At 42.9% G+C, this 72089-nt stretch overlaps 1 protein-coding gene across 1 annotated transcript; it reads right to left on the reverse strand.

Annotated features, from left to right (window-relative positions):
- Positions 1-9678: 9678 nt before the first annotated feature.
- ZBTB10 (zinc finger and BTB domain containing 10) lies at positions 9679-39615 on the reverse strand. Its single transcript, XM_075415962.1, has 5 exons — positions 38686-39615; positions 29935-30832; positions 16757-16930; positions 14449-14624; positions 9679-11883 (listed from the first exon to the last, which is right to left on the reverse strand). The coding sequence occupies exons 1-5, from the start codon at positions 39613-39615 to the stop codon at positions 11578-11580; spliced, it is 2484 nt and encodes an 827-aa protein (XP_075272077.1). The 3' UTR covers positions 9679-11577.
- Positions 39616-72089: the final 32474 nt, after the last annotated feature.

Below are 72089 nucleotides of genomic sequence, written 5' to 3' on the forward strand. Positions count from 1 at the left end.
AGGAGCTGGCTGGAGGATCCTCACTGCTTCTCCCAGCGCCACTCTCCGGCAGTTACTTTTTTCTCAGTGACAGAAGACATCTGGAGAACTCAGTCACCTTTGCTTCGCCATCCCTTTGGGTTTAGGCATTATTAACATGCAGACAGGGCTCAAGATATTCAAGAACACTAGCAAAAATGCCCAACCCTAGGAGGTTTTTTGGGTGGTGGTTTTGTTTTTAAAAAAAACTAAACAAAGTAATAAACTGCACTTCCCTGTTGCCACAAGGTGAAAAAATTAGATCCAAATGAGAAAGTCCTATAGTTTAATGAGAGTATGATTCATGCAGTATTTCAGAATAATACATCGTTCAGATTTATGATTAGGTTTATATATACAACAAGGAAGATGAAAAACCTCAGAAAAAAGCTCTTACAAAAAGAACTTTCCACTGATGAAAAATTTCCGTGCAACAAAGTGGCAAAAGATTGTGGACACCTAACAAAAGAAATTGGTCTTTTACAGTCTCAAGCACTGCAAGCCACCAGGTGACTTGACAGAGTTATTTCTTTAAGCAATTTCATTCAGCTGGGGGAGGGGGCAGGGGACACTAGAAAAAAAAAGCCAAAACAGTTTGCATTATTTTATAGTTTGCTGGAAAACAAGAAAAGTTGATCACAAGTATGTGAGAAAGTGGGCATGGATAAATTTTCAGAAAATAATTTCTATTATTCTGAAAATCAATATCCGAGTACAGTAATTTCTCAACAAGCCAGACCTGAGTAAAAGCAGACTTGTCCTTTGCATAGCATCCCTGCCGATCCCCTTATTATTTCTTTTAAATCATGATGATCTGACAAGGCTGATTTGTACTTTACTTAAGATTTAACAACAGTAGTAGCAAACTGATAAAGCTTAAGAGTAAAGTAGCTTATTAGCACTGGCAGCTTAGCTGGCAAACATCATAAAAAGGATTTAAATCAGGAACTGAATCCCTGCCCCTTGCTTTTCAGCTGATAACAGCAGAAGATACAGGATGCCAATGAGTCAATCGCATCCGTCACCGACTGCTAACACTGACAAGAAGCAGTAGTACAGACTTGACAGAAAATCTGTCGATATTGAGCGTGTCATCCCTATCACCTACGTCACGTGTGATCTCTATTAAAAGGTAACAGAGAGCTCGGTATCAAACCTGAAAAGCTGAACGTACACCACCTCTCCTGACAGAGTTTACTAAGTAAGTATCGGAAGCCTCGACAACTGTCACGCTCTTCCCCTCGCTATTTAAAAAAGGGTGCAAATTAAGCAACAGCAAGCTCAAAAGAGTAACCCTCTCCCTGGAGAGGAAGTGGGACACCTGACGCACTTGCGTTCCGTTCCTCAGAGATGATGCTCAGGAGAAAACCCCACACTACAGAGGACGAGCGTTGCCTCTTGGCAGAGAGCAAACAAGCAGGGCAGGACCAAGCTTCCAGAAAAGCTTTTCACGTCAGAAGGCTGGCTGGCAATGCCTTGTGGCTCAGCAGCTCGAGCTTCAGCCATACCGTGATTTCTTCCACTTCACCTGCCCGAAAGATCTGCTGCATTCCTGTAATATAACTGTGTTCTGGACTATGTTTTATTCATAACTACAGTTGTGCCTGAAGGCACGCGCTTTGGCATGGAACCACCAGAGATTGCTTCAAGTTGATATTATATTAAATGCATTAATAAGGTATTGTTTTGGCCATCCTGAGCATAGAGAGGTCAGGTGTTCAGGGACAACCTTTATTTTAGCACCTGAAAAACACTGGGCAGCCTTTTTTTTTTTTTTTTTTTTTTTAAAGTAAGATAGAGTGTAAAAAATACCAAGTTTCAAACCATGTGCTTACCAAATAAGCTAAATATGGTATGAGGACTTTGATTTTTGATTTGGTACAGGAAAAACAGCTGAGAGGTGGAGAGCAGCTGCATTTCAAAGTGAAATTCCGAGCAAGCCTCCCTACAGGAACAAAGGGAGGCAACCTGAGCTCAAGCTTGCTGATCTGAAGCAACAACTGCAAGATGAAAGACAAAGCCCTTGTTGCATGCAAAAAGGTATTGCATGTTTTATCCTTTCTGTATCAACTGCATTAAATACTGACTACACACAGGGTGTCAAAATAGTGATTCTCAAATGCTCTCGTGGAAGCAGCTTTAAAAAAAAATTTAACACTAACTTGGGAATTTCAGTCAGTTCAAAACCCAAATCCGACCTTCACGTGGCAACAACAGGTTGCAGACTCGGTGCGACAACGTAGGAGCACAGCTTTCACACACTGTTAAAAAGGATGCGGTCTAAGCTCAGACTTGAAATAGCTAAGCGCCCCAGCACAAAAGTTCAAATTCCAACAGGGCTGACTCAGTCCTTCCGCCTTCCAAAGTACATAAATCTAATTCCATGCAGTTTTACTGTGAACGGCATTCTTAAAAGCAGGGGTCCTCCTCCCCGCTGTGCCGAAGCCGAGGGTTCCCTCTCCCTATGATATTTTCCGTTGCTTCCTGCCATTCTTCCTTAGAGACCTGACTGGCAGGCTCGCTGTCAGGTCCAGCAATCAGGTGGTTACTTGCTGATATTAAACATATCGCTCTGACAGCCTGATACCACGTTACAGAAACATAAATGACTTGCAGTAATTTACAGTGAGTGCAATATAGTTCCAAATACTGGTTCTATAAAAAACCCGAACTACATTTTAAGGTACTTCACCTAAAACGTTTTAAAAGAGTGGCATCAAAGCCACAGTTAAAAGCTATTGTTTGTTTGCTTCCAGATAATCTATTAAGTATTCTATCATGCCAGCAGTCTTCAGGATACACCAAATTCGCAGGCAATTTACAGCCTTGTCTGGCTGATGTCCATGATGCATTCACTTTAAATATTTACTGTAACTGCTCTACCTTCAGTGGGTGTGGGGAAAGCCAATCATCTTCATTAACATCAGTAAAAGCAAGGCAGCATCACAAAAAAACCCCACCCACCTAGCCCAGTAGAAGATACTTTAGTTACATAATTTCATGCTTCTTTTTCCGTTGTCTAATTCTTAATTACTATGATCGCATTGAGAAAAGGCAAGTGTGTTCTGCAGCTATCATCTCATGTTGAGCAGACCCAGTCCTCCCTAACTCTATTGGGGTTCTCCCCACAGAACTCCTTTCCAGAGGTTTTATGTCTCCAGCAAGGAAAGAAGTCTGTGGATCTAGAGGGAAAAATCACAGCCAGATAACAGAAGCACAGAAAAGCGAATTTATGAGCTCAATCGAAGCATTCCAGCCTGTGAAGACAAAAAAAAGAAAAAAAAAAAAAAAAGAGTATCTGGTGCAAGATAAACAGGTAGAAGTGTTTCTTAGAGAACAGTTGTTTGAGATTTCAGCCTGTGATGATAAAGAAATGAGTCATCATCCATCACAATGAATACACTCTGAAGTTAAATCATTTGATGTGGTAACTTAAAACCACATTCAGTTTTAGATTCTTTTCTAAACCTACATCAAAGAGGAAGAACTTCCAATAATTCTCATTAAACACCACAGATTCACACAGGTACTCCAGTACTTGGGCTCCTGAATAGCATTTTTCTCGGTACTTCAGGAGAGCTTTAAGCAGTGTCTCGGCAAAAACGAAAAAGAGACAATGATATAACTGGGGAAAGACATATATGGAGCAGAAAACCCTCCTTGAGATTACCCAGCAGGGCACAGCACAAATGGACAAAAAAAAGGGCTTCTAAAAGCCCTGTCAAACTCTGTAATCAGACCACACCACTTCGATAACTGTTACTACAGCAGTGGAAACAGTAACAACTGCAGTTCAGACCTGTGCAGCACTACAATGAGATCATATTTTTATTAACTTGAATGGTGTATAAGCACCAAAATTACTATACCAGTTCAGACTGACTAGCGATCTCTTTATACTACTATTCAGCCTTCAAAACTAAAATGCTTCAGAGGAAATTGCAAGAAATTTCAAGGGAAAAGTCTGCTTCCAGTATCGGTACATATATGCCTTTTCTGCAGACTAACAGGTTTTATTCCCCTGTGAGTGTACAGTGGGCACCATGCCCCTTTCCACACCTTCCACGCAGTAAAAAACATCACTTGAGGAGGAACTCAGGGCAGAATAATACCTTTCAACAGAAAGTGTTATTGACAGCTTCTTTGTGAATATTCTATATGAATATCTTGCTGTTTTTCTACAAAGTCAGGAGATCCTCTAAAGTTGTAAATAATGTTAGAGGTATGACAATAAACTACTCCAATGGTTTTGAAAAAATATAAACATAGCAATGGTAATTTTTGCAAACTTAGCCAGAGTAATGTTGTGTATCTCATGCAGTTCATAAACACCTTAGCATGTCAAGTCTCAGCAAGGTTTAAAAGCAAGCATCCTCCTAAATTCCAATTACTCAGAGGTTACGGATAAACTTTCCCACTCCCCCCCTTTTCCAATTACCTTGATTTCTGAGAAATATGACAAAAATGCATAGACATATTAATATTATAACCTATGACCTCAGTAGTTGTGATTTTTCAAGTGGATGCAGAGCATAACTTGCAGAAAGATGGTATGACAACATTCCAAGAGCCCATGCAGGTCACTCACCAAATCAGCGTTCCTTAAGAAAAAGTTAAAAGGATCTCTCAGTTGAAGCAGCGCTTCAGAAACGTACTTCCTACACTTCAGCAATGAGAAACACCACAACAAAAACATTCCCAGGTAGGGTTTATTTTGTGACACTTCACATTTTGCAATCTATACCCAGGAGGAGGAACTTCAGGCGTGTTTGAACAAGATGTAACCTAGGGAGACGGTATCTCAGGAGAATGCAGGACACAGCGACGGACAGAAGCAACCCTTCCAAGCCAGAAGCATGTTAAGAGTTAACAGGAGTGGGATGCAGTTACCACTTCCTAACAAGCTGACCATTTTGACATTTGGCATCAATACATCTCTGAATGAACTGAACTAGTACTGTGCCTCTACTGTATGAATTTGGAAAGTAAACACACTGAGGTGCTATAATTGCTTAGATGCTCAAAAAAAACCCTCTTTCACTAATTTGGGCTGTTTCTCAGGGTAAATTTCGTTTCTCTTTACAGTTAATCCTGTAGGCATTTCCGAGTTAAAGGGCTGGAAAGGGGCTGACTGCTAAAAAGTCTGATGTTAGGTCTATTCTTTAAAGGTCAGCATTTCAAGAGTTAAGGGTTTTACAGCAACATCAACTCAACCATGCTGCAAAGATAAGCATCTTTTCCTGTCCTTGATGAATGCAGCTAGACTTAAGTCCATTAGAAAGCTGCTAGAGACCATTTCATTCAGCGCTGGCTTTTTTCATGACCCTCCTACAAACTTTGCAGTTCATCTTCTACAATTGCTTGCTGTCCCGATGTTAATTCTTATCGAATTAGATTGAATCCGCTGAATTTTAACAAACATATTTCTTTTCCTGCTGCTCCTTTCTAGCTACAAAGTTAACACTGTTCTGTGGAATCTGAAGCTCTTTTCCTAACACACTTAAACAAAACATAATACTTTACATAAATTTATCAAGAAAACATCACATTACTATATAGCGCTTAATTAACAAGCTGAAAATACATTCAAGTCTTGGAACAATTCTCTGTGAAATATCATTCAGATAATTTGAAAAGTAACGCAGAAGTTTGTTCAACGGCCTACAGGTTATTTTTCCAGGCTCTCCAAAAACCGCAGCTGTTGTCCCCCACAGGACAATTCTCTTACGTGCTTTACCTACGTAACAGATAGAAAGCTGTGCAGAGCCAGCTAATAGAAAAAGCTGATCGGAGGCCTCAGTCTTCAGAAACCCCTAGTATCCAAGTCAAGCCGTACAAGCAGACTTGCCTATCCAGGACACGGAGCCTAAAATTTTCTCTACGGGGCAAACAGAAAATTTTGAAGTTTTCAAATCCTTGAACAAACTGACAAAAGGGCTGATCATTTTTTAAGTGAAGGAATCCACTTGTGCATAAGCTATCAAAAGTAACACTTACTGAGGAAGGTAACAGAAGCCAAAGGATCAGTTCAAACACACATACAGCATTATTCAGTCAAGCAGCTTTTGAGAAAGCCAGGTGAAAGCCCTTTCTCCAAACATCTCACACTGGTGGGGCTGGAGAGAGAGAACAAAACACCAAGGCAAAGGTTTTGGGCCGCAGTACAACTGCATTTCTGAGGAGATCCAATCCTTCTGGTATACACTAGACTGCGTCTAAAGTATCCCTTAAGCCATCTGCTCAGTGTTGCACTGAAGTTTGTCTAAAATCCAGTTTTAGGTATACACATCTTAGATGCTGGTTTTTGGAAACTGTTATCTTTGAGTGATCTGTCTTACTACGAGTGAAGTTTAAATTACAACCTTAAAATAAATTCTGTTTTCTATAAATTCTATTCTATTCTGTGACAGAAGCAGAAATTAAGTAATTTGCAACAAATGACTGTATTGTAACACTTATACATCCAACAAAATATCTCTGCACCTACTTGTGGAGGGTCAGAAGGCAGGGCACAGATAAAAATAGATAAAATGAAATCATTTTTTTTTAAATTTATTTGCAGTATGGTAACTTAAAGACTGGTGCACATAGTATTAGAAGTCTTTAAATTATGTTTACATACCAATATGTTAGTGAGAAATTACTTCTGTCTGTATTCTGAAGTGGCTAATCCAAATCAATTCAGACAAGCAAAACATTATGTATAGCTTATTTTAAACATTCGTTTCAAACTGCAATAATGTTTAATACAAAGTACTTGTTAAGCCAATTTTATTTTCCAGTTTAGGTCACAAGACATGTCTAGTATATTTTTACCTTTTTTCACATCAAAGTATTTTAAAAACCCATAGGGAGTTATATGTGGGATCTTCAACATCTCAAAGGGCTCAGCAATGCCCCTGCCCCTGGATTTCAAACCTGTATTTTCTTTATTATAAAAGATTTATTTTATTACAGGTTTGTTAAAGGATACTATATGAAAACCAACTTTTTTCTTTTAACCTTTACCATACTGTTTACTGGAATATGCTAATGTGCTATTAAAATATATAAAAGCCAAATCTCAGTTCTAAGGAGCAAACATTTATCAAATAAAAAATGGATAATATTACATAGTGAAGAGAGATGCTAACAGAAGGGTATATGGTAAAATATCTACAGAAAACTATGCAGTGGTACTACCTCTGCAGAGCCTGAACCACGTTCTGGAGACACCAAATAAACTCAAAATTGGGCTTCTTGCATAGCTTCTTCATCAGAAGGTTGTCACCAAATCACGCTAGAGAGAAACAGTGAATTGTCTGAAACATTCAAGCACCAAACCAGAAGAACTGTAACAAATCAAATCCAAAAGCCTTTTTCATTGCATTCAACATTATTCTCCTTTTCCACTTTCTTTTGGCACAACAAGATTTTCGGGCTGGCGATGGTGTCAATTATCTTGCTTTCATTTCTCTTATTAGTTTCCAAAGCCATTTAAGCACAAGTACAAAGGGACATCCAACAGGATACAGTTCTTGCAAAGCAAATTCTGCATCTGTGTGGAATCCACAGAAATATTCTGGAACAGGTGGGAGACTCGTGTTACCGAGTGGCAAGAACAGGAAAAGTCAAACGAAACAAAACTTAAGGCAAGCAAACCACAGAGATTGGCCTCGTTAAAGAAAATCCTATTAAAAGCCTTACCAACTTAAAGCTAGACAAAGAAAGCATCTTCTGCTAACAAGCATTACTGCTGTGACCCACAACTAAAAGCCTACCCACGCCAGTGCCCTGGCCCCAAACTTTTCTTCACCCGATCATGCTTAGTCTTTTCAGAAGGAAGAGAGGCATGTAGCAATACCTGAAAACTGTGCATTTGCAGAAGTATACGTGTCACAAACAGTAGCAGTGGGTACTATAGGAATTAGTAATTTCAACTCTTACTTACTTGGGTGTACCAATGTGTTGACAACCAAGTATCATTTCTGTGTTTAAAAATTGGTTTCAATTCAGAAAATGATTTTACTAGAAGATCTGTTTGCAAACTGAACTATGCAGATTTTCTACACAATTGAAAAAAATGCCATTTTTCCTGCAAGATGCATCTGACTTTACAATTGAAAAATGCTTGCTATTGCATTGTAGTAACATTGGCGCAAGACAAACGCATTTTACGTTGTCCGTCTTCCTTACATCACGTCTACTTTGACAGGGACTTCTAATCAAGGTGAATTTACTTCTTAATTTGATTTTGTCCTGCTCCCTACCAGAAAGTGCTCTGTACATTTATTTCCAAAAGATAACCGCCACTGCTTGAAGAGACCAGAAAGCGAACAAAAACCCACAGAGAGGGGGGAATCCCAACATCAGAACTCTGGGTTTGTCTGGTTTTGTAACATAGAGGAATCTTTTCATAAAAGTACTCTTGTGTGGCATTACCCCAGATAAGCAAATCTCAGACATTTGGTTTGAGAAGTATTTCATCAGAAGACAAAATGAAAGACTGAGTATCTCTTAATTTGGTAAGGAAGACAGTTTAAGCGCATTAGTCTTTCTTCTTTTAAAATGGAAAAAAAAAAAAACCCAAAACACCACAAAATAAGCCCAAACCAGACGAACTAAAATTCACTGCCATGTTACTACAGCATAGCTCCAGCACTTCTTAAAGTGAAGACAATTTCTAGTTTAAACAGAAATATTTGCCTGCTTTTTTGTAATCGTAAAGAAAATTGAGCTGTCCCTTTTAAAGGTAACTCTTAGGAAATTTATTAATTTAGAGCTCCCCAATCAAACTAATATAATTAAAATAACTTCTCAATAAACAGCTCAGAAAATCCAGACTGCAGATAGTATCTAAACAAATTCTTTTGATTCTCCAACACATGAACAGTGGATCTCCATTAAACTATTTCACACCACTTGCTGAAGAGCTAGTATCCCATTTCAACAGCCATCCCTCTCCCTCCGATCCTACCACGCACAATCACATGCAACTTCTAAAAGTAAGCAGCTAAGTATTACCAAGGAAACGGTGATTGTCACAATGCAATGGAATATTAAGGCCAGTGAATAGTAACTCAATATTTATAAATAACACTAATTTCTACCAAAGCCTATTTTTCTACATATAACCAGAACAAAAGCACAACAATTCTGTAGTGTACCAAGTGTATATTTCAATTTACTGTATGCAGTCTAACAACAAATTTGGTCATAATTTACCAGATATACATAAATGATTTAAGTAGTAAAAGAAGATTCAGTTCCAAGAGAGTAAGTTCATACCTTGAGGAAAAATAAACAAAAAAAAAAAAAAAAAAAAAAAAAAAGGAAAATACATTAAGAAAGTAGAGCCAGGTCCAGTTTCTAAGCATTAAGTGAGCAGTATTCTAATAAAGCAGATTTAGGTGAATTTCAGATATATATATATTTATATATATAGACAGATCTACCAATTGTAAACTATGGTTTTAAAGGGGATAAATGAGATGGAAAAATCTTTATGCTATACTTACATATTCACAAAGCAGAACATTACTTTAACGTTTAAAATACTTTTTCATTCATATCATCTTTGCCCAACTAATTTCTACTTTGGACCCCACCAGAATTACACGTTACTCATTTCAGTCTAGAACAATGAGAATAAGATGTATTCTTCAGTGTAAAAAAAAAAGGCACCCCACCCTCCCCACCCTCCCCCAAAAAACTAATCATCTGTCAGGTTTACAATGATGTGGAAACTACCAATGAAACAAGTGGATGATAAAAAAGCATTTTAATTCCCATATAACTGTAGTTCAAACTTATCTCAGCTTCAATCGGCAAAAACAATGTCTTAACATTATGTTACTGTTCTACTGATGTAAAGGACAACAGTAAAGCTTGTCTCTTTAAATACATACCAACTTTGATCAGATGGAGCACCATTAAGATTCTGTCCGTCAAAGCATAGTTCAAATTTATCCACATAACTAGCATAATTTAGTTACCTGATATAAAATAGGAAAAAATATACTCATTTTAAAATTAAACAAAGCTGAAAAATATGGTGACCCTCAATTAGTTTTTATACAGTACTGTCACACTGGCCTAGCTATGTGTCATGATAAATGCTCTGCATATTTACTTGTTGTGACATAATAGTACATCAGATGTATTGTTCCAATGATTGCCTGAATACATTTGCCTTAGGCTAGACAACACAGAGGAGTTTAAGATGAAGCTGTAATGCCCTCCCCTCCCTATGAAAGAGGCTTGAAATCACTGGTACAATATTACAAGCTTAGGGAAAAAACCCACATGGCTACAAAAATTCAAGTTTCAATGCCTCCTAGAAAATTTGAAATAAAGTGTGTAGGGAGCATATCATCCTGAAAAGCAGACAACTCAAAGAGCATTATTTTGCTTTGGACTTTTTGTTTATCTTTAAAAAAAAATTTCAGCAAATTAAGTCATAAACCAGTTACATTTAACTTGTTTATATTAAACGCTAGCAACAACCCATTAAGTACAAAAGAATAAAAAATAGTTTGCGTTCATTTTAATGACGAACGATGGGCACAACAGCCTAGTGTCCAACTCGCACCACAAACTAGCCAAAAACCGGACAAGTAAGAAATTATCAACCAAAAAGTTGTTTAATATGACACTTTCTCCATTCCTTGTATTTTTATTCTGTGGGACTGAGGTATACACCAGGGAAGTGAAAAAGCTTGAGAGGAGGGGGGGCCTTAGAGGAGGGAGGAAACATTATTACATCAGATACCTTTCAGCATGACTATCTTTTGACTAAGTGGCAGAAGAGTTACCCATATTCTGATCAGTCTATTATTTTCATTATTGGTCACTTCTTCTGCAAGATCATTTTGGAACTGATGAATCAATAGCAACCTTCTCGAAAATTCAAAATGGTGAAGAAACAGATGCTAAATTAATGCCATAATTAACTTCTCCAGTGCTTATCATCTATACCACCTGCCAGCATAAAGCCAAAAGTTTTAAAACCAAATTTCAATATGGTGTTGGCATTATCTGTGATGCATATTTAAATGATTGGCTTTCACCTATCAGAGTACGGGAGAGGTAAGGTTTGTATGGCAAAGACATGCTTGCGGAAACAAGAGCCACTAGCCCAAATTAGCTTCACTGGTTCACTGACAAAGTACGAGTGGATTTGGGAAAGCTGTCTTCATATTTCCATACCATGTTGCAATTTTCTTCATTCATGTAACAGCTACATGAATGTGTAACATAAGTACGGTTACTACTATGTTTGAATAGGACCCAAGTAGCTATATCCTATAAATAATAAAAAATACACTTTTCTTTTGATAACTGACTGTAGATGTGAGGACTCTGTATAATTCAACCAAATGGTTGTATGCTGTACAGTCCTGTGCAAATATCATAAAAAAATTAATAATCCTTTTTTGCTATAAGGCTTTGACCCTACGTTTTTCACAGCAACATAACTACCATCCAGCCTGTACCATACTTCGCAAGCCTTCAGTCCAAAAATTCAAATAGTCAATCCATACAGTGTCCATCTGCGGCACCCTGAAGCCATATGCTCTGTCAGTCATCTAAAGGCATACAAACTTCCCCAGATTCGTCCCATCGAGACTGGTCATTCTGTTCTTCCACATCATCACCAAGCTCCTCGTCACCTTCTCCCACTTCATTTTCCTCGTATTCTTCATCCCTAGGGAAATCTGTGTCCTGCACCTGGTCTGCTCCCTCTTGCCCTCCAGGCTGCGATTTATCTGCACAGTCTACACAAACTCCGTAACGTCGTGATCCATGTCTTATTCCAACGCTGGCTGCTAGCATGAAAATCTTCTTACACACCATACATTTATACTTCTTATCCTTTTTATGCACCTACGGAAGAGAAATATTAACAGCTGAAAACATGCATATCAGGTTGCTTTTGCATACAGTACCAGAAAGCTATTAATAATAATTACTAATACACAAAGTCATTTTTTGAAGTCTTCCAAAAGATAACCCACCACTGTTCAGAGAAAGAGAAGTACCACTAGAGATCCATTGCTGACCACATGAGCCATTGCCCACAGCCAAACTGAACAGCTGCCTGTTCCGTAAGCAGGCAAGTGTTCATTTTACGACTACTCACTGTACAGAACAAGATTCTGCAAGGCAATGAGAACAGTACAAGCACTTATGTTGCACACAGGATCGTATCTCATTTTGAAAACTGCCTTTACAATTTTAAGTCCTAGTAACAGTAAGAACAAGCAGGAGTTATTAAACTCTGTTTGAATTCAAAGAGCAAGATTCTTCTTCCACACCACCTCCCTCCCAACACACCCAAATCCAGCATCATCTTTCCAGGTCCCTTTAGTGAATTTTTTGTCCTGTATGTGGAGTGTGCTTGTGTGTAAAATTAGAAGGCCACTGTTGACTCACTTGACTAAACATAAATATTAGTTTTCAGTTTAGGAGTATGTTACTTCTGCAAGTAACTGAATTCAGCAACCGTGTGTAATAGTTATCATCTTAGAAAAAATTAAGTTGAATTCTTTCTTCTATCTGGTGTTCCCATGACAGATTACAACTATGTGCTTAAATATCTCATTTGTGGTCACATTGAAAAAGTTGCCATTTTCGATAAAACAGAAATTACCACCCAGATGAGGCAAAAAAACAAGGTCAAGATACAAATAGTTACTTTAGTCCTGCTGTATAATCTGTGCAGTGTGTTTTTTCCTCAGCCTCTAGGCTTGTTATGACAATGTTTCACACAAAGCAGAATATTTGAGGTGTTTGTTGAAGGCGGGGGGCAAGGTGTTCTGACTCTGACAGCTCAACTGTTGCCATCTTCCCTGGTGAGCCATGAAGGAAGGAGTAGCTGCCGGGACATGTCACACGGTATCACTGCCAATAAAGTGATAATAACCTAACCTCCTCTGCCCAGCCACAGAGCTGCTCTGTACCATCACCACCTCCATCACTGCAGTCACCTATATACACTACAGAACAAAATGTCCTTCAGACTTGGTAACAACACAGGTACTCCTGTCCCTTAAGACACCTAAGCCTTCACCAGGGGGTATGGGAGGAGGAAGAAAGGCAGCAGTAGCAGTTTGCAAAGATGCGTATCTAAGATGAGAGAAGTCCAGTGGAACATAAGAAGGATGCTGGTTCTAAAATTTACAAAGGAGGTATTAACATATGCCTTTCCTACCTACAGAGCAGTTTAAGGAATACTTAAAATTACTATAGTGGTCTCACAAATATCTTCCAGAATTATATCCTTATATGACTCCGGTTATTATTTACTTTTAGTAGTGTTACTGGCTAACGCAAAGTCCATTTCATGACAGCACAAGCTATAAAGGAATGTTAGGAAGACTTACACCAAAGGTTCTTTTCAGCATCCGCATTAAAACCTGGAAGCTCACAACCACTCTTTCTACTCACTGAGGAACAAAAAAAGCCAACTGCTAGGAGGCTACGGAGACTTACGGAACACCCTCAGGAGAGAGCAAGGTGGTCCACAGATTTTCAAAGGACTGAGGAAAACTACCAAAATGAAGTGCAATTTACCCCATTTGGTGTATTAACCTATTTTGAGTATCTACAAAACACGTTGCAAAATGAGTTTAAAATCACAGCTTGGAGAAGTGTTATTACCTTCTCGCCACCGATATGATCTTGCTTTTATTACTCCCCTAGAGCACACCTTGGATTTTATACAGTAAATATTCTAATGAATTCTTAATCTCCTGACAGACTAGATACAAAGTACCTGCAAAATACTCAAGACAGATAATACTTTCTCTGGATCCTCAGATAAACAGTACTAAAGTTAAATCCTGGGTTATGCAACATGCACAGGACAGGGTAAGCTCAACTGCTGATTGTGTACAATACAAGTCAGAAGGACATTTACTTTCTGCATCTCCAGGTATTTTTCATTCTTTCCTAAATCTTAAAGCAGATACTATACTATAGCTTTGTCTAGTTGTGAAGTATTTCAGAACCACCCCAAGATACTGCGCAAGTGCTGATGGACAGGGTGTCCTCAAAGAAAATGGTGACGCAGCATTATAGAACAAGATGTGCTATTCTATCGCAGTAACACTATGCCAAAATTTCCTTTCATTATCTACAGAATACTTACATATACTGCATCTCATTATCACGTCACTTTCAAAATCATCTTGAAATTATCTCTATCAGAATTCCAGCGACTCTCTTAAGTGATACTGCATATTCCATTAAGAATATAAGAGGTACAGTTGTCACAGAGAGATGTTTATCTTCAACCGTTTCAGATTAAGATAAAACAGTTTACATTACAGCAAACCAGAGAACAGTGTTCCTCCAAACTACCAAAACATCAGAAAAAAACACATAAAACCCCACTCGTACATGTGCATATGTGTACACACACACACACACACACTTGAGGTTACCTACCAAGGAATGTCTCTTCACATGCTCTCTTCGAGTAAACAGCTTCCCACAGATGTCACAACTGAAAGATCTCACGCCTGTGTGAATGAGCAAGTGTCTCTTTAGTGTTCTTCTGTATTTGGCTACATAATTACAGTGTGGACACTTCAACTTGTTCATGATTAAAGCAGAGGAATCGCCTACAAGAAAATAAGCCATCAGGAGAAAAGATGATGAAACACAAAAGAACCCTTTTTGAGTATGTTCTGCCTGGTGCACAAAAATAAACAGGTGCCAAAACAGTAAAGCACCCACATGACTTTTCATCAGTCAAACGAGGACGATGACTGACTGCAGAAACCACAAATACTGGTAGGTTCTGCCTGTGTGATCTTGCTAGAAAAATTCCTGCTTGTAACCATGGAATTATTACTACAGAAGCACAGATCAATTCTTTGAAAAGAAGTCCCCTTTCATAAATTAGAGTAAATTAGCTACAAGTTAATTAGCTCCCATCTTCTAGAGGTCACCTACACTAGAAAACAGTTTATTCTGGACTAGGAACCCGCTAGCTCTGCAACATTTAGACAGTTACAATCTTCTCTCCCAATATACTATTTCGGATTATGTGCAGGAACTGCCTGCTAAGGTCTGACTCTACAGATAAATAAAAAAAGAAAGCATAACTAAGCAAGAACAAATATTGACAAAACTAGTAGGACAGTAAGAGGTAGCATAATTCTGAAACGGCTAGAAAGGGAAGTTGTTGGTTCAGACCTTATTTATTCTCTACCCAAAGTCTATTTTGGTCTAACAGCAGAAAAAAAAATAAAAGAGAGTAGAAAAAACTTCAGGAAGTAGCAATATCCCACTTCTTCCTTATGATGGAAGAGAGTTATTTACATATCCTTGGACCAAGGGTAACGCAGCTCACTCAAAGATACGTGCAAAACAGGCTTATTACAGCTGCCTATTACTGTGTGAAATAGAAAAGCACAGGATGCTGTGACTACTATGAAGGTGGCCACACAGGATTACAAGCATTATTTTGAGAACAGGGTACTGACTCAACTTACTACAGGTGAGATAATTTACAAACATGATCTTAATCATCTAGAAGCATCCAAAAACCACTGGATAAGGCTATATGATTATATACATAGGAGTTTCTAATGTTCATGCTGACAAGAAGAAAGCAAAAGTAATCATGTGTTATCGGCTTGCATGCCTATACCCAAGATGCCTCCTCACACTTCAAATTCCATCGTAACATGGAAATTAAATTTTTAAAATATTCAAAAGTTTCCCTTCGTATTTCGGCATAGTCATGCAAGCTGCATGTCAATATAATGCCATGTAATGGCTTACATGAAGAAAAATAAGTTCAAAACAGGTTTTAAATTGCAGTCTTGCACATATGAACAGGGGCATGACAGACAGGCAGACAGCAGGGCTGCAAGATACACAGGAATGTAACGGTTTAAGAGGCGGCAGACCCCCTAACACACAAGTTCTAATCCCTTGTCTGATAGTGAATTTCACCTTCTGATGACCCAATTTCTTCCACTAAAACCCAAAACATTTACAGTAAACCATAAAACACACACCAGTAATAGCTCAAAGTTACAGAGAAGAGGTAGGCATCACTATCACCCAATCCTTAAGATCTTCTTTTTACTGAAGACTTTTATGTATTTTAAGGATCTAGCAATAATTGTTTTAGATGTGGTGGTTTTTTTGGTATGTTTTCATACAGAAAAATAATTGCATGTAAGTGCTTACTTGAACTATTAAGGCAGGCACATAAGCTGTGAAAGGGAAGGTTATATAACACAGGTTTGACTGAAGAGGGCTTTAGTTACAGCTCCGTTGAATTAAAAACCTTTATTGCAATGACATTTTGCATTTTAATAGTGAGAAGTATGCTCTGAGATCTACTTTTAAAATTACATTTAACTTTGTATCTTCATCATCCAAGTGTTCAATTTCAAAGCCCACTTATTTGTACCTAGCTTACTGGGGGGACGGGAGGAGGGGAGCTATCAGATCATTAAAGATCTCTGGTAACTGCATATTCAGGCACAATACAAGAGCTGATATAAATCATGTTCTGTTTTTGCTTTTCCATACATTTGAATTCCTTTTTCTCCGCCCAAGGAAGTACTCCCATTTACATTATCCAGAAAGGCAAATGATATGGAAGAAGATTATGTAAACACTTCATCTTATAAATCTCTAAATAAATTAATCAAATATTACCAGCAGTGACACAGATTATAAACAACCCCTATCAGAGGCAACAAACAACCTCCTCTCCCTCAGATATACTTGCCATTTTCCCAAGCTTCTTTTGGCCAAGATTCTGGCAGCAGTCCGTACTTGAAGTCACTTGAAGTCCCCGGCAGCAGTCCGTACTTGAAGTCACTTGAAGTCCCCGGCAGCAGTCCGTACTTGAAGTCACTTGAAGTCCCCGGCAGCAGTCCGTACTTGAAGTCACTTGAAGTACCTATTACAGACACAGTCTTACTTTAGCTTCCTGAGTTCCCATCAGTCATGTTGTTTAGCAAAATATATACCCTTTTTAAACTGTGGCAAAAGAATCTCAAACCTTAAAACAGTAATTATAATCTTTTTTTTTCACATAATCGTCAATACTGAAACGAAGAAATAACTGCATTCCTAATTTCAATGAAATTAGACCTCTGAACTACTCTCCACGGCACCCTTTCTTCTCCCCATCCTGAGAGACATTCAAAGTCTTTTTCATACTACAGGAACTTTTACGGTAAGGATATTTATTCCTTCACTATCATCATGACACAGCTAAAAAGTCTTCCACTGGATTCTCTTTACAACTGCTTTGTGTAGTAACTTCATCTGGTTTACCACAGACAGTCTAGTTGGTACAAAAGTAAACATTTTCTACTGGAGGTGTCATTTTCTTTATTACCTTAAAATATCTCAGTGGTCTATAAAGTGCTTTAAATACCTTTATTTATAGAAAGTATCCTACAGCTATGTCTAAATCCTTCTCTGAATAATCATCTCCATTACTCTACAACCACATCAATTTAAGAGACCATAATTACTTGGAACATACCAGCTTAAAAGACTAGTTTGCACATTTACATTTGGTCTTTAGACAAGCTCTTCATGCAGTTTGCATGGTCTTTGTAGTTTTTTTTCCCCTCTTTAAAAGAACAAAATCATTCAGAAGTGAACAGTGCCTTAAAAAGATCCTTGCTTAATTATATACTTTCGTAATAAGTAAGAATTGCATGAGAGAATATAGAATCACTATTACACAGCACAGAGAACTATAAATAGTATGCAAGAAAGCTGCACGAAGCATCTGACAAAATCGTATCTGTGGGGCAAAGACTGTTCTGGCATGAGTGCAAATCAATCTTCCCCCAATCCCCAAGACAGAAGTTTGTTGGAAAACACGAACTCATAAATCCATTACTTTCCTCACAGACACAGTTGTTAAATAAACAAACTGCAGTGGAAACTGGCAGATTTCCTTTTATTTGTCTGGATGGTGCTCAGGTCCTCACACTGGATTCCCAGTGTCACTGTTGTGAAAAGTCTTGAGCAGGGCTTCATAGCAAATAAAGTTTTACTTTCCAGCCTGAGACACTACATTTTAGCAATCCAAATACTTTTTCCTTTATCCCTGTACTGCTCATTCTAAGGATTTTTCTGGGAAAGGAAATTCTTTTAGTGTAAACTAGAACGTCATGCAGCCTGTGGTAGGTTGCATATGGGAACACTCGCAGTTTACAGTTTTACTGGAAAAAAAGTACAGATTACAAATCCTCACAGGACTAGACATACACAGTAGCTTCATTTACTGCTCAGACAGTGTTACAGCTGGCAGCAGTGGTTTCATCTGCAACATAAGATTTCAAAAAGAAATCAATTAACAAATAGGAAGCTTATAATTCTATCCTACCCATTAGAAAATGGCAAAGCTGGATCACGACTGCCAAACTAAGTATTCCACTGGAGCTTTTAACAGCAGAGTTTGAGAGGACAAAGGAAGAGAAATCCCAGCATTAGCCCATCCACCTAGCTATTTTAGTATATCAAGAAAGAAGGGTGAAGGGAAGGGAATAAATCTCCCTCTCTAAGAAACAAAGTAGTAAGGAAAATATTTTACTTTTTTAATTGCTAATAGCCTTGGTTACATCCAAAAGAAGCAAGAACTCCTTACGCTAATTTGGAGCTATGGTCTCCAGCAATGGCATCTCACAACAGCTCAAGGAATAGAACACAGATACCCTACAGACATGCCAACTACACGTTCCTTTGAGGTGAGCAGTAAAATTTCCTTCTGTAATACATAAGAAAGGATTAGTGAGGAAGCAGTGTTGTACAGTTCTGGGCAAGAGCAAAGATGACTTGACCTCAAGACTAAAAACCTCCAAATTAAAGCAGGCTTCAGGATGTAACAGAGAAAAAATTAAAACAACTTTTACAAATTGTTTAAACTATTAGACCTTTCCTTTTTACGTTTTTCCCCTCTGATAGAACTGTCCTGTGTCTAATTGACCAGTGGAAGATCAGTGATCAAAATATTTTAAGTGCTTTTTTTTCCCCCTTATGGGAGGAATACCTGTAAGATCAACAGGCCAAGCGTTTACTGCTCACAGATATAACGTACATGCTGTGTATAGGTAGTACCGCACAGCTTCTTTCAAAATAAGCAAACATCAAAAACTGACTAAGTAGGAGTTGTACCAAGCCAAGCACATTTCTAACACTGTCACTTTGACAGTTCTGGATCTAACAGAACACAAACTGGATTTCTTTAGGAACATTTATGCTCACAGCTGGTATTGAAATTTGAGGGAAGTTAGAAGTTCAAATCCCTGCATAGGTCTAGATCTTAGCATATGACTTGGCATAGAGCCAAACAGACTTAAGAGCTGTAGTCTAGTGTACTAAATTGCTACTAAATCTCTCTATCTCCAATTTGGAGAGAAGACCTGCTATAACATGAAAGAACACTGGCACAGATACCACAAGAGATAAGAGGTTGCTACAGACACTTCAGTCTCTGCACAGTACAGGACTAAGCAGATCATAATTAAACCTAATGCTTATTCTTAGAGTAATTCGTTGACCTAGAAAACCTGCTCTCTAGATTAAGCACACATATCATGTGTTCAAAACAAAAGAAAGGCATTTTTAATGTCTAATGGCTCATCCATACAGGAAAGGCATAAATTACATATAGACTAGGAACTGGAAGCACAATACCTAGCCTCTACTAGTTTCCCCAGGTGGACACAGAGCCTACAGTCAGATAAGCTTCCGACTGCAGCTGCGCCAAGTATAACATGGTACAGACCCCTGTGGCTTGTAACATCTCCTCCTGTTCCTCCTCCCACCGAGGCTACTGCCCCCAGGAACCTGCTTGCACAACTGCAGATACTGTCAGCATCTAACCTATTCCTGTCAACTTAAACCCAGATGATTTTGACAGGAGACTGAAAGCAAGTACATATGCAGTTGTACTGGTAGGCTGAATGTAGGGTGCAAAGGTAGAAGCATGGACAGCAGTGAGAAATTTTTTTTTTTTTTTAAAAAGAAAGTAATTAGAAGCAATAATGTTCTGTATCTCCAGATCAGATCACCTGACCACAACCTTCCTCTGATCTAAGGACACCTTTTCACAGTTTAACTCATTCCTACAAGAGGTGTAACTTAATACTTCAAATGACAATCAGCCTCCAACATCTACCCATTCTTCTACCCTGCATGGAGAAGAGGTTTCTATCTGTAACCTGATCTTAAAAATAAAAAAATCCCACCTGAAATAATAAAAATAAAACAGAATACAAATAAGCTGATCAACTATCAGCATTAAAATTCTCAAGTTGTCAATCTGAGAAGAGATAAAGACAGCCTGAAATACAATTAAGTGGTTGTGTACCTTTTACACAACTAACAAAAACTTTATGGAAGGATTTTACATTCTACTGTGTTTGTTCTCAGGAAAACGAGTAACTAGAAGTCAGACACAGTTATTTTCAGTTTTGAAAGCAAGAGGTAGGGGAGCATCACCAGAACAAGAGTACACATCTGAGCCGAAGCATCCTTCATTTGACAAGTTCTGCTCTTTTCCTGTAACTTGAAACATGCTGCTTTTTTTGGAAGAAAAGGAGACATCACCGAGCAGGGGATGATCAAGGAGATTAATGAAAATATCAACGATAGAAGCCATTGAATAGGTCATTATAGAAAGGGATACGGATGTAGGGTGCGCTGAGGGAGAAGATGCAAAACTTCACATTATATACAATTGTCTGAAATGAACTGTTGTTTTCTTTATCCATATTACCACTAAAAACAGTGCCAAAAGGAGAGAAAAAGGAATACTACTATTTTCCCACCAGGTTTTCTGACATCAACTGCTCAGTCAGATCAATTAAAACAGACAGACAGTAGACAGGATAAGTGATCAGGCCATAGCTTTCAAGGATTGTGAAGACAGCAGTGGTAATCTACTGATACAATCTGGATTGCTATTACAGAGCTGGACTTGCTGGTTATGTTAACATGACAGAAAACACATCACTGCCAAGACTGACACACTGGGAAGGTGAGGGAAAGACAATACATTGTAGTCCATTTGTTCCTAGAGCATTACTCACATCTTCAACCTTGCTTCTGAAAAGGGGTCAAAGCATATTACTTCTCAACTGCCTCTTGCAACAGAATCACAGAACATTTGGGGTTAGAAGGGACCTCTGTGGGTCATCTAGTCCAACCCTCTGCCGAAGCAGGGTCACCTACAGCAGGATGCACAGGACCTTGTCCAGGCGGGTCTTGAATATCTCCAGAGAAGGAGACTCCACAGCCTCCCTGGGCAGCCTGTTCCAGTGCTCTGTCACCCTCAGAGGGAAGAAGTTCTTCCTCATGTTCAGCTGGAACTTCCTCTGCTTCAGTTTGTGCCCATTGCCCCTTGTCCTGTCGCTGGGCACCACTGCAGAGAGTTTGGCCCCATCCTCCTGACACTCACCCTTGAGATATTTGTAAGCATTTATTAGGTCCCCTCTCAGCCTTCTCTTCTTCAGGCTGAACAAGCCCAGCTCCCTCAGCCTCTCCTGAAGGCTCAAACAAACTGAAGAGATTTTGCCAATGCAATATTACTCATATTCTGTGTACCACTCCCAATTGCTCTTAATTTTCACTGATTCTCATTCATGAAAAGAATGGTTTATTACTTTGACTATGGAGGCAGATCTATTGCCAGCTAATCCTGCCAGATGACCATCAACTGATTCCAAATATATCATCCACTTGCTTTTTCAACTTGCTTATCATACATTCCCTGAAAAACTCCTCCCTGAGAAAGGGGTGCCATTCACATTGGAAAGCTATTTTGCTGATCTCTCCCCATGAAGGCTGTGTCACTGGAACACAAGATAGTAAGAGCTTTCCTCATCCAGATCATTTCTTTGTGAGGGAGTTACTGTTCTCAGGGACTATCACACACTCATATAGAAACTTAGGGCTGAAGGGACCTCTAAAGGTCACCTAGTTCAACCTCTTGCTCACAGCAGGGCTAACTTCCAAGCTGGACTGTATGTTTTAAATATCTACAAAGATGAGAGATTCCATAAACCCTCTTCTAAGCAATCCATTCTAACACAACTGCTCTCATGGTCAACAGTTTTCTTCCTATACAGCTGGAATTTCCTTAACCGCAACTTGTAACAACTGACTCTTGCCCTTTCACTGGGCACCTCTGAAAATCTTCTGGGTTCATTTTCTCTACAATCCCCTTAAGGTGGTAGAATACAACAGGTAGATCCCTCAGCCTTCTCCAGAAGAAACAAATTCAGTTCCTCAGCCTCTCCTCGAACAAGATGTTCTCCTTCTCCCTAACCACCTTAGTGCCCCTCCACTGGACTCCCTCCAGCTTGCCAGCATCTTTTCCGTAGTGGGCACAGAATTTCAAATGTGGTCTTGCCAGTCCTGAGTACAGGGGTATTATCATCTCCCTCAGCCTGCTGGCTATGTTCTTGCTAATACCACCACTATGAGGCTAGATTTCGTTGCTCCTAGGATGCAATGCTGACTTACGTTTAGCTTGCTGTCCATGAGGACTCCCTGGTGCTTTTCTGCAGAGTCACTACGCAGCCACTCAGCACTCAGCTGATGCACAGGGCTGTACCATTCTAGATACTGTGGTAAACAAATTAGATGCCTTGGCAATTTATGTTCTGCTCAAATTTTCTTGCTAACTCTGAAAGGCAACCGTAGAACAAATCCAAGAAAGTAAGTTTGACTTGACCTTAAAGTTTCCAGTTTCTCCCTAATGAAGAGGTAAAAAAACATGCAATAAAAAAAGGAAAATTAAGTTTATTAAGTTTATTCCCATCTTAGCCCTAATACAAGGGTTCTCTACAGGGTAAAGCCATTACTTTCTTTCTGCATCAGCATTATAGAACTGCTATTGCTACCATTTTATCAGCTACACGTAGTTTGTAAACATATTTTCTTAAAGGAAGAATTAAATGTCAGCTTAAGGAACAGGAAATATTAGTATCACTATGCATTATGGTCAAAGACCACTGATGTCACTGTAGTAGAGACAAACAGACCAAGAACTGATATGGGTCTTCATTTGTGTTTATTCTCATATAAAGACAAGCACAGATACCATTGCTGTGTAAAAACTGTTTTGGTCTGAATAACTTTTTACGCTAAAACAGTTGGAAGGAAATGCTAAGGAAATCTACACTTCATGTCAGCTTCTCTAATCGCCAGCAGTCTTAGTACTAGCAGCATAATTGACCAAAACCCTTGTGTTGAACCGCCATCTCAGCAGCATTCTTTCCAGACTTCTTTTGCCAAAGCCTAACTTTGTCCAGGAATACGAAGGGATTTTGTCTTTACACTGGACTTTGAAGAAAAGTAAAGTACAAGACAGAGGCACAAATCTGTAAACATACCAAAACAGAACAAAACCAACCCTTCCGACAACAAAAAGCAAACAAAACACCAGATAGTTCCTTGGGAACTCTGCATTGTAAGGAATACAGGACAAACTAAGCTGGCCACACTGCTGTCCTGCTCTCCTTACAAAGTAACATGCAATAGTACACCCTAAAGAAAGAATTCAACCACGAAAGACAACTGGTGCCTAAAAAACCAGTGGTTCTGCCCCCCACCTTTAAAGACTATGTTTTTAAAAATGTTCCCTCAACCTCCCCCTGAGCCCTGGGAATATGAGAGGTGACTAAAGTTCTGCAGTTGTGGCTATGTTTTTACAGTAAAAATGGCAACTCTGATCTTGCTAACTCCCCTCTCCACTGTTCTCCGTATGACAGGATGAAGCTTAGAACCACAAAGCTGCACCAATGAAGGCTAGTGGTTGAAGTGAAAGTAGTACAATGAGCTCTAGGGTAAACACATACTATAAGGTTGCTATGCTATAGTATTCCACATTTAGTATACACTTTCTACACTATGAACACATTTCTGGTTGGATATATTTACTGATACCTGCCAGAAACTGGCCCAAGTAAGAAATGCTGCCTGCCTCTCTCCTCCACCCCAAAAAAGGACTCCAAGTTCTGTAAACGAAAATTCCAGAATGTACAGAGAGAACAAATGCACAGCAAGCAAAATGGCTCAGCAAGGACACAGAACCTGAAGGAACCATGCTTTAGTCAAACTACATGCCACTTAAAACCTATTCTACTCAGCTACTAACACTGAGGATGACCTATTCCTTCCCTCAAATTTAAACAAACAAACAAAAAAGAAACCCAAACCACACATCACCCTAAGACTTGTAAGTTCAGAATAACTGAACAGCAATCGATCAATTCATACTTCCATAAACTCTTGCATGACAAAGTCACTCTAGCATAAGATAGTTCTCACAGGGAGTTGTGGTGGTGTAACCAAATTCAATCGGCTACCAATACAGAAAACCTATAGGTTAAGTAAGAAACCTAATGTCAGTTAAGGCATAAAGGATATTTTAAAAAATTCCTTTAGCAGTCTTTTAGCTTCATAAATATCATATGGGAACATATAGGCATGCGAACACAAGCATGTAGGAGATAAGGGGGCTGTGGATAAAAACAAGACTTCACTTTCCAGGGAAATGACTATCTGGAAAAAAAGCTTTTTAAAGGAAGTTGTATTCTAATCTTTGTGGCAGTTTAAAAAAAGCTCCACACTGCTCTGAAAATCAGCTACAATCCAAAAGGACTGAAACATCTGGAGTAAAAACACTGTCACTGCTCAGCATGTGATAAAATTAATTAGATTTGACTTACTGAGCTGCATCTGAGATGCAAGAGGAAAGCCAGCTGAAGAAACAGCACAGCTAACTTCTGTGGCTACAGTTATGCCTGCCCAATGAATCTAAAAGATACACAACCTCTGGTTTTCTTTATTTAAGGAGTTGCTGCCATCATCATCATTTCATAAATGAAGCAGCACAAAAATCAGATCAGCACTTCAGACAGATAAATTATTAGAAGTGAATATATTGCCTGTGCCTCAATTGTGTCGAGACCAAAAAGCAGCTTTTCAGGCAGTAAAGGTCTGTAGACACCACATAACCTGTTTCCCCAACTCATCCACCTTGCTTGCCTTTTTTTTTTTTTTCGTATAAAATCCCCAACCCAACAGTAATATGCAGAACATTGCTTAAAATTGCAAGGGCAGTGGTTAACCATACCGTGAGAACACGAGAATCTACTTTGTCTTTGGGATCATTCCCAGGAGAGGTAAATTTAATGAACATGAAAGAGGTTGATCCCCCCCTCTCTTCAGATGACTTCCAAAAACCTACGGGGCCTTCAATACCAGGTTACATATGGAATGGGGGCAAATAAAGAGGTTAAAGGTCCATTAAGCAATTTAAATCTTTCAATCACAGTATCAGCTGGAGATCTGACTTAGACTCATCGTACCATGGAAGAGTAGGGGCAAAAAAGCTTCATTTTCTCATACTTTTTTCCCCCCCTGTGTAACTCTGCCAGCCAAGCGGGGCTTATCCTTATAGGAAATATATACATGTTCAGGTAAGTCCATCAGTCTTGATTTCTTCAAAGTTACCTGTCTTTATTGTAAATTCCTGACCAAGTTGTCTTATGCTGCTCCCTCATGTCATGAGGAAAACTGTGACCAGCACTACATTTTTGCAAGCAGGTTTAGCTGCTGCTTGTATCCTTCCAAAAAGTAGTTGCTTCTACCATAAGCTGAATTAAACTCCCTAAGAACCCCCACAAAATCATTAATCATTCAGGAACCCTCTTGTTCCACACAAGGGCTGTTTTCATCCTGGCCTTGTTATCCTTTCCCTCACCCCCAACACAATAGTTGACATAGGTTATCTAGCCTGAGAATCACAGTAACAATTAACCCAGTGGTAGCTTCATAAAGGTACTGGGATATTACACACAGGTCTTTTTAAGAATCAACAGGCAGCTCTAGAAAGCATAAGCAATATTTCACAGTTGTGTTCTGAAGCCTGAAGACAGGACACTTGTACTCCAAAAAACCAGGCCCAAACGAAAAACAAATTAGTGATAAAAGTTTATTAAAAATCCTATGAACAGACATTAAGAGTATGACGAATTAGAATCGCTGAGCTTTTATGAACTGGAAGCTGACTAAGAGATGCTGACCGATTGCACTGTTATTTTCACCATGGTAAATGGTTAATTGTAGGACCCACCACGGCTGTAAACAGTGAAGACATTTTTTAGCAGATTATCAACTAGAATGGAAAATAGTAAGATAGGCAGTAATGTTCAGTGTGAAGAACACAGCTATTTTAATCAATATAGCTAAAACTGGAGAAGTCCTGAAAGCTTCAGTAGGAGTAGGTAAGACGGTACACGCAATTTAAAAATCCAGCTCAACTTCATGCAGTTTTTTGAAGCTCAAAGTGCTGTTTTTACAGGCAAGGTGTTAAATACGAACTCACTGGCAATGCAGGGTGAAGGGAAGGAGAAGCTGACATATCCTTATGAATACCTGTAGGAAAACTCACTTCGGCAAGGAGCAGTTTAACGCGTTTGCTTTACTGGGACAAGACAGATAGTTCAGAAAGATTTTATTGATTGTCTGCTATCTAACACTTACCTAACAGCACCCAGCTGGAAAGCCCATTTACTATAGAAGTCAGGGCAGTGGCTTTTGGGGTAAATTTTTGTAGTGAGAGGGGTGTTCTTAAATAGGCTTCCCTTCCACTCTATCTATGGTTATTTCTTCCCCCTCACAAAACCAGCAGATAACCCAAAACCATAATCAAGGACACAGCAGCTCGCTTTTCATGTAACTGGACACCTCATAACCACAGCTGGTGTTGGTTATCCCCATCAGCACATGACAAAGCATAGCAGCAGAACCTCATTCTTTCCCTTTCTGCACTCAAAGGGACAGTGCACTCCTTAGCTTTCTTCATAAGCATTTACTATTCTTTTTCTTCTCACAGCATTGTCTTATATATATTCCAGAAGACATTTCCTTATGCATTTTTAACTCTCAGTGCTTATGATTTTTGGTAGTTTTTCATCTCCACAAGAAATTTAATCCACAACTAAAAAAGTTACTATATAACCTGCAGGTTACTCTACAACTCATTCTTGCTGTTCTTCCAACTTTCTGCTCCTCCCTCTTGCACCTTTTCTTGGGCATAGACAGAACAATTGAAATAAGAGTGTTTAAGAGTGCAATCTACCTGCAGAATACAAAGCTAGCCAGCAGTAAAGGAGAAAGAACATCAAATGCTGAAGCACAGACTATGGGTGAAAGCAAGCTACACCGAGCCCTACTGCCAGTATCTCTTCTTGCTTCAAACAATGTGAATGCACATAAGAACTTCAAAAAAGTAGAGGTCTTACTGTAATACTAATAATAGATACCGCTTGCAAAATAGTTCTAACACTGACAGAAAATGTAAATATTTACTTGGGACCACTTATATCTTGCTCTGAAAGTACCAAGGAGATCATTAGGTGACACCATTTTATAATTCAACAAAATAAACTCCTCCCTACAATCACAGAACTTTCAACAGTTTTGGACAGACACCGCAGCACAGATTCAGTGTGCCACCAGCCTCTAATACAGCTCTTTTCATCAGAATGTTGCATGGATATAATTTTGTAATGTAATTCTTTAGCACAACGAGTTACTAGAAAGCTTGGTGCTTCTGTCCAAAAAAACCGAATAAGGACTAAACTCGTTTAATCATCAGTGCACTGCCCATATCCTCCATTATTTCTTCAAGAAAGTTCCTTCCACAGCATATATTCAAATTCTGCAGAATGCAAACAAGTATTTATTTCTGTTGCTGGGGTCATCACCTAGTAGACATATTCTCTGTGGTATTTCCAACAGTAAAAGAGGTTGAATATCTACCCCATACAAATCAGAAATAGAAATCATGTGCTAAATTGTCTCAGAAATTTCATGTTTGTGCAGTTAATATACAGGTCCTCAGCTCCTGCTCCAGACCCTCTGCTGCCCTTTTTCATGCCACTGCAACTATGTATTAGCAAGCAGTGTAGCCCAACACAGGCAGATGTGTTGTGTGACTCCCAAAGACTCAACATCCACACTATAAACACCTAACAGTGCTTTAATTAAGGCTAGACATAACCTGGTGCTGCAGACCAAGGCCTGTTAATAGTTGACGTGCAATAGCCATGTTTCTGAAACACAGCTTCTATTTTCTTTCCAGCCAGAAGAAACACCGTGCAGTCCAAGCAAGCTTAGACAGTAAGAGATCAGGAAATTCACTTTACAAGCGCACCCTCCCAAGCTGAACTGCAAAGCCACAGCAGACCTACCCACTGAGTTCAGAGATGAAGACTAGAGACAAGCAAACCCCCTGAAGCATTTACAGAATGAATGTTGGCTCCTCAGCACAGCTGCTTCTCCAGAGCTGCTCCTGTTGTGCCACACCACTTGCTAATTATATGGACGTAACTTGTACTGGCTGCCCCTGCTCACGTGCCACATGTACACGTCTGTAGCTGCAGTCTGCATAGCTCTGTATTGTCACGTCCCTGTGGTGCTCCCCATGCACATACACCGGCACGGTACAGCACAGTCACCACATGCTCTCTGACAGACTCCCGTTCACCTCCTGCCTCCTCGCACCACACAGATGGGCACCCACAGCACGGCGGGGAAAGAGCAGACCCATGCCAGGGCACCAGGAGAAATGGCCTGTCCCTGCCACTACTGAAAGCACTCCTTTCGGCCTTGTTTTTAAACAAGCCAGCGGGTATAAGAAGAAACCAAGGCCATCCTTCCTTCCACCAAAATAAATACAGGTTCCTAGACCCTCCTAAGAACTCGGGTTGCTTTCAAATCTCTGTTTTGTCACTGGAATACAAAAACATCCAAAAATATTCTATACCCACAGGTGTGAGTGCTGATCTCTTTTTATTATTTATTTCCCTCTTAAACCTGGGAAACACAGGATATCCACAGCCCCTTGATGTTTGCAGGGGGCATATGTTTTTAAATGCTTTAGGAACAGACACATCTAAAGAACTTGGTTCCAGTCGTGTCTCAAATCCACCTTTAACTTACCACAATCAAGAAGTCAAATTTTCAAAGCTACTAATTCATCTGAGACAGAGGTAAATGGCAGTACTTCAAATATACATTTCAACTAATGATACCATATAGTAATTTACAAAATAAAAATCTAAACTTAACTACATTGCCCCATATCTCAATTACACTGTGAACAGTCTGCTTGTAATTCTTTGTGTGACCGTAATTGTTTAGCAAACAGATATTAAGTCTTACTCTAGCATTTACATTAATCATAGATACTTAAGGAAAAAAATCCTATGAATTGAGGCACTCTCAGGATTTGTTTAACGAACAGTTCAACAAAAAGATATTCCCTCTGTTGTGTGTCATTGTGGCATCTCTTGCCAATCTGTTTCACAAATCTGCTTTAAGAGTTTGTGTCATACTAGCTAGGATTACTCCATTTTGTTACTTCCCAGATACCCCTACAATAAACAGCAGCAGAAAGTTGTCTTCTGTTTCTGAGTGACACTCAGGTGAGGGAGATTACCATAAAAATGTTTCGCTAGCATCAGGAAGGAAATTATAAAGGCCCTTGCTCTCTCTGCAACCAGCTAACATCATCAGCCACCAGCTACCACTCCTTGATTCTGTGCCTAATAGTGGCTACAGATTAAAATTCTTACATTTACATTTAGTTTCTACCAGCTGGTAAGGATCCCCAACGCAAGCGCCAAATGCAAACAGCATGTTATACACTGCATGGCGTCGCACTGTCATTCCTTTCTCCAGCCAAAGACACACCACTGTGCCCCAAGGTGGAGAATAAGATTACTGGTTTAGTAATCCAACTGGTGTGCTGACTTTACTAAAAGAACCTATCCAACACACCTTTATAAAAGTTACACTATCACGTACTTTATTCAGTAATTTAGTTTTCAAACGACATGACTGACATTAAGCAGTATTTACCTGCCTCTTCTTTAATAAATGACAAATCTTCTTCTGGATATGGGACTGATGGTTGCAACACTGAGCAATCTTCCGAGTTCTCTTCAGTATTAGGTGGTATATTATAAATAAATCTCTTTGCAGTTTGGTTTTTCCTTCTCGCTTTTCCAGGTTCTTGAACTGATTGACCCTGTGCACCCATGTCATTCCATACGAAAACTTTTCCCTCACCTTGAGATTCATTTTCAGCCATTTCAGGTGAGCTGTCCTGGACCCAACTGCAGTCATTCATTTGGTAGCTTTCCATTTGGCCCTCATCAATAGGGTAACCATCATTCTCAGTTTTTATGCTACTTGCTAAGTTGGTAAGGTTTCGCGTTGCCCAGAAGCTGGCAACTTTCTGATCCCTTGGAGACAAACCATCCCTACTAACTGATCTCCTGTTGTAATCCACCACAACCGTCTCTGGAGCTTCTGATTTTATGCTTATGTTTAAGGCATCTTTAATGAAGTTGCGGCAGGACTGGACAACCTCCGTCATCTGAAGGTAGCTGGCCACTGACATCACTTCAATGGCGTTTTGGCTCGTCAGCACGAGGTTACCAGAATACAAGAAGTCCAAGATGACAGAAAAACCTTGAACAGCAACAACGTCTAAATACGTAACAGTGGTTTGGTTACGGCTTTCTTTGTTTGTAAAGCAATACAGAGTCTTAAAGAAGCGGCTGCCTGCAACCAGGATGTTCTTGTGAGCTCTGAAGACCCTCCCGCTCACCACAATATTAACATCACAAAGAATGCCTTTCTTCCTCTGCTCGTTGAGCTCTTGCAGGAGCTGATAGCAGTAAGAGTTCTCATTTGGCCTGCTGTTAAAATCACAGTATCCTTCATTATTCAGGTCTGAGGGCAACTCTGATTCCTGCAATTAAAAAAAGCACAGACATAGTTAGCTCTTAATGAATGCTCTCCTTAGTCCTCCAACACTAACATAAGAATACAAAAATAAACTTCAGAAGAAAATGTTCTTCAATCGATTTTTTAAAATTCATGTTATTGGTCATAAAGGCAGGCTGGAATATATAATTAAAAAATATTTCTCAAAACTAAGAATCACTATCTCATCCTGCACCCTCTGCCCCCAAGTCTGGAACAAAAACAGAACTGGCAGAATTGCCTTGAGGGCAAAGGAAGTAAAATTTTGGCCAAAAGTAAGGAAAGATTTAGCTGAGTGTGAAGTCCTTGGGTTTTTTAACCCACATACATTAAAGATTCAGGAGCCTCTTTCCAAAGATTTAACTAAATCGTTCTCACACATCCAACACCACGCCACCCACCCCCACCCTGTTCCTCCCTAGAAATCTCCACTTAAACAGGTAAGTAGAACCCTGATAAACGATTCAACATTTTCTCATGCTAAGAGACGAATGTAAAGATTAGGTCTGTATCTCCCAATCTGTTTCACATGTCTTAAAGAAAACACATTACCGAAGTAGTTAACAGATATGTTTCTTATACAGTTCTACAAATTAGGCGCTTATTCTTTATTTTCTAATTGTGGCAGGTTTAGGATTAATTAGCTGTATTACATGACAAATGAACAGAATATTGCAGACGATCAAACAAAACTTAGATTTCCATTACATTATTTAACTAAGACTTTCTTGAATCAAGCTTCACTGAAACTTTCCAGCAGCAACACCTTCAACTGGTAAATCCTTATTACACAGACAAATGTACTTATGTGCCTCTCTACAACCTTTTTAAGACGTGATCTCAAACGTGGCTTGAGAATTTTGCTGGAAGTAGTATCAGACAATCCAACACCAAGAAATTAGCTATTATTAAAGACTAGTTCAGATGCAAGAGGCTGATAAGAAACAAGAGAGCTGAACTGGATTTTAGAGCATTTAGAAAATTTGTAACTGATGTTTAGACAATGATGATACAGAACTGCTACAAAGCAGCAGCTAAACAAAGCACAAAACAACATATGCTAGCATATTTGAGACCACATTGGGAGGAACAACCCCATGCACCAGTACAGGTTTGGGGCGGACCTGCTGGAGAGCAGCTCTGTGGAGCGGGACCTGGGAGTGCTGGTGGATGACAAGTTGACCATGAGCCAGCAGTGTGCCCTAGTTGCCAAGAAGGCCAATGGGATCCTGAGGTGCATTAGGAGGAGTGTGGCCAGCAGGTCGAGGGAGGTTCTCCTTCCCCTCTACTCTGCCCTAGTGAGGCCGCATCTGCAGCACTGCGTCCAGTTCTGGGCTCCCCAGTTCAAGAGAGATGAGGAGCTACTGGAGAGAGTCCAGCGGAGGGCTACGAGGATGATGAGGGAACTGGAGCATCTCTCCTGCGAGGAGAGGCTGAGGGAGCTGGGCTTGTTCAGCCTGAAGAAGAGAAGGCTGAGAGGGGACCTTATAAATGCTTATAAATATCTCAAGGGTGGGTGTCAGGAGGATGGGGCCAGACTCTCTTCAGTGGTGCCCAATGACAGGACAAGGGGCAATGGGAACAAAATGAAGCATAGGAAGTTCCATCTGAACATGAGGACAAACTTCTTCACTCCAAGGGTGACCGAGCACTGGAACAGGCTGCCCAGGGAGCTTGTGGAGTCTCCTTCTCTGGACATATTCAAGACCCACCTGGACGCTGTCCTGTGCAGCCTACTGTAGGTGACCCTGCTTCGGCAGGTGGGGTAGGACTAGATGACCCACAGAGGTCCCTTCCAACCCCAAACATTCTGTGATTCTGTTGCAAGAGTCTGTTTTATACTGGATCTCTAAGACTCTCTTCTTCCCTAGCAAGTAAGGACAGTTCAAAGCAGGCTGGCTCCAATGTGGTTTAGAATGAGAGAAGATCAGATTGTGCAAATTATGTCATTACTTTCTCCCCTCATTTTCTAAACAACTCACAGATTTGGGGCCTAGAGATATCGCTGAAGCTTGACTGCCTCAACATTACAGGTCAAAATCAGCATTAACAAGGTAATATTAACGCTGTCACAAGCCCATAGTCTATACTGGGCTAAAATATATGTTGCTGAAAAGTACTACCCTTCATTTGGGACGATGGCAGAAACCAGCTATATTAAAAAAAGTAACTTTCCACCACACAGGAACCAGTGCATTAAATCAGCACTCACCTCAAGTTATAATACCAGTGTGGATCACTGGGATGACAACTGAGGCTGTAACTACATCCTCTGAAACGGTATTTACATCCACAAGCAGCAAATAACGCCCAGCATAACCAAAATAGAAACTGTACCGTTTCGGCATCTCCTGCAGAGAAATTTCAGTTTGCTCTCACATTCGAGTTGTGTCTAAATTTCCACCCTTCTCAGAAAAACACTTCAGTGAAAAGAAGAAGTAGAAATAAAAGCATAAAAGCTTTTACGTGAAAGCAAGCAACAGATCTTTGTCCAATCTCGGCTTCATTTTTTATGTGTGCCCTCTGGCATACCCAAGTACTCCCTCAGATCAGAACTCTGAAACAGAAATTACGTTCCAAATGTGTGACAACTAAATCTATCATTCTTTAAGTTCTCAGTGGATTTTGGATCTGGACTAGCTTCCTGTCACTCCAGCAACAGAGCACTGTGTAGTTTCAAAACACCAATTACACTGACTTTAGATCAGATTAAGACGAAAATTATTGTACCCTACAGTGTTGTCACTCTAGTCAAAGTCAATCGTCAGTGACTTGCATCTCACACTGTAAATGTTAGGTAGATGCTATGATAGCTGACAATTTCATTCTCCAAGAACACGTTAAATAGCACATAAAATTTAAAAATAATCTGCTGCCATTCTTTTCTTTTTACAAATGTCTGATGAAAGAATGGAGACAGAGTACATTCTAACTGAGCATCTGTATGTATCCTGTCAAGCTGATAAAAAAAGAAATCAAGATTTACAATATTTCCCCCCCCCCCCCCAAGCAAACAAGCCAGCATGGTAAAAAGGAGCTGCAAATCACAGGTGTGCTACAGAAACGCAAGACTGAAGTCTTCACTGTGAAAAGGTAAGAGACATTATGCAACTAATGTCCAAGCTATGGGGGTGTGCGTTGGCGGAAAGAGACCAGTATTACAGCTTTACAGAAATGGGTGCATAAAGATTTTTACAATTAACTGTAATATTGGAAACCACTGTTTAACTGCTGCCATGGAAGCCCTAGTGCCACACCTCAAAAGAAATGAATGCCCCAACATCTGAAGAGTTTTCAAGCCTAAATAAGCCGAATGTGACAAGTAGAATTAACATTTACTACGAGAAAAATGAGAAAAAAAAACCAAAAACAAACCTCCCTTGAAGAGTTTTAAACATCTCCCCTTTGTACAGAAAAAGTACAACACAGTTCAACAGGAGGCAAGGTGCAGAAAATAACTACAGAAAATTAAAAAAAAAAGTGTATTTTTAAGCTTCTGTTACTTATGTTGTGCTCATGGCACATCACCATAAGGGTACTGTTTTCCTGATGAGAACGACAAACTAATAATATTTGCTTACATGTCAACTCTATTTTCAGAATACAGACCAAATGTCTTCATCACCTAAGTTACCTCAACATCAAACCACCTTTTCCTTTAATAAAAACTGGTAAGAAATCTAGAATAAAAACAGGACTATTTCAGTTTTATATGTGGAATCTACAGCATGGTAACTTTGAAAAGCTCTCTGAAGGTGAGATTAAGATGTGATCTAACAGAACAACAGAACACAGACTACTCAAGGAAACTAATATTGTTCTCAGTTTCAATTAGACTCATCTGAATACACCCAAAGATAAATGACTTTCATATGTATAATTCACTAATTAAACTTGCCTAAAATCTAATACGAGAACAAACAGATGATCAAAAACTGCTACTAGAAACTCGCTTTTCTTTCTTCTCCTGTGCCATCAGCATACTCTGTCTCCTGGGAGCTGGGGCAGTGGGGTGGGGAGGAAGAAAAAAAAAAAAAAGAAAACCAAGCAAAACCAAAACCGATCTAACCATAGATTCCACCTCAGCCGTATATATATGAAAACTAGTTATGCCACAGTTTTGTAATCCCTTCATCCCTTTCCCATTACCGCACCTGACTCTACAGCAGCTTCCCTATGCCCCCAAATCAACTCTTCTCCTGAAAAATGGATCTAACAAAAGCGAGCTATCAGGAACTTCTTAAGCATGTGCAGCTACAGAGGAAAATTCTCCCAAAAGACAGGCCTATCAGCGGCACACACGATGCTCTGCTGCCGTTTTGCATGTTACAGCACTGCTCACAGAAAACTCAGCAATTTAAAACTGTTCCATTAAGTGACTTACAACCGAGTAGTTCAAGGTCTGGTGAAAACATCATACAAAAATACAGTAAATGACAGCCGTTACTCTGAAGGCCTGACTTTCTCCTCAGCTTTTTTGCTCTACCAAGAGTAATTCAAGAAGTTAACTTAGAACACTATAACGTAACTCTTACATCTGAAGCACGACTTCTATTCATCACTGCTCATACAAAGCAAACAACTACAGTTCACATGGAAAAAATAACACATCAAAGGCCTTCCTCCTTTTGGAGAGCTTCTGCTTTAAACCAACACGCCTGCTAGGCTGGAGAAAGCTTCTCTGGCAGTATTTCCAAAGCTCAGCTTCAAATTATGTCCAGAGAGAAAATGTTTTAAGAAGCAGCTGGGGGAGGAACCCCCAGCAGCCAATAAATCTGCATCTCACGGATCTAAATTCATCACAGAACTAAATTTTTTTTGCAGTGATTTCCCAGTGTCTATTTCTTCAGATTTTTCCAACACAATAGTCTGTCCATTAAAAAAAAAACAAAAAACACAAGGTAGTTTCAAGCTGATTATGTCTTTCCTTAAGCTTCAATATGGAGACGGATTATTTTGAAAACTAGAATAGAAAAAAAAGGAGTCAAGATTTTTGTCTTAGAAAGAAGCACCAACTGACAGCTCAATACCCTTGAATTACAGCAGCTGCAACCACTTGTGATGTATTTTGGCATTCCAAATTAAATGTATCCCAAAAATAAACTGAAATCATCACTCATTTCTTTGCGAGTGTAATATCCAACAGACCCATAGAAATTTCCACTGCTTTACTGCCTTAACACCTACAATTTCCTTTTCGCACTTGAACAGTGGCACTAAGCCATATGTTTATTAGCAGCTGCTAAACATGCCCTGCAGTTGAAGCTTGTCAAGTCAGGAATACATGTGTGTTGTCTCTGAGACAAAGGCTGAAAGATCTCTCCCAAGTTTCATTAAATCTAAATGGCTTTGCTGCCTCATTATGTATGTTGGAAATATGGTCAGGGTACAAATTACCTACTTTTGTTCCAAGTATCTGGTATCATGGCATTAAGCAAAAAATGAGGCAATTGTTTTGGTATTAAACATACGTATCAAGAGAAATTCAAGTGCCATTAAAAGCATGTAAGGATACGGAAATTAAACATAAAGGCGGGAAGAAAACAGAGATTCTTAATCAGATTTGCGATAAAGCAACTGTAACCTGAAAGTGCACCACAAAGAAAATGACATTGACTCTTGAAAAACTGTGATTTCTTCCCTTCTCAGAAGTTTTTAACTGAAACATAATTGCACATGGATGTATTCAGCATTGTTTTCCACTTCAAAACACCCACCTCTGTACAGCTACCTTACAGTAGCTTACTTTGTCCAAACCTTATCCTTAATATAGTACAAAAGAACCACTGACATGTCTCCTCTAACCAACTGTTTCACTGACCATTACAGTTAACTACAAATATTTTTCCTTAAACTATCAGTAGCATAAAAACAGAGGCTCGATTTTACAAAGATTCCCAGGACAATGAAAGGTTAATCTTCAAATAAATACCTACATTCACTTTTAGGCTACTGTGACACGCAAATCAATATTCTGTCCCCTCCTTCCGCCCTCCCAGTAGTTAACAGCCTTATGACAGACCGAGGACAGGAAGACAGAAAGAAAAAACTACTAAGTTTAGTAGGAAAACCTGCTTGGAATATGTTTTATTTACGCATAGCTTAATGGGAGTGAGAGAAACTCCCAAGTGTGGCATGAATTAGCAACACTGAGTGACACAGGAGGCTACACAGTGACAAGGCATGCCTTTACAGGGTAATCATTCACAACTTCAGGTTAGAAACTAGGCAACAAGATAGTAAGGAATATACTGCAATAACATTAAACAAAAACGATGTTTTCATAGATATAAAGAGGTAGAGGAAACCGCGAATTAAAGTTTCAAAATTAGAAACAAGCTCTTTAAGGCAAGTTGGGCTAAAATACCGCTGAGTGAATGGCAAGCCCCGGATTGGAGGAAACTGATAAGATGACCTACTGCCATGAACCGTCTGTAGCAGTAGCTGCCTTAGTTATAACTACACTTACTGAAAAGGTGAGTAATACTCATCTTGAGGGTGAACGCTGCATTTATAACACCAAAAATAATATTTTGGGTAACTGATATTTATGCAATTTCCTTGCAATCCTGCAGTAGTTCCACGCAAAATTTTCATTCCTTTTCCAACCATCTCTAAGAAACATACCTTCACCTAACATTTAATCCATCATCCTGATATCCCGCCCGAACGTGAGAATAGTAGCTCTTGTCCAAGGTACCCCGAGCTCCTTAAGGCGCCCAAGCAGTAAGCTCAATTTAACTACTGCACTACAATTCACACTCCAAATACATCTACACAACCAAGGTGGGTGCTTTAATTAAAACCGAGCTCTAAACAGTGAAAACGGGAGTGGTGGGGGATCAATTCCGCCTAACAGCTCGAGCTCAGCCTAACAGTTCAAGCACTAGCCTAACCTGAAGCACATTAGCATGTGCCCGCTGGCAAGTTTCATGCCAGCCAGGCGAGCCGAGCGAACTTTCGCAGCGCAGGCATCCTCAGGAGGAACGCCTGCAGCAGGCTGGCGATTCGACACGAGTATTCTTCAGGAGCTTCCCATCCACACACGTTCTAGAGTCAGCCCTGCCTCATTCGTCAGAGCAGCCAAGAAACAGAAGAATTTTAAGTTCAGCCGGGAACGCTAAGAGTTTCACTAGTCCCAAAGCATCGGAGGAGAGCTGGCACATCAACGCGGCTTTCAGGAAACCACATGTTTATCTCAAACACACAGCGAGCAATTGCAGGCTTCTTGCTCAGTAACTCAATCTAAAGCAACACAATCGGGAAAACGATTTAAACGAGGAGATGCCGACCGCGCAGAGCTACCCGACTGACGCCCAGGGACCACCACGCCGTTAAGGACGGCAGGGCAATTCCCATTTCACACCGCCAAGCACCCGCCTGACGCAGCCGCCAGCCGGACACTGCCCTCCCTTCCCCGGTACCGCAGGAGGAAGTTGTGACGAGTGTTTTTTAAATCAGTGCTGCAACACTGGTATCCGCACGCAACTTCTTCCCCGCACCGCCGCTTTATCTTCCCGAGATAAACGGACAGACTCATGAAAACGGCACTCAGTGCCTCCGAGCGGGCAGCGTTCAGCTGGTTCGGCCCCAGGCAACCGCTCGGGCAAAGGCAGGGCAGCGCGGTGCCTGCCCAGAGCCAGCGGGACAGTCCCCCCCCCTATCTGCGTGTCCCTCACCCCCCTCAGACGAGAAAGCCGCCTCGCCCCCCGCTCCGCGCCCAGCCCGCCGGGCAGCAACACTCCCGGGAAACCATTTAAATCAGTTCACACACACGGGCCAAAAAACTAACCAAAGACCCACCACCACCCCCCCAGCCCCGCCGCCCATCCCCCTGACCTGCTCGGCGCTGACGGGCTCGTTGAGGCGATGCTCGGCGGAGAGGTGGTGCCGCAGCAGCAGGGCCCGCTTGTAGTTGCGGGTGCCCTTGCAGAGCTCGTCGTGCCCCCCGGGCAGGGCCCCGCCGGCCATGATCAGCTCGGGAGGGGCGGCGGCGGCCGCAGCGGCCGTGCACCAGGCGCAGGACATGAGGCCGGTCTCCTGGCAGTAGTAGAGCCAGGGGAACTCCTTCAGCCATGAGCCCTGGAAGGAGATGTGCAGCTTCTGCAGCAGGGACTTGGGCCTGGCCAGCGGGAAGTGCTTGATGCTCTCCCCCTCCCCCGCGCCCACGCTGCTGCCCTCCGCCTCGTCCCCTCCGTCGCCCCCGGACCGCCGGCTGCTGCTGCAGCTGCCGCCCTCGGCGCCGCTGCCGTCGCCTAGGCTGCCCCCTTCGCCGTCCTCCTCGTCGTCGCTGCTGTCGCTGAGGGAGCCCCCGTCCTGGACCAGCTCCTTCCCCTCCAGCAGGCCCTCGGGCTCCAGGCTCTCCGCGCCCTCCAGCTCCATCTCCTCGTCAGCCCCCCGCCCGTTGAAGTGCTTCCGCGGCCAGGCCGAGGCCTCGCAGCCATTGTTAGCGGCGGAGGGGGCGGCCAGGAGCCCCCCGCCGCCCCGAAAGGCCAGCGTCCGGCGGTTCCTCTCGGCGAACATGGGGCCGGCGGCGGGGGGCGACACGGCGCCCTGCGGCAGCAGCAGCTCCTTCTCCTCGGCGGCGGCCTCCAGCTCCTCGGCCTCCAGCCCCTCCAGCTCCGCTTCCTCGTCCACCCCGCGCCCGTTCAGCGGCTCGGGGTCCTGCCGCTCCCAGGCCTCGGCCGCGCCGCTCGCCGCCGCCGCGGCAGGGGTGACCAGGCCGCCGCCCCGGAACGCCAGCGTCCGACGGTTCATCTCCGCGAACATGGCGGGCGCGCCCGCGCGCGCCCCCCGCCTCGCGCCCCTGGCCCGCCGCTCCCCGCCCGGCCGAGGGCTCTCTGCCCGCGGGAACGGGGAAGGAGCAGGCGGCGCCGGCGGCCGCGCGGGGGTGGCGGCCGAGAGAAACGAAGCCCGGCCGCGCCCCCCTCCCCCCCGCCCCCCAGCTCCGGCCTAGATCGCCGCCGCGGGCTCCCCACAATGGATCCGGCTCGGCGGCGCTTCCGTCCCGACAGGCCCCGGATCGGGTCGAATGGCAAATGAACAACGGGCTGCTCCCACAATGCACCGGGAGAGCCGCCGCAGGGGAGGGGGAGCGCGAGCGGGGGGCGGGCGGACGGGGGGGCCAGCGGGGCGGGCGTCACCGTTGGGTCGCGTCACGCGCCCCTGCGCCGCCCGCCCGCCTGCCCCGCCGCGCGCGCCCCGCCCCGCCCGGGGAGGGGACGGGGGGCGGGACCCCCTCCCGGCCCCGAGGGGCCGCAGCCCCCCCCGCCCCCCTCCGCGCAGGCGCAGGTGAGGGGGGCCCCGCGGGCCGAGCGGGGGCAGCGGGGCGCCCGAGCCGCGGCGCCGCGCGGGCAGTACCGTTAGGCGCGGCGCGGCGCAGGCGCGGGCGGCGCGCGCGGGCCGGCCGCACGTGCCGGCGGGGCGGGCCCCTCCCGCGGGGCGAAGGCTCGAGGCGCGGCGCGGAGGCGGGGGGTGGAGCGAGCCCCCGCTGCTCCGCTCCGCTCCGCTCTGCTCTGTTTCGTTCGGCTCCGGTCCGGTGCTTTCCGCGGCGGAGCGCGGTGGTAGCGGGCAGGGGGCGGCGGTTGGCCTGGCTCGGGTCCGCCGCCCGGCCTCCGCGGCACCCCTGGGGGGGGGGGAACCAGGCCTCGGTGCCGGGCGCACGCTGCTGGGCGATGGCGGGTCCCAGCCGCAGCCCCCGCCCGCCGTGAGGAGAATGAGTTTCGTCCCCGCCGGGGCCGGTCCCGAGCGGTGCCGGGGCGGCGGGGAGTGGGCCGCGGAGCCGTGCAGGTGAAGGAGGGCGGTGGTGCCGCTGCCGTGTGATGGCGTGCGTTCGGTAACAAAAACCAGGCGTTCCCCGGAGTCGCGGCCTGGAAATGCGCGGCGGTCTGGGAGCAGAGTGGGCCTTGGCTTGGACAGCCGAGGAGAGTTTGCAAGAACCCTGCGAGTGCTGTGAACGCTGCCGTGAGCAGGAGTGCTCTCCTCCTTCCGAAGAGTTACTCGGAAACGGGAGGGCTTTGGTGGAAAATTAACTGCCGCTTCTGGAAAGGTGAAGAAAACCTGTCTACAGTTCTTGGGGGGGGAGAGGAAAGTTTTTCACGGCGAAACAGAGAGACTGCAAAAGGCAGTATCGGGTTTCCAGGAGGGGAGCAGAAGGTGATCTGAGTTTAGGCGAGCGGGCAGAGGAGTGATGGGAGGGAAACAGTTTGGAAATTTGCTGTGCCTCGCCAGGGCACGGGGTGGAGATAGCGACCCAGACCTGGGTCCATCAAGGCAAAGGGTTCCCATGGTACAGCCTCCATAAAACGCAAAACTGACCTCATCAAGTTTCAGGCTTTGTGGTGTTTCTGGATTCCTGTGGCGCTTCGTCCTTGCCTGTCAGCATTCGTCAGCTGACTGCGCCTCAGCACTTACCTGCCTTAGAGTTTCTTACCTGTTTGAAAATTACATTGTTTTGAAAGAAGTGTTTGGTGTTGCAGATTGTGTTTTACTAAACGTTTAAACGAGTGCAAGTTGCAGCGAGTGTGTGCAAAAAGTTTACATTAAGAATCCCTGCTGGGAATTGTGCTTATGGAGCAGACCTCTTGTGATCTCGGGGAACACAGCTGGCACCCAAGACTATTATGTTTAAAACCTACCCAGTGGACATCCCAGAATGAGCTGGGGTAAGATGCATAGGAGGGATAGGATAGGATAGGATAATGAGCTGTAGAGTCCCTATTTTGGAGGGCAAAGAAGTGTTGTTTGATTGCAGCGGGTAATCCAGAGTACTAACGAATCGATACAGAATCATAAAATAATTTAGATTGGAGGAAGCCTCCGGAGTTCAGTCAGTTCAAAGCAGGGCCAACCTCAGAGTTACAGTCGGTTGCTCGGGGACAGCGTCTTGGACTCTCCTGGAGTGTTTGCTGAGAAGACCTTTGGTAATATCTCCTCCCAAATCGTCTCATCCTGCTTTTGCTTTGTCAGCTTGCTACAAGGGATTCCACCGCTGTGCAGTGCACTCAACAACGGGAACTTAGCCGAATCATTGTGGCTAATGTATTGCACTGTAGTGGCTTTGTCACACCAGAACTGAGGTTGTATCAGTGTGTTTGACAATGCCGTTTTACCAAGTGTCTTCATGGACACAGGTGTCCCTGGGTAATCTTAACTTTTGCATAACACTTTTTTGTCACTGAGTAATTTGCAAAAATTTCCAAACCACTTAATCTTCATTGCAGAAATTCTTGTTTTCAGACTGCTCTGTTGTAAATGAGGTTTTATATTATATGCATGATGGGACTAAATATTTCAAAAAGCATCCTGGGATGCTGTAGCAAAAAGCTGTTAATTTTGTAGAAACATTAATTTGCTGTTTCTTCATCAGCTGGTTTTCAGTTCCCCTGACAAACCCAGATGCTGCTAAGGTTCATAGTTGAAAAAAATGATTACCTTATGGTAATTCTTTAACATACCGTTTTCACCCGTAGTTTCTTGAGAGTCAGTAGTGTTTACTGTCAAAGTTCATGTGTTTGGAGAATCAGCTAGATCTCTTTTCCATTTTTTTTTATGGAACAGTATAGGAAAGAAATCTTCAGTGGGTGGCTGTCCTAGCCCTGCAGACAGCAAATGCTGGTTTTTTCAGTCTGAAATATAATTCTACTGATACAACATGCAGCTTTCTTGTTTCTCTGGTAGTCCTTTGGTTCTTTCTGCTGCTTTCTCCTGTGTTACAGAAAGATGTAAAAATTGGAAAGAATCGTAAACTGATTTGGCTTCCTGCAAAAGAAAAGCTAGTGCCTCACACAAGAGAGCGGAGTTAGTAATTGGTGCATCGTGATATGCACACTGCTGCAGTGTGGCATTTTGCTTCAAATCGAGAATACCCCAAATCTAAACTACGCAGTTGCCGGTCACTGGTAGTACTTTGTGCAGGGACACACCCTAGGAAGGCATCAATTGTCACTTACTTTGGTTTTCCAGGATCTAAAAGTCTGATATTTAAAAGTAATTAAATAGGCTGTGAGAGGGAGTGAACACTGCATAAAATCCTGTTTATCACTCCAGCTGTGTATGCGTCTGGGGAGAGTGGTTTATAAAGCTCCTTTGTGGGTGAATATCATCACTAATCAATTCCATGTTTAATAATACTTAAAGCTCATTCCACCAAAATATTTAAACGTGTTTCTATGTTCTGCTGAATTAGGATTTCAGTGAAAAAATCACAAGTTCCTACAAAGAATAGGATCTTTTGCTTTTAGATGATAAAACCCATTGTGCAAGACTCTGAGGATTAAACTCTCATACTTGTGTGATGCCTGATGGAGAGTATCCTGTTGGTTAGGGACAGTGTGTTATCCGTAGGGGCAGTGAGCTTGTTGCACGCATCCAGTTTCTCCTTTTGTTGGAAAGCTGAGGACAGTATTTAAAGTCTGATCAAACTCTTACAGAAATGAGTGAGAAATAGATCATGCCATGAGAGATACCGTGCAATTCCAGTGTATACCAGTCATGGCATTTTCAGCAAAATACTGCTGATATTAGCAGCACATTATCTCTGGAAAGAATTGTGTCCAAAATTCCTGCTGTGACCTAAGAAACACTTTCCTGATGAGGCTGACTCTTCCAGGATAGCTTCTGAAACCAATGGGCTGTTGTCCGATCCCTAGAGCACGTCTCTGCAATGGATGTTCATACAACGAAGAGGACTCAAGACTCTTTTTCAAAGAGAGTTCAAGTTCCACGAACGTGCGTTCTGCATTATCGGAAATCTGTATTCCTAGGCATACAAAAGTTGCAGTTCAGACGCTCCTGCACATTGATGCATTTTGGAAACTAGACATTCACTGATTGGAGAGGGGGGCTCTTTTGTCTCAAGCAAAAGCGTTACTCTGCAGAATAGGCTGATCTGCTGTGGGGGATTACACAGCAAAGTCAGTGTGTGGGAGTTGGAGCCTTATTACTGGGGCAGGAGCAAGTGCACGTTTGTCCTGATACACCAAAAGTGGAAAATTAGATCATAGTAGAAGATAACTAGTGTAAGCCGTCACTTTGTAGTATGAACTGCACTGCTCCACAGAACAAGTACTAGGAAGAGGAAATGTGGATCAAAGCCGAGGAAGGACTCGGAAACCTCGATGCCATCCCTAGCCTGAGGTTATGCTTGCGCTGCGTGCTCGGGTGCCGCTGGGGTAGACAATCTGGAGCAGATCTCGGTGGCACGGGTTCAGCTGCCTGGGGAACACTGAGTGTCTTGGGAAGGCTTCTGTGCTGAGGTTTCTTTGCTGTCCAGCCTGGCACGGGCACATCTGTTCATGTCACAATCCTTACCTTTGAAAGTGTAATTCCCAATAATAGAAACTCCCACATTTCCAAAGTGTCAGCAGAATTTTTGGACTACAGTCAGTAGCTGTTTTCTGTAGTAAACTGAATTCAAATTGAGTTTGTGCAGTTACTTCCCTTGGAATACTTTGTAAGTGATACTTGGAAAAGTAAATCACAACCTTTTTCAGGTCAGTTACTTAATTTTGCACAATCGCACCTTGTGACCTTAGACAGGTTAGGAGGGTATCATGAATTAAAACTTACTGGCCATCATCTGATAACTGTTGCCTTGCATGCTCTTAGCACGCAGCGAGTAAGAGATACAGTGCCTTAAGCTAGCCTGCAGTAGAAGTATTTTCAGCGTAACTGCATTAATTTCGCATTTGCTGCAGGATAAGATAATCGCGTGGGCAGGTGTTGTGCGTGTAAGATGCTGTAGCTTGTGTGTACTTGTAAAACTATGGACAGACACGGTGTTCCAGATCTAACTGTGCCATTTGAAGATTTTGCCAGTTTGCACCTACATACTACCCCTTTGATGCTGTGGTTACTACTGCCGTAGCTCTGCTGGTGAAAGGGTTTGTTTCAGAGCGCTTTCGTTTGCCTCAGGCAAAGCGAGCAGGTTGGTTTAAACCCTCTTCATTGACTAATCCATCTGACTTGTTGGAAGCACACGAGAGAGAGCTCACTTAATTCCTCCTGCCAACAGAGCTGCGGGGGTGGAAGCGCTCCACAGAGGAAGGGTAAGAAACAACTGGAAGAACAGTCATGTCACCGACTGGCACACCTGTCTGCGAGCCGAGTGCCAGCGCATGACTTGGTCCTGCGTGCGCCGTGGGTGTTACAGCTCTTCCAAGCATGTCAGTGCCTTTTCTGTTACACATTCCTGGCTTCATTCTCTTTTATAGTAAGTACTTCTGTGTCGCTCTGGCAACATGAAACAATTTGAAAGCACCCAGAGGTGTTAAACCCTTCTTACTCAGCAAAATGATGTGTAAAGGTCTGACTAGTCCTGCAGAATTAAATCCATAGTTTTCTTAACCAGAACCTCAGCTATTCCTTTAACAGGTGCCAGTTGCACGGGAAGCCCTGGGTGTGGGGTGGCCCTGCTGCCCCTCAGCCAAGGGATGGTCCATGTCGAGCCTGTGTCACACTGATATTACACTACTGGGGGAAGTTCACATCATGGAGTCGGGTCCAGCCTTCATTCCCACTTTGCACATTTTCTCATGGTCACTGTGTGTGACTCCTGTTAGTCTTAAACCTATACGGGTCCAGTTGCACACAGGCCTCTGAGAAGAGTTTTGTCTGCCTGGCTGTGAACAGATGTCCCTGTCACCCTCTTTCCAGGGGTGTCCTCAGTGTCATAGAGCCTCCTCCTCCTGGCTTCACCATCACCTTGCCAGGAACAGCCAGGGGACGTGTAGTGGCTTCCCTCCTTTCACTGATCCTCCCACTGTCTTTGGTGACCTGTTGCTGTGTGGCACATTCATTGTAGAGATTGTCTTCTGCTCTCTGTTTTCTTACCTTTTTTTAGTATTTTCTTATCTCTTTAGCTTGCCTTTTCTTGTGTTTTCAGGTTGGGGCTTCCAGACGTCCTTACCAACAGACTGTGCTTTATCCGCTGCTGTTGTTGCTATTACAACTACTAACTACATTGTTTCTTTTGGAAGAAGTTCTGCTTATTCCAGTCTTAGTAGCTTCGCACAGTTGTTCTTTGTTGTTTCTTTTTTCCCCCTTTTCTTTATTCTACATGTGGACACCACTGCTGTTTTAGTCAGTCACCTGCAGCCTAAATGCAGAATGCTTTTTTCCCCATCAAAGCACTTGACCATGTGTTTACCTCTAGATAAGTGTGTTTTCATGTGCTTCTGTGAAGAAAGGACATAGAGTTTTCCTAAAGAGGTATTGTTTTTTCTGAAGTAGGACTGGAAGAGCTGATCTGAAGCATGCTGCAGAAGGTGGAAATCGGCTCACTTCTTGAGGCCAAGTGCTCAGGCGATGCAGGGGTTTTTTTTCTGTATTCCTATGCCTACAGCTATGGCCTGTTTAGCCTTAGCAAATGCAAGGCACTTCTTCTTAGTTCCAGCCCTCTTTTAAAGTGACGTAGCCTGTTGCTACGTCAGATTTGTTAGTCTTTCTTATTCGCATCTTTCTGATCCTTTTGTCTGTCTTTGGGTTCGGCATCTACTCTGAACGGAGGTCAGCTCCATCGCTGGAGTTCATGGATTTCAACCTTTACCTGACTGAAAAAAATAGTACATTCTTGGTATTTCATGTCTTTTGTTTCTTTGATGGTCCATAGCAGTCCTGTATTTTTGATGTGCTTTACCAGGGAGCAAACGAGCTGTGAAAGATACACTCTAGTCAGGAAGGGAATGAAGCTCCTCTTCTGGATGTTAAACAATGGCACTTTCTCTGTGACTTTGATCAGTGCCTGTTCTGTAAGGGTTACAGCCTTCTCTTAATGCTCTGATGGTGACTTCAGGTAATCCAATTTAGCCCTCTCTCTTTGCTATCATATCCACTCTTGTTTTTCTAGATGACCTTATACATTTTTGCTTCTTTCTGAGTCTGCCAGTAGGTCAATGTACTCTTTTGTCTTAAGTTACCAAAGTTCATAGAAAGCATCTATCTCCGTTAAACCTTCCTCATATTAGTTACCAAGCAGTTATTACAGTTATCATGGGCTGCAGAGTCTCAAGTGAACAGAGTTAGTCCATGCAGTAGTGAACAGGAATGAAACTTAAAGATTTTGCTTATTAAAATGTCCTCCTTGTAGGACAATGTTTGTGAATCCCTGTCTTGGGCAGAGATAAGGAAATAATGCAAACTGATTTATTATGACACACTTTGCTAGTCCTGCAGTTATATACTGCAGCCATAATTATATTTGCTGGAGGGAATTCAAGTGACTCCTAAAAATATTTTTACGGGAGATGTTTATAATCACGCAGAAAATCAAATTTAAACCAAAATTCGGTAAACTGAGTGAGATCTGTCAGCGAAGGTGCTAGTGCCAGGTCAGTAAGGAACAGGGTTAGTGCGCTCAAACGTTATTGCTGATGTAGTCATTATCGGATGTTGCGGTTTCTGCTGTTGCCAGCGCTAGACTTGGTCATGCAAATCTTTTCCTCTGTCAGTCTTTGGCAGGCAGTGCGCATGCATGGCTGCAGTGCAGCTGCAGTGCAACTCGGGCAGGGACCAAAGGGAAGAGTCTCAGCTTCAGAGCAGGTCCCAAGGGCAGGGGGGGCAGCCCTGGCCGAGGCCTGCCTGCATTGCTTTTGGAAGAGCTTTCCCCAGGGTCACCAGCTGCAGCATCTCTGAGATGGCAGTCAGCCCAGGCAGCCAAACCCCCTGGGAGGGTATTAGTGGGCTCAGGGCCCTGACGCTCCATTTTGTCCTTACTGGGCTCCGCTGCCCACTTCACTAGCCATTTCCTGACCTAACGCTCCCTTTTCCTTTTTCTTTTCCCAAAGCAGGCTAGTGCAAGCAAGGAGGGGAGTCCACGGCAATGCTGGTTGCCTTTGCACTGTGCTCATGCCATCCCGCTCCCTAATGTCCATTTCCCCAAACCATCAAGGCCCTCGGCCGTGCCAGCATGCTCCTCTCCATGCAGAGTGCTGCATGGGCTCCGACACCCAGTGTGGATGACCTTATGGCTATTGCATTCCCGTATCCAAGTTACAATACTAGTAATAATACCCATGGCCATCTTGGATAGCCTGTTCAGTGCCTGAGAAGGTGTTGCCTAAACACTGGTGGCTGGTCCCTTCACCATGGTGTGGACCTGGAGTGTGTCCCACAGGGTCAGCACCTCTGGTGCCTGCCTGAACTATTCTTGCTCAACATAATTGATTTTCCTCCTCTTCCTCCCCTTTGTGGTATGGACAGGCTGTTCTAATCTGCTGAATCTGAATAACCTTATGTTGCTGTGGGGAACATTACTGTGACCAGAGGGAGGTTTCAGAAAGTCTTGTCTATTTTCACTAGGAAAATACCCTTGTTTTTATAATATTGCAAAAATGTGAACTCTAATGCTTTGTAAAATCCTGGTTTCGTCAGGAGAACTTCAGTGCAACTACTCCGGCTTTTCTGGAAGTTGTCCGTAAACTGGAAAACTTTTAATTGTGTATGAGAGAATTGAGGAAGGTATGGTACTATTGACATTAAATCAAAGTGGCTACTTGACTTTCTGTCAGTGTATTCTGTAAGTGTTCCTAGAAATTAGGTTTATATCATAATTGAGTTAATTAAGTTAGAGTAAACAAAAAAAGCCCCGCAGACACATCTATGCACATGGATTTTAAAAATTGCGGTTGGCACCATTGTAGTATTTTGATTTAATCTAGGGAGGCTACATTTTCAAAACCAGGTGCTAATGCTGTAGCACTTCACCCAACTACATCAACACGCTCATTTCAGCAGTTTGATTGAGTTTTCGAGGACACGACATAATGGTATCAGCTTTTGGGTCAGAAATCTCGGCAAGACAGAAGAGGTGCTCACAGAAGCTTTTCTGAAGAATTTACGTGCCCACTGTAGTTTCCTTTTGTGCAAATGCACAAAGCCACAGTCCCTTCAGGAATGCACAGTTCTGGGTTTCTTGCTGATACCCAAATAAGAGCTCACAAAGGTGGCAAGGTTTAATTATCTCTGTCTGGCTGTGAGACTCCTGTCGTGCCCTATTCTCATATTACTTCCACCTCTTGGTTAGACAGCAGCTACACATTATTTCTGCAGGAGATTCTCGGCACCAGGGAAGTACATGTGGTATGGGAAGGTTGCAGCAACTCTCCACAACCACATCGGTTCTTTTAGGTATACTTGACAGGTATTTTGGGCTTTTTTTTGCATTGACTTACGAATACTGATCGAAACTCAGGATCTCAGTCTGTGTGGTTAGGGTGCACTATCATCAGGGAACTGCTGTCTAGAACAGTGGTCTCCAAACTTTTTTGATAGTGTACCCCTGTCATTAAAAAAATTTTGAGCACACACCCCAAACATATGTGTATGTTTTAATTTATAAATTATATGCATGTACTACTCTCCTAATAAATTATGTACATTATAACACATACACAAAAGTATAAATTAAAAAAGAATAAGCTAAAGATAAAGAGCTTTTTAGTTTTATTTATTTATTAATGGCGCAAAATGTATTTTCTTGCCACACCGGAATGGATTGTCTTGCACACCCTTGGGTGCACACACCTCACTTTCAAAACCAGTGACCTAGAAGATGGGCTAAAGCTCAAGGTGAAAAAAACAAGACGAAAATAAAGAAAAAAATATTTACTGTTTGGCCGTAATGTATTCTGTGCAGGAGGTTAAAGACTTTCAAAGTCTGGTCCAAGACTGTGGAATGAATTCCCCCGGGAGCTAAGATTATCACAAACATCATCATCCAAATGTAAACAAGATTTCTTTAACCTGCCTTTATGACATAAATATGTTGCAACATATACATTAAAGAAAAGCGCCCAAATTACCAAAGCAAATTGTTCTACAAACCTCTCCCCTGGGGCAGAGGAAGGGAGAACAAACGATGTGTTGCTTAATGCGCTACGGGAAAGCAATTGGGTATTGCTGCAATGGGGTGAGAGTGTGAATAGACCGGTACGTGATAGAAAACTGTATTTGTTACTGTTTCTGCTTGATTAAAAAGCTACACCAATGTGAATTAAATGTTCATTTCAGGTCAACGGGCATTATATATTCCTTTTTTAATTGGATACTGCTTGTTTAGGATTATTCTATTGTTTCCTTCCTTCTGCAATGAGGTGGCTGTGGAACCATGAGTAAATTACTATAAATCATTGACTCTAGCTGCATCTGGCTATAAAATAAGCGAATTTCTTGAGCTCACTTCAGTAGGCTTTCTTGGGTCGTATTTCAGTAAAGCTGGATTGCTTTGTTGGCACAAATCTAAATATAGATCAACCTGTAAATTACTTGCTTCCAAAATTGGTTCAAAGAAGTATTGAGTCAGAAATACAGTTAATACACAGGACAGTGAATCCCAGCCTTCCTGGAGGTACGCTGCTGGTTTGCCTGAGGGGTGAAGTTTATTCCATCCTTGGTGCCTGGCTAACTCTCCAAGTCGCTGCATGAGTTGGGATGAACCTGGAGTCAAGGCTTTCTCTGCCCCTGTGTCCCCCCTTTGCACAAGGGAAAGTAAGAGAAAAGACGGGCTGCCTGCTCCCATCGCATATATAGCAAGTCGTTCACCCAGGATCCAGTTTCTAGATGCCTGTGGGAGTGGGAAGAGACAAACTTCATACTTGGTTCACCGCTTTCCTTATTATGACAAGAAAGCAGTCTAAATTTTAGAATTTATTAGGGCTGGCAAGAACTTGTGTTTTACATTGAAAAATGTAGTTTCTGAAAAACATTGACATTTTTACAGGCATTTTTTGATTTTGTCATGGTATCTCCATTTGGCTGGTGTTCCTGGGAAATTACATCTCTCACTGTAGCACAGTGCTTTCCCTCTGATCGCCCTCGCTGGTATGTCATGGAAGATGTAGTTTGACCAGCTTGCCATGCCTGTGGGAAAGAATGGAGCATCTTTACTTGAAACAACAAGCTCTTTCAAGGTATGGAGCTTCACCACAATGAGAAATGAAAGTTTAACATAGAGATGACTGGAAGCAAAGATTTTTAGCCCTGTTTCAACGTGATTTTCTACCATGAGGAATCCTAAGCAAAAGCTTTGGAATTTGTATTCTGTGCTTCCCCGGGGTGTACCTTGAAATAGTACCTTTAAACAGTCAGTTGCAGCTATTGATCTCTTTGAGTGTAGGACAGTAACCACTGGTGAAGAATGCAAACAACTTCATTGACTAGTGTAACAATAAATGAAGCTGCAACAGAATTTCCATCTATTTATAGATTCATAGAATCACAGAATGGTTTGAGTTGGAAGAGACCTTCAAAGATTATCTAGTCCAACACCTTGGCCATGGGCAGGGACATCTGCCACCAGACCAGGTTGCTCAAAGCCCCGTCTAGCCTGACCTTGAACACTTCCAAGGATGGGGCACCCACAGCTTCTCCGGGCAACCTGTGCCAGTGCCTCACCACCCTCATCATAAAAAATTGCTGCCTTCTATTAAATCTAAACCTACCCTCTTTCAGTTTAAAAACACTGCCCCTTGTCCTGTCACTTACAGGCCCTGGTAAAAAAGTTTCTCTCCACCTTTCCTATAGGCCCCCTGTAATTACTGAAAGGCCACAGTAAGGTCTCCCCAGAGCCCTTGCTCCTCCAGGCTGAACAACCCAAACTCTCTCGGCCATTCCTCAGAGGAGAGGTGCTCCAGTCCTTGGACCATTTTCGTGGCCCTCCTTTGGACCAGCTTTAACAAGTTCATGTCTTGCCTGTTGTTGAAGCCTGATTCTTGGCAATCACTAAGTGCTGGTTTCACGTTGGAAATGTTGAACTGTCAGCTTTCTTTGGGATGATATAACAGGATGAAAATGGATATTGACACTTACTGATTTGCCAAGGGAAGGGGGTTCTGAATTTAGCTTGGTGTAGAACAAGATCTTCATTGACGAGTTTTGCATAAGCCTATCACTTATGTCAGGTGTTAAATGCTTCTTATGAAGCTGATCTGAGTATGAAGTAGGGCATTTTAGTAACATTTCCATTACATTTTGTGTAATAGCTCAGAAGTATACTGGCAACATGCTTCTTGTCCAGTCTTTCACAAATAATGCATGTTTTGTATCAAAGCCAATATTTTAAATCTACAACAGACATAGAAGTCACAAACAAATGTTCATGTGGGAAAACAAAAATGCAGGATTGATTCTGTTAGTATGAACTATTTGAATCTTGAATATATTAAACCTTATTTCTGAACAACTGTTAACTTTGAACATAAAAGATTAAAGTAAAAAGTAAGCTGAGGTGTGATGGCAAGTAGACTGAAAGATTTGTGACTAGGAGAAGTAGGACTTTCTATTATTTCTGGAAGTGTGTCTGAAGAAATTAGGGAATATTGCGGAGTTACCATATTGCTCAAATGGTTGTTATAGAAATATGTCTTTTTTTCTGAAATTCTTGGCCAAAACATCACCACTAGCCTTCTTTGATTATATTTCTCAATTAACAAATGCACTCGATGAATTTTTCTACTCTGTTGAGTGAATTAACTCATGCTTGTGCAAGGTTTTGAAGACAGAACTACCTAATGCGAAGACTGCTCCTGAAAGTCTAATCAAAATTGTATTTGGCATAGCTAATCTGGAAATGACCCTCAATAGTAGTACAGTTCTACATAGTGCAAATTTTGCTTCAGACATCTGGAAAAGAACCATTGCTGAATGTTCCTGCAAATCTAGTATAATTTTTTTTACCCTCATCTTAAAAAAAATCATATTGTCAAGTTATACAGGAAATTAAAATCATGTAGTTTCCCTTCTCTCACTCCCTCACCTACCAGCAAATGTGGTTTCCCATTTACTACCAGAAGGCTGCTGGCCAATGTGTGCAACCCAGTAAACACAGATGCAGACTCAGTCCTTTGAACTGAGGCTAAACGCAGCTGCTGTCGGAGCTGCAAGCACAGGCACGGGAATGTTCTGGTATTACATGGCCTGGAGTGCATGTTAAACCACATAGCGCTAGTGGGGAGAAGAGAACTGCAGACCCTTTAGCTGCTCCCTGCTTCCCTTCCCCTCCAAACACATATATCCCCGGGCGTTTATGATGATAATGATGACAAATAATGTTCTTTTTGCTATTATGGACCTACCATCATCTTCAGGAGAAATAAAATTGCAAATCTGAGTGTTCTGTTTCAATTATACATTCAATGACATGAAGTATAGGTAGATGTTCACGTTACTGCAAACAAGCTAAGATATAAACTGGCAATGCCTCAGCTGCACTTTGTTCACTGTGTGCATGTTCTTACTCTGCAGTGAATGTGAAGCACCTTCATCATTTAGCATGTGGACTCACAAAGTTACTCTGATGTTCTGGTCTGTATCATAGGATAAAGCACACATGCTGTTGTTTACACAGTTTACATTCTTGTTTTCAGGTCTTTATTTTACAAAGTATTTTACCATGATGTTCCACCCTAGTACGCACAGCTGACCTGCCAACACTGGGCTGGTTAGCCACCGCGCTGCAGCTGTTTGGGTTAGCAAGCTTCCAAGCAGCAGCAGCAACCTGCTTCTGAGTTGAGAGGATGCTCCTGATGACGTGTTCTGGTGTTGGATGGTTGAGTTGCATGCTTCACCATTCAGTTCTGGAGACACTGTTAACTCTCGCAAGGTCTCAGGACGGTGGAGTTGCACTTCTCTGAGGTTATGACACTGCCCCAAAGTTGGAAATTAGCACTGACAAAAATCTCACAACCTACGTCACGTGTCTTCAGTCTGTCACATCACCAACAAACCCACATCACTGCATCATCTAAACTTGCCTTCAGAGATCGTGTGTCGTTGCTGCCATGTCCTCTTCATGCCCTGTATGTCTGATTTAAATCCTTGTGAGTTAACTAAATGCAGGAACAGATCAGCTTCCTATCCTGGATCCACGTGGGGTGGCAGGGAGAAGAGAGAGGTGTGATGAGCATGCCGAGCATGTCAGCAAACTTGGTGGATGAAGAGCGTTTTGCCCTGGTTTCAGCAAGGGTAGATGAGCTCTCTCACAACACCTAATGTGCACTGGCTTAGTGCTAGTGAGCGTGGATGTTTTCTCCAGAAGTCCCAGTAGATACTGTGACTTACGGCAGACACGAGCTGCTGTGCGGTTCAGTTAAGGCTGATGCTTGTTAGCCTGTCCTGGTAAATTCTGCGAAGAGGAGGTTCCCTCAGTTACATCTTTTTCAGAGAAGTGCGGAAGGGAGTAATTCAGTGTAGGAAGAAGGCAGGAGCTCAACTGGAAAGAAAATCTCTTCCCCACTGCTTTCTTTTTTTCGTTGTGGGCTCTTGCAGAAGGTCTTCAGCAAAGTTGGCAGATTATTTTTTATCTGTGGCATTCGGCTTATGGTGTGCACTGGGGGCATGTGGCCTGCAGGGTCACAAACAAAATGCCACATCTCTTGAAGAAGAGTTTTGGCGATTGAATCTGACCACATTTGGTTCATCTTCTTTTAGGTGACACCATGAACTGGAAAAACTTCCATAACTTCCAAAATACACCATCAACCCCATTGTCGTAGCATTTCCTGCAAACAACCTGGTGATCTGGGGTAGGGAGTGTTTCCCCTGAGCTGGCTGTGGACTTTGTGTGCCTTACCACTGTAATTCTTTGTCTTCACTCTTCTTGTTTCACATTCTGGCATCTGTGGCACTCATTATCATTGACTGGTTTCTGCTTTACATCTTGCTCACACCTTCAGCTGCTGAATGGAGCTGGAGAAAATCCAGACTTCTGTCGAGTGCCTAATTCTTCAAATCAAATCTGTCTTTGCAGGTTTGGTTTTGGCTTTTGTTTTTGCCTAATGAAGATAGTGATACCAGCCTTGCTAACGGTGATACTTGTCATCTTTGCAAAATTTCTTCTGCCTTTCTTCCACTCTCTTCCAAGGTCCTTCTTCTGTTTCCAGTGTCCTGTTGTGCAGGTGCATTTTGCTGCATTTTTTAATTACCTGATCTGTTGTCCTGTTTATGGCCTATGCCACAGGATTTGTCCTTTGTATTTTACTGGATTCTTCTGGTCCCATATCCAAAATTACTGAGTGAATAAAGTAGTCATAAAACTGCTACAGTTGCCTAAGAAATTCTTCTAATAAAGTCTTCAGCAGACAGAGCCAGCATAGCCATCTAGGTAACTGTCTGGCCCTTGCAAGGGATCCTGGCACAAAGACGTTGGTCAGGAAGGCATTCCTGCGTCCCAGCTGCTCAAACAGTTGAGAGACTCCCCAGACACCTTCTCAGTTCTGTGGCCAGCTTAGTTCAAATCTGAAGATGAGCCTGGATATGTGTCCTGTGGCAGTTTTTCTTCTCCATGGACAGCAAATGCTTTTATGCTTGTCCTTTCTTTCAAGGTCTTGCCCTTTAGAAAATTAAAACTTTTATTTTGTGTGTACATCTGAATCTTTTGTGCTCTGTGTTTATCTTCCTCACACAGTGGGGCGAGCTCTTCCATTCTCCAGGAATCTGTCATAGACCGAACAATCATTGCCTAATCTTCCTTCCTTCCTTCCTTTTCAGGTTAGAGGCTTCACAGTTTTCAATATTTCTTCCGTGCCATTTCCTCTTGGAGATCGCCTTGAGCAAGACTTTATTTCAAAACTTTTTGCTGAAGCTGTGATTGCATCTCCTTTACAGTTCTTCCTTAAAGAAATTTCCTTTCTTATTGTTTCATATCCTTCTCAATCTTTCAGCTGCTACCATCTGTCACGGGCTGCTTATGTCCACCTTTTCCTTAGCTGGATAGTCTTTTTTTTTGTTTGTAGATCCCATCTTACGTTTCTGACTAGCCCTTCTGAATGGCCTGCACTGGCAAAGTTTTTCTGTGTGGTTATGTTCCCTCTCCTTTCCTCCCTTCACACACATTCCTCTGGTATAACTCACTCCAGATTTTCCTTAGGCCATTTTATAGGCTGCTGAGTATTCCTTTCTTTTCTGTCATTCACATGAGCTCTTCTATATATTTTCAGTTATTTTTCACAAAACATCTGGCTTCCCTGAAATCTGCTTGCTGTAATGTCCTTAGATGATTAGCTGTTGTAGCACCACTATCCACAGTACATTTATGCCATGAATATCCTGCACTTGAAGTGCAATATGTTTGAATGATTTGCAAAGGCTTTGATTTTCAAACTTGTAAGAATCAAGCTGTGGTCCATTGTCTACCACTGCCATTATCAGTATGCTACTTCTGGCAAATACCTTGACTGTGACATTGATTATATGCTCATCAGCTGCGTCATATATATCTGGATAGAAGAAATCAGAATTCAGAGGCAGCACGTAACTCTTTTCTACATGCAATCACAAAGCGGAGAGCCTCTCTGCAGATTGAGTGGTCCAAACCCCTCCTCAAAGCGGGGTCAGCTAGAGCAGGTTGCCCAGGACCCCCAGGGTACACCCCAGTGACCGACCTCCAGATGGGGTTTGTGCCTCCCGTCACAGCCCTCTGAGCCCAAGTTGTGGCCAAGGGACAAATCTGCATCCACCAGTGCAAATACTTTTTTTAGTACATTAGTACAATGTTGGATTCTGGTCTTTGTGCTAACTTTTTCAAATCACACTTAGTAGTAGCAATATTTTATCCATTTGCTATTCATCTACTTCTTATAAATTTGGGGGGCGGTTTCCCCATAATTTCTGTGCTTTTATTTAGTGTTGTTTTCTGTTGCCCTCAGGGGCCTGTCTGACTACCACGAGCGCTCTGCTGATGATGCCTAAGGACCAGGGTCATTTTGCTGAACGCAGGTAGCTCGTACCCCAGAGTATCTTGACTGACATGTGAGACATCCACGTACACCGACGGATAAAGCACGGGGCCTACGAGAGACCCATGCCCTGCCTGAGCAGTAGGTGGGCTCAGACAGGACTCTCTAGGGCACCTTGAAGGCAGTAAATGACTGATACAGGCAACTGAATTGAGTCCCAGTTACTGAGCCCATGTTTTTCAACCCTTCCCACTAGCTGACATGGCTACAAACATTTTTTTTCCCAAAATAAGTGTTTTTTCCCCCACTCTAAAAGGTATTACTAGTCTATATTCAGCACGCCTAGATTTTCTTTGCAAAGTCTGGACCAGAACTGCACATACCACATCAACCTGTCTGAAGTTTTTGCAGAAAATAGTTTTACTCTTGGAAATATAGCAGCTGTGTGGAGCTGGGTGCTCCTGATCCGAGCTTGTTTCCAGGCTGCAGACAGGTCTTTCTCCTGCTTCTGGCAAAACAGTCTCCTTGCCTTCTGAAGCCTCTCCCTAAGCTTTCACTTTTGCTCTAGCTGTGTATGCTGTGTATCAATCTGTGGTTTGCTAATTTAAACCGCCATTTGTTTATCTCCTTTGTCCTCCAGAATTTACTCTTGGTCTTTTGCCAGGCTGCAGAACACACATGCCTATTTTGTGGAGGGGAAAAAAAAAATCCAAGTTTAAACGTCAGGAGTGTTTTTTTTTGTCTTGATTTGCTCCTTCCTATTGCTACAGATGACATAGATCTTCTGAGGCCACTGAAGCAAGAAGCAGCTAATCTGTTGTAAATTACCTGAAAGTGTTGCCTTTCTCTATGTTTATATATGTTATAAAAATATTATGTATGTATGTTTTTGTCCCAGGTGCTGTCTTTGTAGGACTGCAGTATATTTGAGGATGTACCATGTCATGATCTCCTCTCCCTACCTCTGCGTGTGTGGTCTGTCCTTTCTCCTCCCTGTCTGCCACCAGAGAGGAGCTGGACCCTTCTGCCCTGCCCTGCCCTGCCCACCTCTCTCTAACGCTGAGGAATGGGAGGGAGATGATGGCCAACTCCCAGCCTCACCGAGGAAAGGCACTAGAAGCCTCTGCTAGCCTGGTAAAGCGAAAGCAAACCAGCAAAGGGTGGTAAGCTGTGATGGTCTCTGGTCCCCGACTTCGTTGAGTTGCAGCTATCAAGCCCAGGGCAGAGCCCTGCCTGGGAGGGGCAGAAGAGATCATACGGGATGTTACAGCAGCGTTTCGTGGTGAAACGTCTTTGCTGAGGAGATACAGTGTTGATGGGCTAATGAGAAGGGCTTCAATAGGAATCAGTTAACGTAAGCCTGAAGCTAAACCTGGGACTTCAGCATATATCAACTAATCTAGAAGCTTTTAGCATACTTGTATCAGAAGGGCTCATGTAGCCAAAAAGGGAAAAAAAGAGAAATGCTTGCGTGACCAGCTTCCCCTTCTGTAAATAGAAGAGGTCACTAGTCATATAATTAGAACTGAATGCAGGATATATGTTGGCATACGCAAAGCAATATGTCTAAAGGGAATAATACATATTTAGTCTACATCTCTGCTCATGAGAGAGAGGTTTAGGTCACAGACTTCACAAGGTTTTCTTGTTTGGAGTGAAGGGTAACAGATCGACAGGACAGAAGGATTTCTTTACCAGCGGTAGCCAAATATTCTTGTGTCCAGGACAGGTGTTGCCCAGTGTTTCTGTAAATAAAGGAGGAGTTTCCTGCTCTTTCTCACTGGAAAAGGCACTATGTTATGTCCTCGAGCCTGAGTTTCCCTTCAAGCTCCTGTAACTCCAGAAGGAGGGATGAGAGGGACCAAGAACCAGTTACTCGCACCCCGTTCCGCAGCCTCGGCTGTAACGCTCTGTTGAACAGAAGTTATGCCTGATTCATTTCTCTCAGTGGCCTTTTTGCTGCTCTGAGCTTTTTTTATCAAATTATAGTTTGAGGGCCAGCGTATCCAACCTCCGGCTGTGCTGCCCTTCTCTTGCCGTGAGATCCCTGATCAGGGGCTGAGGACAAAACGCTGGTCTGCTGCGCTCTTGCAGATTTTTAAGTGGAAAGATGCGAGCTGTCCTGGCTGAGATTTTGAGGTAATCTTCTGCTACAACTCCCTCCAGCCAACTGCAGAGCTTTATTACCAGGTAGCTGACAAAGGGTGGGTGGTTGTTACTAGGGCTGTACGAATGGTCCGTGTGTTGTAAAGGCAACACGGTCCGTTGCTAGCACCAGGAATTTGGTGACCTTTTCTTCTGAAGACCCTGGACCAGCAATCATTTTAGGAAAAATGGCAGTGACAATTGTGATGGCTGCACAAAGCCATCGTAGGAGCTCCCCCCCCCGGGCTGGTACTGCCCCATGCAGGGAGAGGAGCCCAACCGAAGCAGCTGATCTGGTGAAAAGGAGACGCGGGGCTGTACATTATTACTTTGCTCAGAAAATGACAGTGGAGCCTGGAACATCTCAATTTCTCTTTCTGTATACAGGGCATGGGCGTGAGCCACAGGAAAAATGGTCTTTATAAGGCAACGGTTGTCGGGCAGCCGAGGCAGCGCTGGCGGGGATGATCTGTGCTCTGCCGCTGCGCAGCCGCAGCCGGTGGAGAGACCTCACCCCCCTGCACTCCTTTCCCCTGCTTTAGGTAAAATAGGGCAGGGGGCTGGGTGGGGTGACTGCAGTGGGAGCCCGCGTGTGGACGCTGGAGTGAGGTCGGGCCATTCGGAGCGATGGGCAGCTCGGGTCCCTGCAGAGCAGTGTCCTGGCAGCCACTGTGCAGAAGGCGCCGAGGCTGGATCATAGCTCAGGGAGAAAGAGGGAAAAGTAGTTTGCAACCTAAATTCTTGGCAGCAGCAGAGGCTGAATGAAACGGTATTAGCGTTGCTACATTGGTGGTCTCTGAGCTGCAGAGAAAGCAGGATCCCCACTGCATGTGGAGTTAAATTCTTCCCACACAGCTGGCTTGCTGTCTTCTGCCCTTAGGCTGTGCTGTGGCTGTGTATACAGGAGGGCAGTACAAGGCACTGTTGGAGACGTTTTTGTCACTGGCAGGTTTGGAGTGGTCCCAGCAACCAGAGGCTACAGCCGTTTCTCAAATATATTAGGTGCCAGCCACCCTAAAAGTTTGCTGTCCCTGATGCGGAGGCATGGTTGCTCTGCATGCAGCCACGCTCTGGAGCAGCCCCCCCTCCTCTTGCGTGTCCTGAGGGCTCCTTTAGGAGGTACAGAGAGTCCAGAGCTACAGACTACCTGGTTTCTTCCCAGAAAATAATGCATGCTTTGAGAAGAAACCCACCTTACACCAAAGCAGAGACATTTGTACTGAACTTCAGGCTGAACTGGAAGTGTACAAAAGACATTAAAATGTTACAGAGACAATTTTCTTCATTTTGGGAGGTGGTATATGGTACACATTAAAAAAACCCACAAACTATTCAAGATCTATAAGAAGTGGAATCACGTATATGAGATTTACTTGTTATGTTTTGGTTCTGTGAGGCAATGTAATACAGCTGCAGCTAAATCTGCAGTTTTATGTCTTACTTGTGTTGAGAGGCTCAATGCATCATAATAGATTTCTGCCAGGCATGTTTTTGGATACTAAAGGCGGCATCTGAAACCTAGAAGGAACCTGGAAGGTATGGTGTGCAACAGGACTGCTTGACTTCAGACAGCATGGTTATGTGGGCAGGGAAGACGTTGGAGCTGGTGCTCGCTGCCCTTTGCACAGTCCCGGCCTCTCCATTCGAAATAGTCGCCATCATTCAGTAACAGCTGAGTAAAATGGACACTGTAGAGATTAAGTGGCTGGATTTATTCACTGTGTGGCCTTCATCACTGGTAAAGGCTGTGAAGGCTTCTTGTTGCGAAGTGCCTGTGCATGGGAGTAAAACACCAAGATCGGTGACCTGACTGCTCCACTGGTGAGAAAAATAAACTCTTGACTTGGGAAACAGGACAGATTTAGAAACGTTAGATCTGAATGGGCTCCTGGAGCAGTGAAAGCGTGAAACAGGTGTCTTTTGTCACAGGGGATTGTAAAGATGCTGAAAATGGCTAGAGAAAGTTCAGTGCCTGTGGGCGTGGGTCTGGGGTGTTTCATTACTGGGAGGGTTTGATTCTGCATTTGCTCAGCCTGGCTTTATTATTAACTTCAGGAGAATTAATCCTGATCTGCTCCTACACATGTGACAGCAGAAGCAAAAATGTTTGCAACTCCTGAGAGTAACAAGGTGCTCCTGAACAGATTAATAGATGTTAATTAATACTGAGGAGCTAAGACTTGTCTGTAGGATAGCAATGCTTCCCATTTGTTATCCTTATCTCATTACATGGGAAAGTAATTATCATTCCCATTTTGCAGGTAAGAAGAGGGAGACAAAGAGATTCAGCAACCTGCCAAAGGTGAAGCCAACAATTGTTGAGAGAGCTTGAAATAAGAGCTTTATTCTCATGATTTCTGAGTCCTTTGTACATACAGACACTTTACTGTGTGTCAGGACATGGCTCTGCTCGCATTAAACTGTGGATAACCACCCACTAACCACCCTAATGCAGGTCTGGTGTGAACTCAATATTGTATTTCTGTTGAATGACCCAGAACAGTAACGTTAATGCCATCTGGACAAGGACAGATTACACCTGATCAGAAAAAAAGAAAAAAAAAAAGTCTTTAGGGAAAAAAACAGTTCTTCAAACTTCTGTTGAACACACTTGAACTGGCAGAAAGGTTTTGCACCATTTCAACAGCTTCTGTCAGATGGCTGCGATGCATTTGAGCGGGCAGCAGGAGCCCTCCCAGTGGAATCAGCACCCCGTGGAGTCACTGCTCGGTGTGACACCCCTGGAAGCAAAGGAGAAATACAACGCTAAGCCTCTCTGATGGTGCTTTCCTTCTGCTTCTCCACCAGCACTCAGCATGCAGCTCGCCACTGTTTCTAGGGAAGCAAAATAGTGTGATCACCTCTGTGTCCCTCCCATTAACATCTTTCAGTCTACTGGCAGCTTTGATCACGTTTAATACAAGGGTGTATGTCTCAGTGTAAAATTATGTTCCTGCATGTCCAGTATAAATGAGTTACCAGGGAGAGGAGAGAACTGAGTTTGACCACAAGATCCATCCTAGCGACTTCTGATCCTGACGGCCAGGTCGCAGATCCGAGCTTGGCAGAGAGCACGTGGCTGGCAACCATGTCTACCAGGAACTATGCTAAGATTTTATCTACACTACTCTATTCTTTTTTAAGAAACAAAGCAGTAATTACACTACAAATGCAACCTGTTGGGGAAGAAGTGAGATGATGAATGTAATGAACAGTGGGTGTTTGGTCCACTTTTTTTTATAATATTTGTTTTTTACAATATTATAATCAGTTTTTTACAAACTGTCTGGCTTTCCACAGCTCTTAGGTTTTAACCTGTGACATCCCCCACAGTTTTTGAGATAGGAAGGTGCTTAAAGTGTCCAAGTGTATGGACTTAATTGTAAGCCAAACTAGCTAACCTGTTTACTCAGGAAAATAAGTGCTCAGGAACCTCTTTACTGATGAAAATCATGTGTTGTCAGCTGAACACGTGTTTCTTCTCCAAGCATAAAGCGTTGAATTTTTTTGTGTAGAACAAAGACACTCAGACTGTATTTTGAAGGGAAAAAACCTGAAGGCTGAGAGAGATATTTTGGGTTGGCTCTTTCACACAGCGTAAGTGCTCCTATTTTAGTTTTTTTTCCAGGAATAACACAATACTGGAGACACCAATCCTTCTCTCACTCTTCAGCTCCCAAGCAGAAAGAAGTGGACAGGGTAACATCAAGTGGACATGGCCCTGATACCTAATTATTGCGTATGTGAGCAGCAACACATATAGAAAAAGTTCCCTGAATTTTGCACAAAGGAGAAAGAGTGTCAGGTCAGACTTTACACTGACGCTCCTTCAGTCTTGAGTCCCAGTCTGCAAACTCCCCACAGCTTTAAGAGTACAGCTTTCCATCTTGGGGTTGGTCCTGAATCTCAGTTCAATACACAGTATACAAGGTTCAGAGCTCCAAATGCTGCGAAGATTTCAATGGGGAGGGCTGCCATGGCTGGGGAGGAAGGAAGAGAGAAGGGAAGGAAGAAAGGAGGGGAGGGACAGAGGAAGGGTGGGAGGAAGACTGGTTTACTGTTAGTTAGGTTACAAAGGCAAGTGCTTAGAAGAGGGAGTTATTTGACTGCTTGTGCCACTGTCATTATTTCCCATCCATACATGCTTATGATGGTGCTGACTGTAATGTCAGAACCGTAATTAAAGTAAGTAGCTCGCATGCTTACTGACAGGACAGCACAAAATTAATTTAAGAGAGCAAAACTGCAATTGCACCAATCCAGTATTACCTAACTTCTAAGCACCTGAATTCACCATCCAAACAACATTAGTTTTGAATAGCTTGGGCTTTACTGAGTCAATGCAGCTGATAAAGCTCTTGGGATCAGAAAAAGTCCAGTGCCAGGAAGCTTCACAGCCAAAGCAGTGACAGCTGAAGGTGGCGATTTGAGGCTGCTTTCAGTTTTTAAAAGATTGATGCACTTGGAGAATAGGACATCATGTCACTGGCAGAAGAGAAACAGTCTTTTATCCCATGGTAGGTAAGCTGATGCAAAAAGCAGCATCTCAACATGTATTCTACTCTGCCGTAAGCAAAGCGACCCAACTGCCAGGCTATGGTGAGGATCCCTCTGACCAGCTTTCTACCTGGTCCCACAGATCTCACGTGCTGCGTGGCTTCCAAAGGTCAGCCATCAGCGTGTTCATCCAGAGTCTCCTGTCCAGGTGGTTAGAGCTCTTTTCTGACATGGGGTTCAGCTTGTGGACTACACAGATGCTGCAGAACACAGCCTCTAACTCCTAAACCTCGAAGGACTGCTGTATGAGCTCCAGTGGTGGTCTTTCTGGCACCTGTCCTGGAAGGAGGTTCTGTGGCCACGATGCCAAATGGATGAAGGGGCATAACTTTCCCCCCAGTTCCATCGGTTGTTAGTGAAAGGGGTAAAGAACACGCTGGCGCGGACTGAATTGCTGCTGGGGTGCGTACAGTCCCTCTGGTACATTGTCAGAGGAGAGTGGGAAGTGTTTGAACTCGATTACTCTCCAGTGATTGCGTAGAGCATCAGAGCAAAATGTCATACGGATTGGATTTGGGCCAAGTGCTTAAAATTATGATGAAAATGATGATATATTGAATCTTGTTTTCTTCCTTCCCACAGAACCTTTCTTACGGGATTTGCCAAGAGGAGAAGGCAGTTTCCTTTTCTGTGTTTAAAAGACATACGGGCTTCAGTGTGAAGAGAACAAGAAACTTTTTTAAAACAGCGTGTTCTCATTCATCATGTCATTCCTGAGATTTGATCCCGCAATGTGTTTAGAAGGACAGTGCCACTGTCCCATTGAGCATTAATGCATCCAAGTAACTTTAAGGAGAAGAGCAGTCCTTGAGCACAGATGCGTGCTGGAGTTAGGGCCAGCATTCGGGAAACCACCAAGTTCACAGAGGGAAAGCAAACAAATTGTGAGAATGGAAGGTTTTTGTGGTCAGGGGTGTCTTATCAATGCAGAAAAATAGCTGATTCCGGGATATAACAAGACTTAATGACAAAGACATATAGCATAAGACATAATAACATGTCTAATAATCACATTATGACATACGATGTTATAGTATGGCATAAGACATAAAAAAGTATGTAATGACAAAGGCAGAGTCAAACTCTCGGAGTGGTATCCAGCAACAGGACAAGAGGAAATAGGCACAAATTGAAGTATGAGAAATTCTGTTTAAGAACTTTTTTTACTGTGAGGTTGTCAAACCCTGGCACAAGTTGCCCGGAGAGGCTGTGAAGTCTCCATCCTTGGACATATCCAAAGCCCAAACAGGCATTGTGCAGGGCAGCCGGTTCTAGGTGGCTCTGCTTTGAGAAGGGGTTGGCCTGGATGATCTCTGTGATTCTATGGCTCTGTGAAATTCACCTCCAAAGCAGATGACATGTGGCAGCCTTGACAGCACTGTCTCCAGTAACGGCCAAATCATCATACCGAGAGTCTAGGAGCCACAGGTTGAATGCTGAAAGGCATCAGTGCACACTGGAAATCCTGCATTAATGAAGTGATACAATGCTTTCATTAAATAACCTATGAAGAGTCACGGGAAACAACAGGTCAAAGATCTCTTCTGTCCCTACACTGTAGGATTTGGTCACTAGTAAGTAACACAGAAAAATAACAAGTCTGTGTACTGATCAAAGCACTTGTCATACAACAGAAGTGGGAATCTCTGCTTTTGCCACTGTCCTGGGCATCAGTATTTGTACACACAGCTAAGTTTCCTGCTTAACTATTGATGAAATACAAGCAGTGAAAACAGCAGAAACTGTTTTTTAAAAAGAGACACTGCTACGGAATATTGCGCTTGTGTATTGTCCCAGGGACTGCTTGGGTGCAGCTCAGTGGACGTTCTGCAGTGTTTCGTTGTCTGTAGTTCATGAGGCAGAAACATCATCAGTTAAGGAACCTGGAACCTTTGGGGACATTTTTAATGACATACTTTAAGGAATGTAATTTTAATGGTGCATAAATCCATAAATAAAATCTGTGTATCCTCATTTTTCACACTGTGTGTCCTCAGGCTGAAGATCCTGGTTTTTGTTATTTTTCAATGAGGTTTAAACTCCTTTCTGTACCTTGTCTCACCCTTACATCATTCTTTAGATTCCAGAGCATCCTATGAAATCTGATTCTGTTGGTTTCAATCTTTGACCAGGCGTGTATGTACTGAATGGACAGGCAGGGCAACTACAAAGGCTGGGATCATGATGGGGAGACAAGAAGAGGCAGAGCGTTACAGGTTTTTGCTGTTCTTTTGTCCTTTTTTTTTTTTTTGGCATGAGAAGCACCAATATGTTTTACATTTAAAGCCTTCACTTTTGCATGATTTAGTCACTTAACATTGGAAGTGGCAAAGGGCCCACTAGCTACTCCTAAATAGTTATACAGCAGCGTTAATAATAACATACTTGCTTATAATAGAAAGTCTTTCTTTGACAGCAAACGTCTTTATGTTGAACTTCATGGTGACTCTGTTCTGAATACATTTACCTCAGTCTTTCCATTACTCTTGGATGTTAAACTAGCATAATTGTCAGATATTAACCATAATGTGAAGATAGATTACTGAGACAAAGCCCATTAAAATAATCAGTGTTTGATCTTCGACAAAAGAAACTCCAGCTGCCAGCATTTGGGGGTGGAAGGCTGTACTCACCGACCACTGTGACACTCAAATTGTATCATTAACATTTATGAACTATTCCTGTTTATTTTGTGCTGAAAGGGCCTATTTCTGTTCTGGTGTCAGTGCTAACTTGGAAGAACTCCAGTGAAATGAATAGCAATGGCACTGTATGAGGTCAGAGCCACTGGAGGAGGAGGAGCTCATGGCTAAGGCACTGGACCGGGACTTGGAAAATCAGAGATCAGTATTCTACTTCACCACAGATTTCCCATGTAAATTCAATACACAGCCCAATCCAGAAAAGCAATCAGATGCCCAATGTGCAAGCCGGGTGGAATTTGGCCACCTAGACCCGAGTGACAGCAAACCTGCCCCATCCCGCAGTGCCTGCCTCTTCTGGGACACGTGCCTTTTTACCTGTAAAGTTTCTTAGCTGCCTCATAACTTCTAATTTCCTGAGCCCCCCTTGGCAAGTCTGTGCTGGTCGTTTTGCTGCTATTTTATTTCCAGCTTTGGTCTCGTGAACTAAGAGTCCCTGCCCTTCGAAGGGACCAGTCTGGTGATAGATAGTGATTCCTATTGGCAGAGACAACTGAAGCTACCCTTGTTTTAGGCAGTGAGTTTATTTGATGTATCATCAGAGGTGCTATGTGCGGTAGCTGCCTGTCTGTGCAGTCAGTGCACGCCGAGGAGACATGCTTATGTGCAGCAGTCTTCTCCAGGGGCAGCTGGTTTGTACAAATCCCCCCAGTACACCCCAGTAACAATCCTGGTGGTGCATCTGCACTGCAGACTGCCGAAACCTTTTCACCACGGATCTGAGTGACGGGACTCCAAGGAACGTCCCTGTCAGACAACTTCAGCAATTACAGGGAGATGAAGCCTGGAGGAGAATGTGCTATTTCAAATGCATGCACATATATTTATTTTCTAATTTGCTAAGGTTTCAGATTATGCAGATATGCAGAAGTGGTTTAACCTGCAGTTAAGGTGGCTACAGGGGGTGTGCAAACATAAAAGGTTGTGTTGTTTTGGCTTCTTTGTTTAGAAAAATTACTAAGTTTTTGGTTTTGTTTTTGTTTTTCCTAAAATATGTGCAGCAGGAAGGATAAAGACTGGCACATTGCTATATAGAACTTATTTTATATGGCCATTTGAGAAACTAGTGCCCTGCCCTGGCTGCCCTTGCCAAATGCTTGGCCAGGCAACTGAGACAGGAGTGTATAGAGAACCTCATGGCTGTCACTCGTCGTTGCTGCAGAGCCCTGCCAGTTAAATGGCCAGCGTGGCTCTGAACTGCCACGAGCGCAGTAGGAAGGACGTGCTTTGGAAATATGAGTAATGATCTTCAACCGTATCATCAAAATTAGTTTTATTTATTAACTGCAAATTCCCATGCACTTTTAAACCCTGTAGAGTAAGACCCATATCTTTGCACGTGGCCTGAAGTTCTCCTAAAAAACAGGTAATCCAGGAACAGACTGGGCATTACGTACCATCATACATAAATGAGTAACCAGTTAAATTATCATCCTAAAAGCATATATTTAGTGGCTAAGCTTTCAGGCTTCATCGATAATTTAAAATTCTGTGGGAGAAGGAACTTCTGCATCTTGACTTCAGCAGAGTTGAGCGGTTGTGAACTCCACCCACTGGTGACCTACATTTTGGCCGGTTGGTCAACCTCCTCGCAAGAGCTACTTACCACAAGATGCCACTAGCAAATTACTGAGTTGCATCCAACACTCCTAACCACACACAAAACAGCTCAGTTTGGGAGCGTCTTGCCAAAATAATCACATCCTCACCCACATTGGACTGCCTGTCTGAAGGCAGAGGTAATTAAATATCGCTCTGGAAGATGTTTTTTTCTTGCTGGAAGGTAAAAGGTCCTTGTTTCTATGTTGATGTACTCCCAAACTCTGTCAGTCCTCTTCACGTAGAAATCCCTGTTCTGCAACACACATTGAAAAGCTTGGCCTTTGGATCTGGTTTTTTTCTTACCCAGAACTAGGTGGAGTGAAGGCATCTGTGAAGGAACAGAAATTGTGGAAAACCAAGATCAGCAAGTCTGAATTAAAGCAAAACAAAGCCCAGGGCACTCCATACTTTGGACTTTGGTGTACCCTACTTGCCCCTTGCTTGCACTGGGCTTTGCTCCCAGCTGAGGGCTTTGTCCGCCCCTGAGGAGGTAGCAGGTGTCAGAACGAAGATGGCCAAAGCCATTGACTTGAACCTATTGCTTCAGCTGTCCGCAGAGGCAGGCTGCCATCGCTTATCTGGCTGCTAAATTCCGCACACCTCCACATGTGATGTCTTACACTCATTTTGGAATGAACTAATATGCAAATTTGCCAATAATGTGTATGAACATATGTCTCTGCTTGCAGTAAATACATGTTTTCAAAGGCATGGCAAGGCAACTGGCTGCCCAAAGCAGGGTGGGAATGGGTTCCAGTCAAGGATGCCAGATATTCTGGGTGAAAAGTGGGTGTGTGGGGGTGCGTGGGTAAGTGCAGCATCTGGCATTTCTATGTTTTCTGTTTGCTGCCTGAGGGCTGGGTGAGCAACGGCCAGGATTTGCAGATAATTTCACTGGTGCCGGCTGTAGGTGGAGTGGGCAAGTGGAAGTCCTGGTGCCTGGTGGTCTCAGGTGGATGGGTGGATAGGTGGAGGGACACGCAGTTCTGCGGAGAAGAGGTGAAATGTGCTGGAGGCTGGGAGAGAGGGGCTGTGGCTGGATCTCTCTGCAGGACAGAGATATGGAGTCAACCTGTGATTATTTTAGGAGAAAAGAGAGCTGAAGGGAACTTTTTTGGGAAAAGAGGAGAGTGGGGATCCTGTGATGAGAGGAATCACACTGATGGCAGGTAAGAAGATTTCCAGGTCCGTCTGTGCTTGGTTCTTCATGACGTGCCAGCGTCCCTCTCCCTGACTGCTCAGAAGGCAGCAGGGGAGAGCTGGAGGCACGTGGCTTGCTCCCGTGCTCAGCTCTGCCAAAGGCGAGGAAGCCCTCAGGAGGAGATAAGGCAGGTCTGATGGGGAGCTTATACTTCCATGTTTTCAAGCTTTTATTTCCCTCCACAAAGTAAATGAAGGAAAGGAAAAAGGAAAATCTTGAGGGAAAAAAGTGTATAAGGTCCAAAAATACCACTAAGAATCACCATTTTCATTTTTTTTACCATCAAAAATATTTTCTCCTGCTTTGAAAGAACCCCAGTTGTTTAACTGACCCCAATGAGGAAATGCAATTTCTGTTCTTTATTGAAAACCTGATGTGCTGACATTTTCCATCCTGAATCAGAATTAAAACAGCCACAGGGAGGAAACTTGGTGTATTTTATTCATCAAAGCCCTGACACTATTTTGAGGGAGCGGTTGAGGGAGGCCATAGTTTCATGCTACATTTTCTTTGTGAGTGGTGAATCCCTGAATGTGTTTTGTTTAGGGTTTTTTTGGAGGTTTTTTAACCCACTGAAAAGATCAGTTCACTGATCCGGTTTACCAGGCAGCCCTGCACACAGTCAGCGTTGGCAGAGCGGCGAGGGTGGCATGATCATGGTGCAGGGGTGGGAACAGGCAGCTCTGGACAGGCCTATCAGCCAGCTTTGTTGGAGAAGAAAATATAACGTGGAGCTATAACATTGTATGTTTTTCACTCATAAGTAAAATGCATTGATTTCTAGAATTAAATATGATGGGCGGTCAACAATATTCAATAACACCGTGCAAAAGCAGAGGTTAGGAGGAGAGGAAGAGCCTGACTAATCCTGAAGGAAGGCACTCAGGTCTGTTGTCTAGGTATATTGCTACTCACTAGTTTGGGTTGGGGTGACACGTTTTAGCAAGTACTCCCACCAGAGTTCAGCTCAAGAAAATAGACCTACTTGTTCTTTAAGATAACCACTCTCATCAGCTCAGGATGCATGTAATTAATAGACTTCAGTATCCCATGACATTTTGGGAACTCAGTTTTGAATTGGCCTTAAACCTATACTCGTGCTTATAGGAGAGGCTGGTCTGAAACAATGTTCCTTTATTTACAGTGACTTCACTTCTGTCCAAACGGATCCAAGTCAGGTAGCTGCAATGATTTGTGCTGGTGACTGCTGATACAGTAAAAGAGCATGAAATAATGTTGAATAGCCGTATTTTGAATAGCTAGGAGAACAGGTTTCTTGCATGCGTCGGTTAGTTAAAGGACAAGTTATAAAGGCAACTGAGCGTGAATTATGGTAAGGCTAAGTTCCTGTCATCTGAGTCACCCCTAGAAGGAGGAATTAAACGAGTCCTAGTGCATTGCAGAATTTAGGGTTAGTCAGGGACTGGAGGGCTGCTTGACATGAAATAAGGCAGCTGGGACTTGCCAAGGAGTAAGGACACTCCAGCCGCAGCTCTTTACCCTGATGTGGCCTCAGAGGCTCCATCTGCTCTGGAACACCCGGACGTGCTTTCAGATTCATTGAATCATAGAATCATTATGGTTGGAAAAGACCTCTAAGATCATCAAGTCCAATGGTCAACCCAACACCACCATGCCTGCTAAACCACGTCCCGAAGTGGCGCATTTACAAGTTTTTTGAACACCTCCAGGGATGGGGACTCTACCACTTCCTTGGGCAGCCTGTTCCAATGTCTGACCGCTCTTTCAATAAAGAAATTGGATATTAATCTAATCTAAACCTCCCCTGATGCAACTTGAGGCCATTTCCTCTTGTCCTATCGCTAGTTACCTGGGAGAAGAGACCAGCACCTGCCTCACTACAACCTCCTTTCAGGTAGTTGTAGAGAGCAAGAAGGTCCCCCCTCAGCCTCCTCTTCTCCAGACTAAACAACCCCAGCTCCCTCAGCCAATGCTCATAAGACTTGCTCTCTAGACCCCTCACCAGCTTCATTGCCCTTTTCTGGACACGCTCCAGCACCTCAATGTTCTTCTTGTAGCGAGGGGCCCAAAACTGAACACAGTACTCGAGGTGCAGCTTCACCAGTGCCGAGTACAGGGCGCATTCCTGCAGCGGGCTGCATGTCTGGGCCATGTCTCGTTGGGCAAGGCACAAATACATGGGCTAAATGTAAGCTGCAGTGTGCTTCAGCAAGTACTCGGTCTGGATACCTGAAGAACCAAGACCAAGATCTTTCAGCCACTGCTCAGCTGAAATAGCGGCCAGAACAGGTGATCCCCAGACTGCAGCTCCAGGGACTGCCCATGTCCTGTGCTAGCTGATCTTCCTCCTGGGCAATGGCATTTCTCAGACTCACGTTTGTGTGTCTTACAGAACTCCTGCAACTTCAGGGTAGCAGAAATGGGTTCTAGAGAAGCAAAGGACCTGGCTTAAGCACTTATGTGCAGGTGGTTTAAATACCACCCAACTCCCGGAACTTTCAGAGATGGCTTAGCAATAGGAAACATCAAGATCAAGGACACAAGGGAATGCCAGTCAGTGGTGATCAGCTGAATGTTCTGTGTTAAAACCTGTTTGTGAAGAGATTTAGAGACACAAACCTACAAAAAATTGCCGTGGTCGTGTTCTGAACTTGCCCTCAGAATTAAAAGAAATTACAAGGCATTCTCTACATACATATTTGAGCTCTGATACAGGTTTAGTGAGTTTGCTCCTCTTTTGCTTTCATTTTTAAATGCAAATTCTTGTAAAAGAAAAATGACTGACCAATGTTTGCAGACAGGACAATTCCTAAATTAATAGCTGTGTATTCATCTTGCACGTCCCCCTATGAAATCTGAGGACTGAAAATAACTGTGAAGAGGTAGATCTACCCTGACAAGAATATTTGCAAAAAACAAAAAAACAAAGCTACAGTAGCAATCCAATTCTGAGTGTAAAGGCTCAGGCAGAAGAATAGTGAAGTGCCATGTGACCTGTTGGTCAATCAAAATATTACCTCTCAGATTTGTAATATTATCAAAATTTCTCATTAATTGATGACTTCTAGAAATACAGAATGGATTAATTAATGGGAATGAATTTGTAGAGAACATATGCAAAATCATGCATCGATTTTTTTCTCTGAAGTGTGAATTCTGATAGCTTTACTTTTTATGGAAGACAATCAAAATGGAATAAATGTTGGGCAAAGAAAAAAAGGAGGAGAGCAACAAACAGCAATCAAAACCTGAAACATTTCAAACATTTCAAAGACATTTTATTCCTCTAAGAGAGCTGAAAAGACTAGAGGAAGAGCCATGCAAAGTTCCTACCGCATTTTGGACATTTATTGGTATTTTAAAAGTAAGCACAAATTGCAAAGA

This window comes from Opisthocomus hoazin, chromosome 3 (genome assembly GCF_030867145.1).
Source record: "Opisthocomus hoazin isolate bOpiHoa1 chromosome 3, bOpiHoa1.hap1, whole genome shotgun sequence".
Lineage (NCBI taxonomy): Eukaryota > Metazoa > Chordata > Aves > Opisthocomiformes > Opisthocomidae > Opisthocomus > Opisthocomus hoazin.

Excerpts from the sequence above, each read along its gene's own strand:
- ZBTB10 (XM_075415962.1), bottom strand. The coding sequence starts at position 39,615 with ATGTTCGCGGAGATGAACCGTCGGACGCTGGCGTTCCGGGGCGGCGGC. Across the intron at positions 30,833-38,685 it reads AGCCCGTCAGCGCCGAGCAG|GAATCAGAGTTGCCCTCAGA; the intron begins GTCAGGGGGATG and ends TTTTAATTGCAG. Across the intron at positions 11,884-14,448 it reads ATGTGAAGAGACATTCCTTG|GTGCATAAAAAGGATAAGAA; the intron begins GTAGGTAACCTC and ends TCTCTTCCGTAG.